The sequence below is a fragment of the Miscanthus floridulus genome, chromosome 5 (assembly GCF_019320115.1).
Source record: "Miscanthus floridulus cultivar M001 chromosome 5, ASM1932011v1, whole genome shotgun sequence".
NCBI classification, from domain to species: domain Eukaryota; kingdom Viridiplantae; phylum Streptophyta; class Magnoliopsida; order Poales; family Poaceae; genus Miscanthus; species Miscanthus floridulus.
In genome coordinates, this window is record NC_089584.1 from 38,165,704 (window position 1) to 38,237,792 (window position 72,089).

At 43.4% G+C, this 72,089-nt stretch overlaps 2 protein-coding genes, 1 long non-coding RNA gene and 1 pseudogene across 5 annotated transcripts; 2 read left to right on the forward strand and 2 right to left on the reverse strand.

Annotated features, from left to right (window-relative positions):
• Positions 1–27,954: 27,954 nt before the first annotated feature.
• On the reverse strand, positions 27,955–36,367 carry LOC136451996 (protein ZINC INDUCED FACILITATOR-LIKE 1-like). 3 transcript variants are annotated; one of them, XM_066452670.1, is made up of 17 exons: positions 36,104–36,367; positions 32,236–32,276; positions 32,050–32,110; positions 31,769–31,871; positions 31,577–31,679; positions 31,438–31,491; positions 31,272–31,334; positions 30,697–30,746; positions 30,531–30,606; positions 30,165–30,329; positions 29,922–30,009; positions 29,541–29,626; positions 28,952–29,059; positions 28,724–28,768; positions 28,545–28,633; positions 28,392–28,435; positions 27,955–28,271 (listed from the first exon to the last, which is right to left on the reverse strand). In XM_066452670.1, exons 1-17 carry the CDS (start codon positions 36,270–36,272, stop codon positions 28,168–28,170), a joined length of 1,449 nt encoding a protein of 482 aa, XP_066308767.1. In that variant the 5' UTR covers positions 36,273–36,367; the 3' UTR covers positions 27,955–28,167. The 3 variants fall into 3 exon arrangements, with proteins under 3 accessions (XP_066308767.1, XP_066308768.1, XP_066308769.1); XM_066452671.1 differs by lacking the exon at positions 36,104–36,367 and adding an exon at positions 32,857–33,164; XM_066452672.1 differs by lacking the exon at positions 36,104–36,367 and adding an exon at positions 32,924–33,158.
• A 5,826-nt stretch (positions 36,368–42,193) lies between these two features.
• Positions 42,194–43,187, forward strand: LOC136451997 (uncharacterized). Its single transcript, XR_010758706.1, has 3 exons — positions 42,194–42,871; positions 42,986–43,037; positions 43,130–43,187. It is a non-coding gene; the product is annotated as an uncharacterized lncRNA (long non-coding RNA).
• An 861-nt stretch (positions 43,188–44,048) lies between these two features.
• LOC136451998 (probable anion transporter 1, chloroplastic) lies at positions 44,049–48,194 on the forward strand. The gene is made up of 10 exons (XM_066452673.1): positions 44,049–44,640; positions 45,196–45,303; positions 45,399–45,554; positions 45,938–46,153; positions 46,268–46,477; positions 46,567–46,704; positions 46,940–47,041; positions 47,173–47,238; positions 47,416–47,500; positions 47,603–48,194. The coding sequence occupies exons 1-10, from the start codon at positions 44,284–44,286 to the stop codon at positions 47,698–47,700; spliced, it is 1,536 nt and encodes a 511-aa protein (XP_066308770.1). The 5' UTR covers positions 44,049–44,283; the 3' UTR covers positions 47,701–48,194.
• Positions 48,195–48,612: 418 nt separating this feature from the next.
• LOC136451999 (leucine-rich repeat protein 1-like) lies at positions 48,613–53,222 on the reverse strand (annotated as a pseudogene).
• Between the last annotated feature and the right edge of the window lie 18,867 nt (positions 53,223–72,089).

A 72,089-nucleotide genomic window follows, 5' to 3' on the forward strand; every position in this document is an offset into this window, starting at 1 on the left:
GTTCGAGTCCGCGGGGTTTCGAACACAGCACCACCGGACTCGGCCACTCGAGACTAGCTGCGCTAGCCAGTAAAACTCAGGAACTTTCTCCTATGGAATGCAGCCACAGGCGTATTTATTAGGGACAAATAGGGAAAACTCTACCATAACTCAACCCTAATTAATCACTCCTTGGTAAACACAATCATGTCCTAAACGACTTTCTTTGTAGGTATGGAGGGAGTATATAGTACTCAAGGATTAAAGGTGCTGATAGGATCACAGATCACCATAACGGTTTTGCCCAGCTTTTAATTGATGGTGAATTGATCTAAACGAAAGCGTGTATTGAGCGGTGAGAAAAGGACGACGACAACGCGAAACATATACATATATGACGCCGTAGAGGAGCGCGCGACCATCCTCAGTTTCCTTTTCTGGCTGTCCAACCCCTCCAACACTGTCCACTTTAGGCATCGCTCGGTTCTTCGAGAACTATGTCCTGAAACAATTCTAGAACACCTGGCTAATTTATATAACCTTTGATGATAGGTTCCTAGCTGACTGGACAAGCCCTTAATTTCCGTAACTGCAAAACAAACGAGACGGATGTTAGATGACGTGGTTCCGTAACTGCAGAACAAACGAGAAGGATGTTAGATGGCATGGATTTATTGACGTGTTGGTGTGAGAATGGTAGAAAATATATAATACATAGGAATAAAATAAAATTTCGATGAGTAAATATGTGTAGTACCCAGTTTTGGAGGACAAAACCATGGGGCTGTTGCGGGCAGCTGAGTGGTAGGGCTGCGGTAGCTCGAGGTCCAGCATGGCGGTTGAAGATTGGTGGGTGGGGTGAAGTCATGCGATTCTGGCGATCCAGGGGCGTGCGTGAGCACCACTACTTGGAATCATCGTGTGGTACCATGGGGGTCGTGGTGTCAGCGGCTTAAAGAAAGGAAGGGGAGAGGGTGCATGTGTGGTGTGGCAAGTTGCTCTCTTTTCCCTCTTCCTAATTCCTTTCTACTTCTCCTTTTTTTTAAGAAAAGGAAATATATTAATATTTCAGCTTCTGCATCGACCAATGCATATAACTGTTCCTTATTACAACACAAGCACTACGGTCCATGCAATCTCAAACACAAAGTTTTGATCCAAAATGAATAAAAGAAAGGTTTGCATACTCAACATCTAAATATCATTTCTATTACTGAATATCCAACCGTGTCTTGCAAACACCTCCATCACAGTTGTCTCAATATTCCTGCATCCCATCTTCATTATTTGATGATCCTCCTCCTTCTGTAATAGAGACCAGGACCTAGTCTAGTAGGTCCCGTGAAGATAACCTGCAAATAAGATGGAGTTGTGGCCTTATCAAAAATTATATCATTCCGGGTTAACCATATCGCCCAACAAATTGCACTTGCACCCACAAGAATCTTAGATTTCAGTTTCCTATTTATCCCGTGTAACCAGCTTGTAAACAAATTATGAACGCCAGTTGGAGAAATTAAATTAAAGGACACATGAACAGTTCACCACACGAATTTAGCAAAATGGCAGTCAAAGAATAGATGTTGTGGAGAATCGTCAGAAGAACATAAACAACACTTTCTATCCTCTTGCCACTGCCGCCTTGCTAAATTGTCCTTTGTTAAGACTACTCTCTTATACAAATACCACAAAAATACTTTGATTTTGAGAGGTAGTTTCAGTTTCCATATAAATGTGTTATATAGTATAGCTTTAACTCCTAATAAGGCTCTGTACATGGATTTGACTGAAAACAATCCATTTTGAGGTAGCCTCACACAAAACGCTGGTTTGTTGACTGTACATCTGCAACCATAGCAACCACATCGTGCCACGCTTGTAAATTAACACCTACCAGAGATCTCCTGAAAGCCACATTTAGCAACATCATAGGCAACACCATTCTTACATATGCGCCTTTTCTCCTAACAATATTATATAATGCGGAAAAGAGATATTTTAAAGGATGTGGTCTTATCCACGAGTCCTCCCAAAATCACACTTGAGACCAGTCACTTAGATCAAACTTGCCCAACGAGAGGAACTCCGCCTTGACCTTCATTAGACTAGCCCAAAACTGGGAGTCCCCAGGCAAGTATTGAACTTGTGTCAAAGTTTTGTCTCTTAAATACTTATTCCTAAGCAATTGTTGCCAGACCCCATCTTCATTCAGTAACATAAACAACCATTTGCTTAGGAGACATTTGTTACGAACGTCTAAGTTTAGGACTCTCAACCCTCCTTGATCTTTTGGGGTACATACTACCTCCCACTTAGTCAATCTATATATTTTTTCTTGTGTTAATCGTTCTACCAAAAAAAAACCGTGACCTAAAATAGTCCAACTTCTTCAAAACCCCTCTAGGTATTTCAAAAAAGGAAAGCATGAACATGGGGAGGCTACTCAAGACGGAGTTAATCAGAACAAGCCTCCCTCCTACCGACAACATTTTACTTCAACAATTCAGCCTCTTTTGAAAACGTTCTTCAACATGCTTGCAGTCCTTATTCATGAGCTTTCTATGATGCATAGGAATTTCCAGATACCTAAAAGGAAATGACCCCAAATCACACCTAAAAATTTGTGCATATTCATTTTGGTTGGCTTTGGGTGCTCCGTAATAAAATAATTCGCTCTTATGGAGATTGATCTTGAGTCATGATAGCTGTTCAAAAGCACAAAGTAAAAGCTTCATGTTTTTGGCCTTCTCTAGATCATTGCCCATAAAGATGACGGTGTCATCTGCATACTGAAGGATTGAAAGTCCCTTATCTATCAAATGCAGAACAACCCCTTAGATTTTGTCACACCCAATTTTAAGGATAAAATGGGGTGCATAACCTTATGTGCGCCCAGAGATCAGTCACACACATAAGCCGACAAATTGTGAATAGTATCATCTCCAATGTTTATTACATCACGAATAAGATAGAGTTATTACATAAGTATAGCACAAATAATATAAAGATCTATCGCGGAAGCTCCAATTCACAGGGACGTCGACTGGTTGACCACAAGTCTAGTAGTCCTCAGGGAAATCATCATTCTCAGGGTCATCTGTTACCCATCTGGGATTTTTATCCAAATAGTGAAAATAAACAAGCATAAGTACATGTCGTACTCAACAAGTGTAACACGGGGTTCATGAGGCTCAAAAGGCTAGACACAGGCTTAACAGCGGTCAGCTTTTAGTTGTCACAATTTTAGCTTATGAGTAGCATCAAAGTGTTTCAGTCCCCAAAGTAGAACACATGATCAAATGTAAACATGAGTAATGAATAGCATAAACAGATATTACTTAGTGATCAACTATTCCATAAATGTTCCAAGGCCGCTCGTGACCGTGAGCACGGCTGATATACCAGTTTTACACTCTACAGAGGTTGTACACTTTCACTGTGAGTCGTGATTCCCATATGCCCGGGTTTATAACTCCCAAAACACTTCCAAGGTGAGCAGGCAGGGGTCACTATGAAGCCTTTCAAAGGTTCGTCTAATAAGTTAGGGCCATTAGATTCACTCGGCAAACAGTTATAGGAACCCCCCTGTCAAATGGCACAATTCCTTCACGGCTATACACATAAGAGTAGAGGCTGTCCTATACCCGATTCGTCAAGCCATTCTTACGCCAATGAAGGTAACCACTAACAAGCTAGAAAAGGTCCTCATACTGAGCTAAAGCCAGAGCCATGTAGCTCTCACAGTTGTACTATAAGTCCCGGATGATCACTTATAGATAAGTCCTTAGGGAGAGGAATCTGAAGCATTTAGAAAGTAGCTAAACACTCCAGCCCCCTGTTTCCATGTTGCTAAAAAGTCACATTTTATGTTTGTTGCATATACCAATAGTCAAGATACAAGATCATGGTTTAACTAAGCTCTAGCAAAGCTACCCATATGCATGACCCATAGGTGACAAGGCAATAGTCCAATTCTAGGAATTTCCTAACAAAAAGACACATGCAACATGAATTTAATGATTTAAAGTGAATAGGAAACAAGGATGATCCCATGCTATACTTGCCTTGAGCAATGTACACCTGCTGGTCCTGCTCGTCAAAGTCATACCCTTGATCCTCCGAGAACTGCTCACCGTCTATACTCGATAACCACAGCAACATACAAGCATCCAGGAGCAATCATGCAAAGCAAACAAGGCTACAGATTAGAACAGTACACCAATAGCAAAGAATCAAGATGAAAAGTTTGGAAAACGAATCTACGTCTCGCTATGAACACGCTGACGCGAAGATCACAAAAATCGGATCTAAAACAGAAAAGTTATGGTTTAAACAAGATTTCCTATAAACAAATAATAGATTAGATCTAAGCTCGTATTATAAAAGTTGGAAACCTACTTTACAGTAGCGTAAATGTGTAGATTACTTAATTACGAACCCAACGCAACTTGAACGGATCTAATCGGAGTTAAAACGAAGATTTTACGGCTAAAACAAGTTGAATGGCAAATCTGTAAATAATTGAAAACGTATTTCAGCCCATCCGAACGAAAATACGCTTTCGAAAGAAAGAAACGTAAACTTTGAAACGCGCAAAGGACCACGGGTTGAATCTAGAATAGTTATAAGGGTGTATTTGAAAGATCGGCATCGAAGGGGTATCTTCTTTTATGAGCCGTCGGATTAGAAACCGACGGATGAGAATCGATCCAGCGGAAATAAATAAAAAAAACCCAGCCGGCACAGTACGCCGGCGGCTTGACCACGGCAGTGCCATGGCCGGCATGCTGGAGCTCGCGGTACACAGCTTGCAGCGCACTCCACGTCGAAAGAAAAAGACGGAGGGAGAGAGGAAGGAACGGCGAACTCATCGGACCCGAAACGGAGGACCGAGAGGCAGTTGAGGCGGTCCGGCGCGAGTTGACAGCGGAGGTTGGCGGCGGCACTGGATCGGAGCTCGGCTGCGGCTGTTCGGTGAAGAAAACATATGCTAGATGAGATTGGGGAGAGAGAAGGGGCACGGCCGCTATTTATGGGGGCGCGGGATGGCTTGGGAATCATGGCACCGAGGCGTGGCCGGGTCGGACACGACGGCTTCGATGGAGATGGTGTCCGGCACAGCTACGACGCGAGGAAGAAGAGCCTGACCAGCGGGCCCGATTGGTCAGCGGCGGGGAAAAACGCTTGCGCGAGCGCAGCCTACGGCTGGGCCGAGCGATGTGTGGGCCGGCGGCAGCAGCGCTGGGCCACACGCTTCGCCAAGGAGAAAAAGAGAGCAGCGGCCTGGAAAGAAAATGGCCCGCGAGGGGAAAAAAAGAATGGGCCGCGGCAGCAGGCCTTCGGGCCAAAAAGAAGGAGAAGAAAGTTATTCTTTTCTTTTTTGGATTTTTCTTCAAAACAAATTCAAAATGCAGTTTCAACTCAATTCAAAACCCGACTTCAAACCAAGCAATTCAAAATAGTATGCAGTGGCATGTATGCACATTCATGGTTGATTTTATATTTGACTTTTAGCTTTATTAAAAATGATTATTTTTCTAAATTCAAATGCTCACAAAATGCATAATTAAATCATATTCACCTATTTTAAAATGTTGCAAATTTTAGGGTGTTACAATTCTACCCCCCTTAAAATGAATCTCATCCCCGAGATTCGGACGATGCTTACACAAATAACTGTGGGTATGTTTTCCTTAGATCATCTTCTCTTTCCCAAGTAGCCTCATCCACGGTATACCGATTCCACTGAACCTTGCACATCTTTATAACTCGGCTCCTTGTAACTCTTTCTGCTGTCTCTAAAATCTTTACTGGAAACTCCTCATAAGTGAGATCTTCCTTAACTGTAAGCTCTTCTAACAGTATCTATTCCTCAGGTACATGCAAACACTTCTTTAGCTGAGATACATGGAACACATCATGTACACCCGACAAACTCTCATGCAATTCTAACTGATAAGCTACCTCCCCACGTCTCTCTAAAACCTTGAAAGGTCCAATATACCTTGGTGCTAACTTTCCCTTCATGTTAAACCTTCTCACACTCCTCATAGGTGACACCTTTAAGTACACATAATCACCTACTTCAAAAACCAATTCTCTTCTTCTAGTGTCGGCATAGCTCTTTTGTCGAGACTGAGCCACTCTCAAGTTATCCCTGATCATCCTTACTTGCTCTTCTGCGTCTCTCAAAACATCTGGTCCAAACACTTGAGTTTCTCCCGTTTGATTCCAAAACAACGGGGTCCTACACTTTCGTCCATACAAAGCTTCGAAAGGTGCCATATTGAGACTTTTCTGATAACTGTTGTTGTACGAGAACTCTGCATAAGGCAAACTCTTGTCCCAACTTGTTCCATACTGCAACGCACAAGCCCTCAACATATCCTCCAATATCTGATTAATTCTCTCAGTTTGCCCATCTGTCTGAGGATGATATGCTGTACTAAAATTCAACTTGGTTCCCAACGAACTATGTACTTGCTGCCAAAAATGAGATGTAAATTGGGTACCTCGATCAGACACAATTTTCTTGGGAACCCCATGTAGACAAACTATTCTCTCCATATATAGCGCAGCCAATTGGGGTCCAGTATAGGTAGTCTTAACCGGTAAGAAGTGGGCAACCTTAGTTAACCGATCTACTATTACCCAGATTGAATTATAACCTCTCTGAGTACGTGGTAACCCAACTATAAAATCCATACCAACTTCTTCCCACTTCCACTCAGGTATCTTCATTGGTTGTAACAATCCTGCAGGTCTTTGATGTTCAGCCTTGACTCTCTAACAGGTATCACACAAAGCAACATATTCAGCAACATCTCTTTTGAGTCCATACCACCAATACTTCTCTTTTAAATCCAAATACATCTTGGTACTTCCAGGATGAATAGAATAAGCAGACTCATGGGCCTCACGAAGAATTGCCTCTCGTAGAGCCTTATCCTCAGGCACACACAACCTTTTTCCAAACCACAGAGTTCCATTGTCATCCATACTAAAATCTGGTGCCTTACCAATCACTATGTTTTCTGCTATCTCCTTCAACTTCGCATCCTAGTAACTGTCCCTTACGTATCTCTTGCTCCAATTTAGGCTCCAACACCAACTCCACTGCATTGGTAACAAAGCCTAAATTCAGTCGCTCAAATTCAGCACACAACTCACTTGACATCGATGTCACCTGCACCTCATTGACATAACTCTTCCTACTAAGAGCATCGGCAACAACGTTCGCCTTCCCAGGATGATAGTGTACCTCCAAATCATAATCTTTGATCAACTCTAACCATCGACGCTGTCTCATATTAAGATCTATCTGAGTGAAAATGTACTTAAGACTTTTGTGATCAGTATAGATGTCACTCTTATGTCCAACAAGATAATGCCTCCATATCTTCAAAGCATGAACCACTGCTGCTAACTCCAAATCATGAGTAGGATAATTTAACTCATGCTTTCTCAACTGCCGAGATGCATAAGCCACTACTCTGCCTTCTTGCATAAGAACACATCCAAGTCCCTGACGAGATGCATCACAATAGATCGAAAAACTTTTATTCAGGTCTGGCAAAGGTCAACACTGGAGCCTGTAGTCAACCTCTTCTTCAACTCTTCGAAGATAGCCTGGCACTTCTCGGACCACACGAACTTAGCATTTTTCTCCAATAAGGCTGTCATTGGCTTAGCAAGCTTAGAGAAACCTTCAATGAACCTTCTGTAGTATCCGGCTAATCCCAAGAAACTACGTATCTGTCCCACATCTGTTGGTGGCTTCCAATTTAGCACATCTTTCACCTTACCAGGATCTACTGCAATTCCACTGTTGGAGACAACATGACCAAGAAAAGAAACTTCCTTCAACCAAAATTCACACTTGCTTCGCTTGGCATACAGCTTGTGTTCTCTGAGCTTCTGCAGCACCAACCTCAGATGTTCAGCGTGCTCTTCTTCGGTTTTGGAGAATATCAATATATCATCGATGAACACCACCACAAACTTATCCAAAAACTCCATGAACACCTTGTTCATCATGTACATAAAGTAGGTAGGTGCATTGGTCAAACCAAATGACATAACAGTGTACTCATATAAACCATACCTCATAGTAAAAGCTATCTTGGGTACATCTATTGCACGAATCCTTAATTGATGGTAGCCAGAACGAAGATCAATCTTAGAGAAAACACAGGCACCTCTCAACTGATCAAACAAATCATCAATTCTAGGCAACGGATACTTGTTCTTGATAGTAACCTCATTGAGTGATCGATAATCAACACACATCCTCTGAGTACCATTCTTCTTGTCAACAAATATAACTGGTGCTCCCCAAGGTGACGAGCTAGGACTGAATAAAACCCTTCTCCTGTAACTCTGTAATTTGTTTCTTAAGTTCTTCTAATTCTTTAACCCCCATTCTATATGGACGCTTAGCTATAGGTGCAGTTCCAGGTAATAATTCAATAATAAACTCAATATCACGGTCAGGCGGCATACCTGGCAAATCATCGGGGAACACATCTAGAAATTCATCCACCACTGGGTCCTCCTTGTTGCCGCTATCATCAAGCTGGTTCACTGTGGCGATTGGTTGTGCTTGTATTACAACATCAACACTAATTCTTTCTCTATTCGGTGCGGTCACAACAACTACCTTTTCTTTACACTGGATTACTGCTTGTCGTTTCATCATCCAATCCATACCCAGAATCACATCTATACCAGATGCTCTCAACACTATGGGGCTCACTTTGAACTCTACCCCCCTTAAAGTTAAACTAGTCGGCAGACAACGATATGAAGCTTGCATACTCCCACCCGGTGAGTTTACTAATATGGGATTTTGCATGGCACATAATGGTATGCTATGATTTCTAACAAATGCTTGCGATATAAATGAATGCGAAGCTCCAGAATCGAAAAGAACAGTGGCGGGGGTTGAGTTGACGTTGAACGTACCAAGCATGACTTCTGGTTCCGCAAGCGCCATCTCGGTAGACACATGGTTCACCCTCCCTATGTTGGGTGCTGGCTTCTGCGGCGTTCCCTTCTGATTACTCTGCTGACCCTGAGGTGTCTGCTGATTCTGCTTCCGGGGGCAATGATTAGCATAATGCCCAACTTCTCCGCAATGATAGCATACGTTGGGGTACTAGGTGCACTTGTCTTCATGGGAGTGTTGTTGGGGGTTCCCTGTCGTGGTGTCTGTGGAACACTCTGCTGCTGAGGACGTGCATTGCTAACTTGCTGCTGGTTCGGATTGCGCTGAGGGTACTGACCACGATTCCATTGACTGGGTGGTCCCTGGAACCTCTGCTAGAAGCCTTGCTGAGAATTGGCACGTGGACGAGTATTGCTTCTAGAGGCTTGTCCCTGAAGCCTCCTCTTCTTGACCTCCATCTCCTTGCGCTTGTTGTCAATAACAATAGCGCAATTCACCAGCGTCTGAAAGTTGGGGTAGGTGTTTGACATAAGCTGGAGCTACAGACCATCATACAGACCTTTGAGAAAGCGGCATTGCTTATCAGCATCATCAGCCACTTCATTCGGAGCATAACGTGACAACTGAGCAAACCTGTCACGGTACTCAGCGATAGACATGGATCCCTGCTTCAAAGCTCTAAATTCCTCTTGCTTGAGCTCTATCAGTCCCTCTGGTATGTGATAAGATCTGAAATTCTCTTTGAACTCCTGCCAGGTGACAGGAGGAGCATTGGCAGGACGCCCATACTCGAATGACTCCCACCAGTCCTGAGCTTCTCCCTGAAGTTGTCCCGAAGCGTACAACACCTTCTACTGATTATCACATTGAGCTATGTTGAGCTGCCTCTCTATTGCACGAAGCCAATCATCTACTTCCAGTGGATCAGTGGCGCGAGAGAACACCGGGGGACGGCCCTTCAAGAATTTACCACGCTTATCACGTGGGGCTCCACCACCCTGTTGATTCTGCTGATTCTGCACCAACGTTTGCATGAGCTGCGTCTGTATTGCCAAGAGTTGTTCAATAGTCGGTGGTGGTGGTGGTGGATGTGGGGGAACACCTCCACGACCTCGGCCTCTTCCTCTTCCAGACATCTGCTTATCAAATATTCAAAATTCAGAAATCCCCAAGTTAGAATACATTCTGAAAATTTTCTGGACGAGTCTCCACAACAGCAGCTCTGTAAAACAGTCATATCTCGAGTTCCCGAAATCCAAATAGAGTGTACTTTATATGGTTGGAAAGCTTACGAAATTTTCTACAACTTTTATTCAGACCACTTTCCCAGATTCTGTCGTTAGATTACTCAAAAACAGGATACAATCGAAACTGTTTCCAGATTCCAGACTGTGCAGTAACTTTAACTTGAAACAGAGATATCTCACGAACCAGCTCAGATATGGGGGTGATTCCAGAGGCATTGGAAAGGTAATTAAGTCTAGTTATTCCCACAAAAATTTCATAATTTTTGGTCGTGTATATTTTATTCGGCATTAAGATAAAGGCAGACTGCTCCGAAAAACAGATTCCGAAGGAGCGAGATGTAACAAACCCAACTATTTATTTATTGACCCAAACTTTAATATTCTTAAATATGAAACTTGCGGACATGCCCACGAAGTTCCAGCATACATTACAAAGATCCAACTCATGCATAAACATAAGAACAAATCAACTAAACACGCAATGTCCACACCGCACTAAAAACTCGACCCAACTCGACTCACTCGTTCTACCATCGTGCTATTACATAAAGAGGGACTCCAACATCTAGGGGCGATACTTATGAGGAAGCTCCTCATACATCTTGGGCAAATTAAGGCACACCCTTTGTTCGTCTATCACTTGCTGATGCCTCTTGATTGCTTTCTGCTGAGCCTTCAATGGATCCTCCAATCGGCGAATCCTTGACATAGACTCGTAACCAAAGTGTACCATCGCTTCCGTGGTTGGATCCGTGCCCTGCGGGTCCATCATCGCCCATCCCAATTCTGGGTGTTGATGAGGAAGGAATCAATATTGATCATCCTTCATGACCTCGAATCGGCGACCACAGAGGCCTATGCAAGCTTCAGCGGCTGCATCTTCTATGCCGTCCTCCATGGTAGCGCGGTGACCATGGTGTGCGTAGTTTGAATCCAGCTGATACGCACCTTTCTGCTCATCCTTGATGGTGATGCACACCCTAACCTTCCAGTCGGTGTCTTCAAGAGGGTGTGCATGCTCTTCGCAAGCGTATTCTACAGCTGCATCCCAGTCACTGTAGTATGTCTGAAGCAAGCTCATGAGTCGGTGATGTGAAACGGAGAATTCACATCCCGGCTTATACCACACCTTTATTGTCCACCCCAATGGCGGGATCGGCTCATCCTCTTCAACAATGTCTTCATCTTCATTTTCGGACAAGTCAACGATCCCAACTTCTTGAGGGTCATCTTGGGCTGGCTCAGGTGTGGACTCAGGCGTTGGCGGTGTTGGCGAATCCAATTCCTGCTCCTGAGGTTCTTCCTCCTCAGGATCCACGGACAACCCTTGTGGCGGGTAATACCCTCCAGTGCTCATGCGGGCAGTCTTGTGGGCACGAGGCATCTACAAAATTAGATTTAGTTAGGTTAGATTAGAAGCAGTAATTTTCAGAATAGAATAAGGCAAAAGAAGCATAAAACTTTAGCAAATAACAAGGGTGAGATAGAAAGCATGAAATGAGTGAAGCAAAAGAAGCTAAAATGACCATTGCTAACTAGGCTTGCGTCCTACAGTCAACACGGCTCTGATACAATCTGTCACACCCAATTTTAAGGATAAAATGGGGTGCATAACCTTATGTGCGCCCAGAGATCAGTCACACACATAAGCCGACAAATTATGAATAGTATCATCTCCAATGTTTATTACATCACAATAAGACAGAGTTATTACATAAGTATAGCACAAATAATATAAAGATCTATCGCAGAAGCTCCAATTCACAGGGACGTCGACTGGTTGACCACAAGTCTAGTAGTCCTCAGGGAAATCATCATTCTCAGGGTCATCTGTTACCCATCCGGGATTTTTATCCAAATAGTGAAAATAAACAAGCGTAAGTACATGTCGTACTCAACAAGTGCAACACGGGGTTCATGAGGTTCAAAAGGCTAGACACAGGCTTAACAGCGGTCAGCTTTTAGTTGTCACAATTTTAGCTTATGAGTAGCATCAAAGTATTTCAGTCCCCAAAGTAGAACACATGATCAAATGTAAACATGAGTAATGAATAGCATAAACAGATATTACTTAGTGATCAACTATTCCATAAATGTTCCAAGGCCGCTCGTGACCGTGAGCACGGCTGATATACCAGTTTTACACTCTGCAGAGGTTGTACACTTTCACTGTGAGTCGTGATTCCCATATGCCCGGGTTTATAACTCCCAAAACACTTCCAAGGTGAACAGGCAGGGGTCACTATGAAGCCTTTCAAAGGTTCGTCTAACAAGTTATGGCCATTAGATTCACTCGGCAAACAGTTATAGGAACCCCCCTATCAAATGGCACAATTCCTTCACGGCTATACACATAAGAGTAGAGGCTGTCCTATACCCGATTCGTCAAGCCATTCTTATGCCAATGAAGGTAGCCACTAACAAGCTACAAAAGGTCCTCATACTGAGCTAAAGCCAGAGCCATGTAGCTCTCACAGCTGTACTGTAAGTCCCGGATGATCACTTACAGATAAGTCCTTAGGGAGAGGAATCTGAAGCATTTAGAAAGTAGCTAAACACTCCAGCCCCTTGTTTCCATGTTGCTAAAAAGTCACATTTTATGTTTATTGCATATACCAATAGTCAAGATACAAGATCATGGTTTAACTGAGCTCTAGCAAAGCTACCCATATGCATGACCCATAGGTGACAAGGCAATAGTCCAATTCTAGGAATTTCCTAACAAAAAGACACATGCAACATGAATTTAATGATTTAAAGTGAATAGGAAACAAGGATGATCCCATGCTATACTTGCCTTGAGCAATGTACACCTGCTGGTCCTGCTCATCAAAGTCGTACCCTTGATCCTCCGAGAACTGCTCACCGTCTATACTCGATAACCACAGCAACATACAAGCATCCAGGAGCAATCATGCAAAGCAAACAAGGCTATAGATTAGAACAGTACACCAACAGCAAAGAATCAAGATGAAAAGTTTGGAAAACGAATCTACGTCTCGCTATGAACACGCAGACGCGAAGATCACAAAAATCGGATCTAAAACGGAAAAGTTATGGTTTAAACAAGATTTCCTATAAATAAATAATAGATTAGATCTAAGCTCATATTATAAAAGTTGGAAACCTACTTTACAGTAGCGTAAATGTGTAGATTACTTAATTACGAACCCAACGCAACTTGAACGGGTCTAATCGGAGTTAAAACGAAGATTTTACGGCTAAAACAAGTTGAACGGCAAATCTGTAAATAATTGAAAACGTATTTCAGCCCATCCGAACGAAAATACGCTTTCGAAAGAAAGAAACGTAAACTTTGAAACGCGCAAAGGACCACGGGTTGAATCTGGAATAGTTATAAGGGTGTATTTGAAAGATCGGCATCGAAGGGGTATCTTCTTTTATGAGCCGTCGGATTAGAAACCGACGGATGAGAATCGATCCAGCGGAAATAAATAAAAAAAAACCCCAGCCGGCACAGTACGCCAGCGGCTTGACCACGGCAGCGCCATGGCCGGCATGCTGGAGCTCGCGGTACACGGCTTGCAGCGCACTCCACGTCGAAAGAAAAAGACGGAGGGAGAGAGGAAGGAACGGCGAACTCACCGGACCCGAAACGGAGGACCGAGAGGCAGTTGAGGCGGTCCGGCATGAGTTGACAGCGGAGGTCGGCGGCGGCACTGGATCGGAGCTCGGCTATGGCTGTTCGGCGAAGAAAACGGACGCTAGATGAGATTGGGGAGAGAGAAGGGGCACGACCGCTATTTATGGGGGCGCGGGATGGCTTGGGAATCACGGCACCGAGGCGTGGCCAGGTCGGACATGATGGCTTCGACGGAGATGGTGTCCGGCACAGCTACGACGCGAGGAAGAAGAGCCTGACCAGTGGGCCCGGCTGGTCAGCGGTGGGGAAAAACGCTTCCGCGAGCGCGGCCTACGGCTGGGCCGAGCGATGCGTGGGCCGGCGGCAGCAGCGCTGGGCCACGCGCTTCACCAAGGAGAAAAAGAGAGCAGCGGCCTGGAAAGAAAATGGCCCGCGCGGGAAAAAAAAGAATGGGCCGCGGCAGCAGGCCTTCGGGCCGAAAAGAAGGAGAAGAAAGTTATTCTTTTCTTTTTCGGATTTTTCTTCAAAACAAATTCAAAATGCAGTTTCAACTCAATTCAAAACCCGACTTCAAACCAAGCAATTCAAAATAGTATGCAGTGGCATGTATGCACATTCATGGTTGATTTTATATTTGACTTTTAGCTTTATTAAAAATGATTATTTTTCTAAATTCAAATGCTCACAAAATGCATAATTAAATCATATTCACCTATTTTAAAATGTTGCAAATTTTAGGGTGTTACAGATTTGATCAACCTCTTTAGCTCGTGAAATAAGGATAGCCAGCATGTCAACCACTATATTAAACATAATTGCAGATAACGGATCCCCCTTGCCGCACTCCTTTTCTAGTTTGGAAATAGTGGCCTACATTATCATTGACCCTTACTGCAACACTCCCTCTAGACATGATTTTTGAAATCCATTCACACCAAGTTGGTGAGAATCCTTTCATTCTGAGGACCTATTGTGTAAAAGGCCACTTTAATTTGTCATAAGTTTTTTTGAAGTCTAGTTTTAAGATCACACTGTCTTATTTTTTTCCTATGTAACTCATAGATCGTTTCATGCAACGTAACCACTCCTTCCATGATATAGCGTCCTGGGATAAAGGTCATCTACGACGGTCATATAAGCTTGTCTGCCACTTTCACAATCCTATTATTTAGCACTTTTGTGAAAATCTTAAAGCTCACATTTAATAAATAAATTGGCCTGTATTGTTGTATCCGGGCCGCATCAGCAATCTTTGGTAGTAATGTAATTACCCCAAAATTTAGGTTGTGGATAGGCAGTCTCCCAGCATGGAATTCATAAAAAAGATTCATCAAATCCAACTTTACAACCTCCCAAAAGAATTGGTAAAATTCTGCGGGGAAATCATCTGGACCGGGTGCTTTGTTATGTTCCATATAAAAAAACTGCCATTTTAACCTCCTCCTCGCTGAATGGAGCTATCAAAACCTCATTCTGATCCTCCGACACTTGAGGTATGCCATGCCTCAAAGTCTCGTCCATTGAGAATGAATTTAGTGTATGAGGTCCAAACAGTCCTTTATAGTACTCAGTTATATAATTTTTCAAATTCTCATCCCCAACAATCATTCCTTCTTCTTATTCAAACTGGACAATTTTTGTTTTCCTATGTCTCTCATTTGCCACTAGATGAAAGTACTTAGTATTATCATCTCCTTGCAATAACTTTGTTGCTTTTGATCGTTGGAGCCAATAAATCTCCTCTCTCAGCAACTTAGTTAATTGCCCTTTGAGATGATGTCTAAGTTTCACCTCTTGAGGTGACAACAAAATTGTCTCTACCTTTCTGTCCAGGTCATCTATCTTAGTCAACAGGTTAGATTTATGTTTCTTATTTTGTGAAGACAAGTTTCTAGCCCAACCTCTCAGGAAATGTTGCTACCTTCTAATTTTGTTTTGCCATTTCTCCATGGGTGACTGACCCCTATTCTCAGTTTCCCACACCTCCTTGACTAGGCCAAAGAAACCATCTCTTGTTAGCCACCCTAGTTCGAACTTAAAATTCATAATATTGCCTCTATGAGATGGTTCACCACTATCTAGTAAAAGAGGTGTATGATCTGAGATCTCTCGGGTAAGTGCCCGGACATAAGCTAATGGAAATTTTTGTTACTAGTCTGTTGTTACTAAGATACAGTCTAACTTTTCATATGTTGGAACCTCTGCATAGTTTGCCCACGTGTATTTCCTACCTGTCAACTCTAGCTCTCTTAAATTCAGTGTTTCAATAATAGCATTAAACAAAAGTGGCCAATTATTATTATATCTTGAATTGTTTTTTTTAGGATGAGTTCCTAATGATACTGAAATCTCCCCCTATTAAGAAGGGTAGATCTCCATGGCTAGTACAAGCTCCTACTAACTCTGATACAAAGTGTTCTCTCTGCTCTTCTTGTGCTGCACCATATACAGACAATAGAGCCCATCGAAAACCATCTGCTTTCTTTTTTTATGACAAACTTGATATGGTAATAACCATCCTCTGAAGTGTTCTATTTCAAAACAACCTTGATTTATTTCCATTAGCATTCCCCTGGACATACCCCGAGGACACCACCAATGCCAAACAAAATTAGCCCCCGCACAAAAGTTTTCTAGACACTAAGCCAAAAAAACTATTTTTATTGGTATCTGATAGAGCTATAAAATCAAGTTTGTTATCCCCAGCCACATCATGTAAAAAGGTGTGTTTAGCTAAATCGCGCAGCCCTCTACAATTCCAGAATAAACCTTTCATTGAAATACTATTTTTTCCTTGCAGCTGCATTCTTATTAAGGAGTTTCTTTTTCTTTTTTCTTTTTGCCACCTTGATGGGTACATCTACAAGTACTCCATCGAGGTCTGCGCTATTATCGTCCATCACCTCCTCCATTAAGTCGCCATATAGTCGATTTATGGTGAAGGTGCCAGGATCGATCTCGTCCTCCTCTGAATCAATTTCATTCTCACTTTTGTTCAAACAAAGAGATGGTTTCAGTCTCTCCCTTTCAATATTTTTTAAAAGAGCAATAGACTCGATAGTTGAATCATCTTTGTTACCCAAACTAATGCCCACTCCCCCTAAGTTATCCTTAATACGAACATTAGGAAATGAACAAATTGATTTATCATTTAAATTACCTTGGGGTTCCTCAAGGTTCTTGACAGCAACTCTTCTTTCAGCTTTCTCCAGAGAATCCACATCAACCACGTATGCATTCCGTTTGCTCCGCCGTTCTGGGGTTAGCTCTCCATCTGACAAAACCGCCATTTCCATGACACTAGCCAAATCATTTTTTGACTCACCATCAGCTGTCACTCCAGCGCCTAACATGGCATCAAGAAGAGCACCAAGGTGTTGAGAACCATCTGCAAATGCCCCTTCTGCTGCCCCATCAACTTGCCCAACTGAGATCTGCACCTGATCCTTCTCATTCATAGTGGATGGCTGCTGAAGAGATTTATTTTTCAAATCACTTGCAGCAGCACCAACCGGCAGTGTGGGTTGCTGTGCACGGCCCAAGAGGCCATCCTTTGCCTAACCCCCACCAATACTTGGCTGTGTCGCCAAGGCAGCGTTCACCAATTTTCCAGCCGACCTAGCAGACTGCGAAGGTCGCTGCAGCATGTGCGCTGGTGCTGACAAAGTCCCAGAGGAGCTAGACGCTGCAATTGTTGCCGCATTTCTCACATTTACCGGATCTCCTTTTTTGACTCCTAAAAAATTGCATGCAGATTCATTTAGTTCATGCTTCTCTCCTAACAAATCATCATTTGACCAATCAAAATCTATCTGTGTCTCAGGAACCTTATCTTCTTTCCCGTTCATGTTGTTTTTTTACTATATTTCCGACATTTGCATTTGATATATTGGTGTCCCCAGTATTCTGTGCCTCCTTCATCTCGGTGTCTTTTGCCACACCATCACCGTGATCCTCATTCCCATCATTTTGTATGCTCCAAATATTTCGCAGCCCAATGTTAGGTACATAAGGTTCAACCTCAAAAATCAACTGAAAGTACCTATTACCAATGATGACATCTAGTCTGGTTGGAATTGCCTCGGGTTCTAGCACTGCCACTGCAAACCGCCCAAAGTTACTGGCTCTAGTAGTCACCATATCCACATCCTGGGTAACACCAAAAAGAGTTCCTAGTGCCCACAGAATGACATACTCCCTTAGAATTGTTGGCAGGTTGATGACTCGCATCCAAACCACTGGTAGAGCATGGCCAAAATACTCTTCATCTTCCTTAAACTCTTGAAATTTGAGAGTGACCCCTTCCTTCATCTATGCATTGAACCTTGTCATCTTCGTAAGATCTCCTTTTGTAGGGAAAAGGACCTTAAACTCGATGCCATTGTTCCATTTAACATCCCAAGCAAAAGTATTAAAAACCAACACCCGCAAAAATGCTGACACTTCCTCCTCTGATAGGTTCTTGCCTGAAGTAGATATTAGAGCCATTCTAGAATCCTACTTTGTTGGCTGGATGGGTGCATGTGGAATATGATAACCTGCAAGTGCATCGGCATCCTGGCCAGTTTCGGTTGCTTGAGGACTGGGCATCAACTCATGGCATGATCGGTACTTTTACAGATTTCACATAAAACTATCGCCGTGCACTTAAACATCGGATGACCCTTCACTCCACGCCGCCTACACATTTTGGTAGTGGCTGCCCTTTTGAATCACCTCCACTACACCAACATTGGTTGTTCCAATCTCCTAGTTCTCAATATGCATATCACTCCCTCCAGCAACAAATGGGGTGATGGCTGTCGTTCCTTGTCGGCCTTGCCCATGCCTTGCTCAAACAAAATTATACCTTTCCCTGCTACCTGATGCTGCTCTGTGCTGGACTTGAGATGCTGTTCCAACCCCCTGGGTTGCTACGGCAAAGACCGAGCCACCACGCCGGTCGTCAACGGTGGAGGTTGAGGCGCCTATTGTTGGTTTGGCAATTGCTAGGGTGCCGGTGCTTGCTGTTGTGGTGGTCCATGTTGTAGTACCCACTGCTCCCACTATGGCAAGTGTCACTAATAATTGCGACCCTACCGGTAAGCACTGTTCCAACCACGACCACTGTTGCCGCCATGCCGTCCTCTTCATCCTGGCTCATAATCCCAACTCGGGCCATAGCTCGGCGGATGAGCCCCTAGATTGGGATTGAATCGAGGAGGTCCATTGAAGTACGCGCCATCGTCATTGTAGTAGTTGTAGCCGTACCCAGCACCGTAGCCATGTCTGCCACCGCGAGGACCACCACCACCGCATGTACGTCCTCTGCCACGACTAGCTGAGAATCCCCTTCCTCCAGCACCACCTCCATTTCCCATGCCACCCGCACCTGCTGCCGCCATGCCTGCGCGCAACACTTGGCTGTACGAAGGAGTCACCGAGTAGGGAGTGGCGGCTAGGGTTCTTCTATTGATTGCGTCAAGATCAAACTTGCCAATTAAAAATCGAGCCGCTAATTTGGCACCGCATCATCTGCTGCGTCCTAGGCTATTCCATGTATAGGGCCCATGTTGGACCTCGTCCTGAGGCCCACCTGTCCTTGCATGCATTACGGATCGAGGCGACGGCCATTTCTCGAGCACCAAATTCGGATCGGACAGATTTTGAAAACACAACGAAGTCTGACGGTCCTCACCGCCAATCCCTATCATCTTCAATGTCGCCGATGCCACTGAGGATATCTCCCCTAGTACCTCAGTGAGAGTACCTCTTGCCACCAACCGCCAACCATGTGTATCCATTACTACACAATCGCCAAGGGTCAACATTGGCGATATCCTTTGTCGTAGAACCTACCAATTTATAAGAGCACAAGTACAATGGTAGCCCGCAAGCGGTTGCACTATCATACTTCAGCCCATATAAACCCGGTAGTCTGTTGAGTACCACGACGGGTCTCGATAAATGATCCACATACAACCAAGATCGTACATGATTCAACATACATGTCACATATTACATAAAGTTCACAAATACAGTTCATTCATCAAAGTATGGAATAGAGTTATCACAAACCAAGTTCGATAGATAATAGTGGAAGCAAATTAGAGTTCGAAACTAGCAGTTGCCAACTAAGTTCAAATACAGTGCCAACACATGATCGCAATCCACAAAAAGCATATAGAAAGATTATTAAAGATGCCTGCCCAAGGCTCACTCCTCATCTATGGTGGGATAGAAGCAGTTCTTGCAATAGCCATGACAGACTATACCATCTGCAATAATGGGAATAAAACCCTAAGTACGAGAAGGTCCTATCTCGTTCTGCTTCTGCTGAAGCGGCATGGTTGTTTGCTAGGTTTCGCTGGCGCATAGCTGTGAATGCCTCGGCACGGGCGGCCTCCAGCTGCTCTCGTAGTCCTACTAACATTGCTTGATCATCAGCTCTTGCCTCCTAGGCGGTAGCTCTTTGTTGATCCACTTGCTCCATTTGGGTGTGGAGATTTCCCAAAGCTACATAGGCTTTGATCGGTTTCCCATCGAGCCTCACTTGCTGCCTTTTTATGCTTGCACACACGCTTCTTGAGCTTACGTTTTGTGGCTTTGGCCCTCATGAGCTTATCCATGCAAGTGGTATAGGACTCCTGCCAGAAGTCCCTGGTGTCCTGACAAGTGTAGAACATCTTCATTACTGCAAACATGGCGCTCATAGCAGGACTAGAACTGTCTGCCCACTCATCCCGATCTTGGATCAACGCATTGCGATTGTGCTGTGCCCATACTGCTGTGGATGGATCCACCCGAGGAAAAACACTAGCGACACTGCCGGTAAGCTCATCCCCGTGCTGCTGATAGATCTGACTTAGTACCTCAAAGGTTACTAATTGGGCAGCTTCCCAAGGAGTTCTTCCTTCAGATTCCGCTTTCCATTCCTGCCAGAAGGGTGCTTGAGTATGAGTTGGTATGGTTAGCCACACTTCATACCATGGTTGTCCCTCCAGGTACACTTCATTCTAGTGATAGAGGGGTGGTTCATAATACCCCGCATAGTGCAAGACTCTCCAAAGCAGAGCAGGAGTTCCAAACATCAACAGGAAACTCTCACTTCCGGCCGGTGCTGCCATCTGTACCAACAACATATGCAACTCTCATGAGATAAAGTCATAATGGATAAGAGTTATATAACCGTGTAAGAGATCTATAAGGGGAGGAACAATGCAAGTATTAAATAATTATTTATCATGATGCATGAGCATTCCGTACATCCTTACAAACTTAGGAAAAATATTTTTAACGACATATACGGTGGCATACATACGTTCTCTCATATATATATATAGCGTAGCTAGTTGGGCTACACGTTTCATTGTTAGTGTACCTACACAAGAGTTTCATTTCAGCCCAACCCCACAATTATATATGTAGAATATAAATCTAGGCTCTAGGTTGTAATATAAATACTTCTATATATGTATACACATACATATATTTACGTATCAAAGCTATCCGATGACAATTTATTGCCCACAATTAAATACGCACCATACACACATGCAAGCATACATACACAGTCGTATCAAAGCTAGCTCTCCCCGATCGCATGCTCACATCTTGTGGTCATGCCACTCATCAACTTACCTTGGCGTAGAGGCATTTGATCCATGCAATACCACTCAAGTGAATGGCATCCATACAATAGCATGCCGTATGGACGACGAAAGTAAAAACCCTCATGTTAGTACTTAAATAGCCACCTAAGAGTCCTTAACTGGGCATAAGAAAGTGATCACTGGCACACTTTAGATTTCAACTCTAGGTTTCAAATACCTATTTATATAACTATTAGATGCTAGAAACTGGTTTTGGAAAACAAAAACATTTATTTTAAATACACATGTGGCAATTAATGTTGAATCTTGCTCTGATACCAGCTGTCGTAGAACCGACCAATTTATAAGAGCACAAGTACAATGGTAGTCCGTAAGCGATCGCACTGTCATACTTGAGCCCATATAAACCCGGTAGTCTATCGAGTACCACGATGGGTCTCGATAAACGATCCACATACAACCAAGATCGTACATGATTCAACATACATATCACATATTATATAAAGTTCACAAATATAGTTCATTCATCAGAGTATGTAATAGAGTTATTACAAACCAAGTTCGATAGATAATAACGGAAGTAAATTAGAGTTCGAAACTAGCAGTTGCCAACTTAGTTCAAATACAGTGCCAACACATGATCACAATCCACAAAAGCATATAGAAGGATTATTAAAGATGCATGCCCAAGGCTCACTCCTCATCCATGGTGGGATAGAAGCAGTTCTTGCAATAGCCGTGATAGACTGTACCATCTGCAACAATGGGAATAAAACTCTGAGTACGAGAAGGTACTCAGCTAGACTTACCCATCATAAACTAGAAATAAAATAACCCCAAGGATTATGCAAGGCTGTATAAATGGAGGTAGCTTGACAACATTTTGCATAAACAGTGACTAACTCAGTTATACAGTTGTGCTTAGGTCATCTGGTTAATTATAGCTATTCATCTCTAGATTAGCAACTATCATGTGCCAAACATGTGGTATATCATTTAAGAGTATACAATAGTAACCATAGCTGGTGTAGTAATTCCATATTTATCCGAACCATCACATTCCATAGTACAATTACTACGATGCTGGTGCTAGCCAAGTTTCTCACTATCCAGGAGAGACGACGATTTGAATCGATTTTATCCAGCTGGGAATTTATTCCTAACACAAACCTAGGCAAACCAGATCAATAGTCACCTTAGGTCACCTTTGGTACAACTTAAGTCCACATTTCGCGAGTTCGTCCAGCGCCGCACAATCAGGGACAACCAGCTGTCAGGACGTTCAGGCCTGGCCTACCCTTGGGCTCATGTCTGGCTCTCCGCACATCCTTGCTATCATTCAGAGTGCGCACTTTTATAGAGCGGGGCCCGGCTTGAGCGGAGCTACTCGGCTTCATGGTCGAAACGAGTTATCCGACCAGCTAAGTGATAGGCATGCTTTCAATCTTGTCAGAAGGGCCAACAACGGTATGGTCCTTAATCGGCGCAGACGGAATCACATGAGTCATCCCACACATAGACTTTGCCTGGCCTCCATTTACATTATCCCATGGTTCTTTTTCATGATAGCAAATATAGCCAAACATGCTTTGGTATCCACCTATATCTCACATGTGACAGAAAATCACCCAACTTCTACCGGTCTAAGCATGGCTAAGCATATATTCGATCCTGGACCTACACAAGGTTAAAGGTATATGTATCTGGACAAGGTAGTTCCATGCCTCAAGTGTTTCCAATCAACTCTTATAACCTAATGCATCAAGCATAAATGACTCAAGTAGTATTTTGTAAAACACTAGGAGAATTATAATGCTTCGGGGCTTGCCTTTGAGAAAGGAGGTGGGTCGATGATCAGGGCACTCAGGGAGCTTTTCTGGAGTCTGCTCCTCTTCTCCTAGAGTTGCGGCTTGAGGAGTCTCCTGCTGATCCCCTTCCTCTTCTTCGTTGAATTCCAGCAACGTTATCTCCTCGGTCGATCCTATATGCATGATCATGGAATAAGATATGGTATGTATAATATGATAAAACATGATGAATGCATCCTTGTAAGTATTTTAAATAGTATGGTATTAAAGTAATAATAAGTGCATCCTATTCTACTGGGTAGGTGCATATCTCTTCTCTATTACTTAAGCAAATACTTCTGCAAGTTATTTACCGAACTATAAAACAACAACTACTCGTTTTAACCATAACAGGAGTTATATACATCGAAATTATATGGTTGAGAACATTCTAGAAAGCTTATAAAATTGTATACAACTTTATTTTAATACCCTTGATGTGATTCAATAGTTATCTAGGTCAAACAATTCAGTTAATAAAATCTATCATGAGAGCAAACAATTAGGGCAGCAAACTTCTAACAGCCAAAACTCTTAAACTCTAAGTTCTATGACCATGAAAATCTAACATGAGGTAGATTAGTAAGTTATCTACAACTTTGTTATTTACAAGTTTTACAGATAAGGCCATTATCAACATGAAATCATCCATTCAACCAAAGCTATACATGCAACCACTTATTTGAATTATAAAGTAATAATTAATTAGTGGCATACAACCAATTGCTTCTGAGCCTTACTATTGATATCAATAGTTCATATGCATCACAAGAACCACATAAAACATTATGGTCAAGCACAATCTATTTATTTAAATACATTTATTTATTTAATTAGATAATTAGAAGAAATAACAAACATATACAAATGTGCACAATAAATTCTTATAAAATTACAGTAGGTTCCTAGTGCTCACAATAGATTACTCTAAAAATTTCATACCATTTGCACATGTATAGCATTCTCTACAAAAATGACAAGCTAGCAAGGTCTATTTCAGTGAAAATAGTTAATCCTATAGAAAAGTGTCAAACAACAGATTATATATTTTTTCTAGCTTCGTATTAGTGCCATACTACTGTACAAAAATTTACATAGCAATATGTTACATATTTTTATCCCTATAATTTTCCTCAGAAAAAGCCATTTATTAATAGATAAATAAAAAGATCATGTTTCAATCAAGTATTTTGCAAGCTTAATATTTTTCCTAGCTATAGCATGTCAACACAAGACTAGCAAAAATTGGAATCACAATTTTATCACATCCCTAGCTCAAGTTACACATTTTACAAAATTATAAACATTCAAAAAGCACTTATCTAGCTATATTTTATTCACCAACAAAAATACTATATACTATACATCTCATATTTTTATAAAATACTACACTTCAAGAGGAACCCAACAAAATTTGGTTCACCAAAATTGGACATCTAGAACTTCACTTATGATTTTTCAAAGTTTGCATACAAATCTAAAATAAATGAACTAGCCTTCAACCCTATAGCCACTGACAGCTGGGGTCCCCGAGTCAGCCGGGCTCGCGCGTCAGTGACACAGAAATAGGGCAACGGCGCTGATCGGCCGGAGTTCGCCGACAGCAAGCTCTCCAGCGACGGCACCAGCACTACGAGCTTCCCCACGACATCCCGCACGCACTAGTGTAGCTAGTTGGACCGATTGCTGGAGCTAGGGACGACGGCGGCGCTCATGGCGGCACGGCGGACGCGGTCGATGGCGAGGCGCCGGAGCTGGCCAAGATGGCGCAATCTAGGGCTTCACCGAGCTTCTACATACTACGGCGGTTCTAGCGCACATCCCATCACGGCGAATGACGGTCGGAGGCGGTCCGGCCACGGCGATGTGGCACGGCGGTGAAACACCGGCGAGGGCCGCGCGCTGCGAGGAGGCCTTACCGTGCACTGCTAGCAAGCGAAGCGGGCATGGTGAGATGGTGGGAGCACGACGGAGCAATGCCTGCGGCGAAGGAGCGACGCGGTGCGAGCTGGGTGGCCGGCAAGGCGACGGCAGCGAGCCACGCGCTGCGGCTGCTTTTGCGCGAAGGCAAAGGAAGGCATGGGAGGAAATGATAGCACGAAAGAGAACGGGCAAGCGCTAGGGGTGATGGCGCGTCGTGGCCTGACGTGGCCTGACTGGACGGGCCGTCGGTGTCGTACGGCCGCCATGCGGCGGCCTGACCCTGCGCCGGTCGGCCACTGATGGCCAAACCGAATAGGCCATCAGAACCTGCGATCTAGTCTAACAGCATGATTTGATGACGTTCAAACTCCTAATCCACAGCATATTAGTGAAAACTATCTTAACAAAAATTGTAGCCCTATATACTATCTCCAATTTCTCTTAAAGGATCAAGGCCTAATTCTCAATGAATAAGGAGTAAAATCATCACAAAGTTGGGTACGTCAGCACTGTCAGCGCAAAAGACTTAGCAAAATTTCTAAGTGCTAAAAACTTTGAAATGTTGATTCTTTTGAGCTAAATTCAAACATGTTAGGAGCTGAACTAGCCTATGACCCAAAAATAAAAGTTGTTGCTTTCATCAAATACTACAACTTTGCTTTAGTGCACACATCCATGCAAAGGCTCTTTGACATGGTTCAACCAAGGTCAAACATATCACTTTCAAATGATGACTTACACTACAATTATGACTTAGAGACCAAACTAGCCCTAGTAATGAATACCAAAGTTGTTCATAGTGACATTCTAAACATATTTAGGGTATTCCTAAGGTCACACAAGCATTTCATCACTCAGGAGCTTAATTACATAAAGTGATCTACATGAACATGGTTCCCTTAGTCATCCTAAGTGTAGATAAGGTGCTTTAGTGGCCAACATCAACCATTTACACTTATTTACACATGATCATAAGCATACACATATAGAAACATAAAATAACAAGGCATGTTTCACATGTTTCAATTGTATGTTTCATATGTAAAAGCTTATATATGAATGCTTGATGATTATGCTCATGCAATGCAAGTTAAATTATGCAAGCCTAACACCTAGGGTGTTACATCCTTGGCCGCGGCAACTTCCCCGACCACTGCGACATCGTCGTCCGCCGTACATCCGTCCAAGCCTTCATGATGTTTCTTACCAACACCAATCTTTGTGTCCATTGAAGCCGGAGACGTAGATGCTTCTACCCGCCGGTGAACCGACAAGTCTTGCAAAGCCATCTCCGCCTCGAACAGCTATGTCTTGGAGAAACCATGAACAGCTGCTTGACGCACCAAATCTGGCGTGTATGGCGACTGAGATGTGACCTCTGAGTCATCGTCCTCCGCCAGTGTCTAGAATTTGGATTTTGTTCCTAAGGGACGGAGGTCCACTGCCGGGTCGGGTGTAAGCCGCCTCCCGCAGTCACCGACGAGGTGCCATTCGTCGTCCTCATCCTCCATCCCGTCTCCTACTAAACTGCTAGAAGCACGTACCTTTGTGTCGCTTACCTGGTTTGCCGTTCGCCGGCGGAGGTCCAAGGCCACCGAAGATGAGGTTTGAAGGATAGCCGAGCAGCCGCCGGGCCGCCGCTGAGCAGGGCTCCCCGCCGAGCAGCCGAGCAGGGCGGCCTTCCTGGTCCGCATCTTCTGTTCCCCGTCCAGCACTGCATTTTCCTGTTCCCCGTCCGGCATAAGGATTTCTTGCCTTAATACACATACATAGATGCATAGGTTTTATTTTATGGTAGAACACACTATATGAGAGTCAATATCATGTATTACTTTAGCTTATTCTTCATAATGATATAGGTGGAATGTGGGTAATTTTCATAGATTTCGGGGGTTAATTTACTTTTGTGTATTTTTGTAACAGTAGATTAAGATAACTTTTTAGAACACAAAATAGATCCATGGTATTTTTCTTGATGACAATTAGATTATAATAACAAACCATTGCCCGGATGCTTCTTTTTTTTGGCGAGAGCTTTACAAATTTAATGCTTTGTAACATGTGTCGTGTTAATTAACATGAAAGGTCTAAAATAATGTTTCTTCTCAGTGACATAAGATAGATTCAGAAGAGGCAACTCAGATAATATATTGCATGATATGCATAAATTAGATTTAGTTATGACTCAGACCGAGTCTAACCCGGCCTATTACCCCTACATGAGTACTTCATCAAGCATGTTTTCAGGAAAAATAAATAAAAATCTGGGACTTTTTGGGAGTTTTTGGCCGAATTATATAGGTGTGGTTCATGGCGACCTTGTTGGTTGGTTCTTGGGCGCATCTTTAATGAGGCTCGAAGTTGGTCAAGGAAACATACAAAGGCATGGTGCTTGGTGAAACAGAGCATGGGCTGCCTCTTGCAGACCTTCTTACCTGCTAACGGCTTATAATGGAGCCACCGGTGAACTTAGCGACACGAGGGAGGCAAAGTTGGGTACTTGGGGCGTCTACGAAGTGGCGGCGAGTGCATGTGTGAATCGAAGCTGGTAGCATGTGTGAGGCATAGAGGCCTTAGGACCTGAGCAAATCAGAAGGATAAACTATCCACTACGTCCCATTTGCAACCATGGGTTGAAAACGTTTGGAACTTGAAAAGTTGTGACTCCTATAAAACCAAACCAATCCATTGACCCCTTAACCCCAAATCAGCCCAGCTTGTGATCAATACGAAACCGTTCGCCTCCAATCCAGAGCTGATCCACATAGAATCCAGATTGTTTAACCCATATCTACAAGTCAGGATCATGTCAAGCAAGATCACATTTCCAATTTATGAAATCAACAAAACATCCGGCCCTTTGGTGTCATGCAAAAACTCAGAGAACCCTTTACATGTGATTACTTAATTCATCATCAGACTAAAAGTATGGACCAATACAGTACATGGACTGTTGCAGTTCAAAACCTAACTGTAATCAGACAGTGCCCCGATATAATTCACAGGAACAAACTTCATATACCCAAAGTTACGAATGCCTCATTGAATTTGGTAGGGAGAAAAATGGCTTGAACGTCAGCACCAGACCAATCACGGACACCATGTTTAGCATTAGGAACAAGATCAGATCTCCTGCATTTTTTTGTAAATGAAACAAATATGTGCATTTAGTCATTATATTTAGCTTCCTAAAATCCTAAGTAAAGGGAAAAAAATTGGAACAATTGGGGGAGCCATGTATGAGCTGTTTACCTGGTAAGAACAGTCCGCTTATGTGCTTCTGAGCCCAAGAGAACCTATAAAAAGCCAAGAGATAAATTAAGAAAATCTAATCCATTATCTTAATGCTCTAGACAAAAATAATAACTTTCCAACCATATAAAAGATAAACATAAGAATATTTACAGAATTCCTGCTGCTGCTGGAGCTACAGCTTTGAACATGGACATCAAAGTAACAGAGATGCCATTAGCAACACCTCTCTGCTCTTGTGTCTGCACATGTTATCAGACAAGTAATAATAAGCTAGAAAAATGGTAATGCTATTGATACAAATAAACTTGCCAAACATGATTGATATGTACCACTGCAGTGTTCTGTAGAATGTTGCACGCAATAGTAATAGTAGCCTGTTTCATTTAAATAATACATTAGTTTTTGTTCATAATAGAATTTACTTTTGAATGATGATAGTTGTACATTTCAGAAGATTCACCAAATTAGAATTTGGAAATGCTTATTTACATCAGAAATGCCTTTTCTTCATGCTAGTAGTCGATGACGATAAAAGAGATGGAAGAAATTTGACTCACAGCAAACATGTTCTTCAAAACTGATGCCATGTTGATAAGTATTTTGAGCTCCAGGCCATGTAGATTAGCCATGAAGGGATATGTAGTGAGGAGAATGATCGACAGGATCTGCAAACCAAACATACATTTGAATTCAGCACTGAAAAAAAGTACACTGGGGAGGGTGCGAGCGTCCATGTATATCTCTTATGACCACCTATAGGGCGCCGTTAAGGCGTGTTGTACTGAATTTTTTCTCTATCTTAATACAAAGACACGCAAACCTTTTACGTAATCGAGAAAAAAAAACATGCATTTGAATTCAGCACTAAAAAAGATGAGTCAGATTAAAGAAGTTATCCAACATAGACAAATATCTGCTTCATACATCCCTTTTAGAAAAAAAAAAAACTGGGAACCCCCTACAGTTTCCATGAAAATAATTAATAAATAGTCTCCCCTTCCTAATATTTAGATCTATATCTAACAATTTTGATTTGATACAATTTATCAGTTGAATATTTGTCTCCCCCATACTATCTATTTTATTAAGATTCTTCATTCTTTACAAGTTTACAAGGAAACCATCAAAGATGTATTTCTCACGTACCGCCGCAGGCCGAAATGTCTTGATTGGTCCAAAATACTTTGCAAGGAAAGGATAAATAGCAAGTTGGTATACGAGTACACCAAAACCTACCAAGATCAAATGAATTGTTGTCATGTAAATAATCTCAACAGCAATAACTTTGTAGCATTGTTACTTGTGCAACCATTTCATTGGAACTATAATTCAACATCCCAAGGCTAATAATATCACATGGAAGATTTTAAATGCATTGGTTGATTTATATACCCATAGTTAAGTAATACTCAAAACATTTCACTATTTGGTAGAAGTGGTTATGTGCTAATTTTACTCCTTTGACAAGGTATTTTGCTTCTCATGTTAAATATTTATTAGCTTAAAACTTGGAAAAATACCACATACCTGAGAAGGCTAGTACAGTACCAACATCCTGGGATGTCAAACTAAGGCCCCGAAATTTTCTACTACTCACAGCCCAGAGTGAAAATATCTAGAAATGGTTTTACAATGGTATTAGCATTAGCATATACATCTTATTAGTAGTTACTTCAAGGAATAGAGTGAAAACATCCTCTTTATTGATGTTTTAATGAAGAAGTTAGTTTGAAGATATCTTGAGGTTGAGAAATATATGATAGAGATTACCTCGAGATAAGCTGTGTCATGTAGGGAAAAGATACAATAGAGGATTATTGCTGACATCAATTGCCAATTCTTTAGCAGATTTTTTGTAGATTCGGAGCGACCAACTTGTGCCTCCAGTTCTTCAATAGCTTCTAGTTTGGCATCATCATGAAAGTGTAGCGTTTCCTAAGAAAATGGGATAAAATTCTAAGGAATGTTCTCAATATCTTAAGAGAGCTTCAAAAGAACGATTATTTATCTAACTACAAAAAAGATGTATTGAATGGTGGAATATAAGTCCAAACATATTTCATTTATTTTTTCCTTGAGAGGATCTAACTATCTGGATTCAAGATAGAAAATAATATGGAAGATGATGTGGCATACCGGAAGCCAAATGCATGCAATACATGATCCTGCTGCTAGTAATGATATTACCAAGCAAGGGAGGAAGTATGGAAACCTGAAAATTAGATGCAAAATTTTGATGGTTTATAATAGTCTAAAAAAATGAAATAGTTATAGGATAGAAATGGTAAGAAAAATAATTTACCTCCCAAATATGGACTCTTCGGAGAAAAGATTTGGGTACTTTTGTGCAGGCTAAAACATGATAGAGCATAGACAATGTTAGTCATGTGTATCTTTGCAATAGTTTCTTCATTTAATCATAAGATGCAAATATTCACCCCACTCATTAAAGACCATAATCATAGTTATTAACAACCTGGTAAAAGTGCGAAATTAACCAAAGAATACTCCCACCATCCGAAAATACAAAGTATCCTAGGAACTCTAGGATAGATTACCATGTAAAGGAAATGACGCCTGCAACCTTCACTTAATCATAGAATGTATTATTATTACCTTATTTTGAGCTAGTGGTTGACAATAAACATTAATGGTAGGTATGTGTGTGATTTATAAATTTTAAAGAAAATTTGAATAATTTGATACCTTACATTTCAGGACGAAGGGAGTATATTTACTCCAAATGTGTTCCATATATATGGGCTATTTTTACAATATAGTTTTGGATGAAACTCTTGACTTCAATTTGTATATTTTTGTTAATTACTATCCTCTTTTGTACACATCAGAGGTCTATCGAAATTCCATAATCTTCACCTGTGCAAGAAAGCCTCCAATTGCTGGCCCAATAACAAGAGCTATCGCTCGTGAAGATGTAACCTATGACATAATTAATGTCAGACACAAGTTAGTTACAAGTAAAATAAACACAAAAGAGAATTATTTAAAAAGTTGAAAAAGGTTACAAAAGGATTGCTCCTACAAGAGAGATTCCCAGAGCTTGATGCTCTTTCCTGCAGACTTCTGAAGCATAAGCCTAGAAAATGCAGATGCAACCATGAGAACCTAAGACATACTATCATTTACAAATATTAGTCTAGCAATCCATGTTAATTTGTTACCTTGATGGGTCCTAGTATACCACATAACAACCCAAGTAATCCCCTAGTTACAATTGCCATCCAGTAAGTTGTGCTAAGTCCAAAAAGTGTGTTGAACACAATCCTGAAAAGGGAACCAAAAACAATACATACTAGGGTCTTGTTAAATTGAATGCTAAGGTTGATATCACAATTTGACTTCATGATCCGTACACTGAGAGGATGCTGATCACAATGCACGGCTTCCTTCCATACTTGTCAGCAAACATGCCCCATGGCACGGCACTGATGGTTCTTCCAAGGAAATAGGTAGCCCCTAACAGAGAAATTAAATACAACCACTGAGACATTAGACAGCTAGCTAGCACTGATGATAAACCATAGTCAAATGATGATTGTAGCAGCAGGTGTACTAGACTATGCACATGCGACTTTATGTGAAGAGTATGAAACTGAGCCTTGAAACCCCAATCGTGAAAGAAGACGCTGCTCACCAACAAAACCAGCATAAAATCCAATGTCTTGCTCTTCTTTTGCCACTTTCAAGTCCCTGATCTGTTTGATTGCAATAAAGGTGAATGTTTGATAGCCATTTTTTTTGTAAAACAAATGATGGAACAGAGCAAGTATTCTGCAAGTTAATGAAAGTAAAGATTCTGATCTAAAACATGCATGCGTACCATGAAGTATAGATAAGGGAACAACGACTGGATCGGCAGAGCTGGAAAGAGAAAAGGTGAGGTATTAGTCACTGAAAAAAAAACTGACAAGTCCATTCAGTAAAATAACTGATAAGAAGATAGAAACATACTTTGGACATACAAGTCACTGAACCGAAAATATACACGAGGCAAGTAACACGTGCACACAGTGTTCAAAATGAATATTTTTGCACTATTATTATATATATCACTACAAGTTTAGCAGGTCAATCATAGGTGTACTTACTAGCTTTCACTAGTGATGAGATGGATGAAAACAAGTACACAAAATGAATATCAACTAAAATTGAGTACTAGAGCACGACCCTGACGAAACAACCTCAACATATAGTCCTATATACTAAGAATATATAAGCATCAACACACTTATTGATACGCACATGTTGGCGCTTAGCAGCAGGAATTACTCTTGCATATATTGCTAAAAATCACTCATCGTTGTCTTGCTATAGAGGATATAGAAGCAGTTCTTCTGAACGATCACATGATGTTTTAACTTATCCGACATTCAGATCAGCGAAAATGTCCATTATATTGTGGTGATCATTCAGAAGAACAGATGGATACTATTATTCATACAGGCACAGAGGCAGGCGATCCAAATGTAGAGGAAGTCCGCGTATGGGATCCCGTCAATGGCCTGCACCTTCCTCTCCTGCCTGCACCCAGGGCAGCGCTCGCGCCATACGGCCACCTTCCCGCCGCCGCCGACGAGCAGCGACGCCTCGCCTACGCCGCTGGCCATGGTGGTCTGAGCACCTGACGAACGTCGTCAGGACCTAGCCGGATAGCGACTTGGTGAGGACGACCGCGGTGGTGCACGTCGTGTGGCTGTCCCTGTCGGGATCCGCATGCTGGCAAACGAGAGCTGCTGGTCTCAAATCGGGGGTGTGATGCGTTAGTAGGAATTCTGACCTCTGGAGCTCTCATTTTTCTTCCTTAGTTATCGGGGTTTTGTCGTTTGTTTAGCTAAATTTAGGTGGCGGGTTCAAGGGGTTGGCTGAGTCTGTCCCGTTTGGAACGACTCCATGTCCTTCATCACTGCCAAGTGCCAAGTACACGGGCATGTCCGATGCATTGGATTCGCAGGGAAAATAAGTCCGGTGCATTGGGCACACTGATTTCTCTCTCCCATGCGTTCAACATGTATTTATGTTAATTAGGTCAGTCTCATTTGACAGTTTCGTTACGCTGCTTTCAAAACTGTTATGTCATATAAAAGAAACACGTGCACGTCTCTCGAGCTTTCAATTTATTTTCTCGCACTCTAATTTGACCCTCACTTCATGCAATCTAACGGTGAAGTCAATACTTACCTTTGTTCTAGGAAAAAACATACAATTCTAAGTTTAGTCAAATTTCAAATTATTTTGAGTTGACTAAGGGCCTCTTTGGCACGGCTTATGCCAGCTTTGGCTTTATCTATTTTGCACAAATCGAGGCACTGTAGTGTGAAGCCGTTTTGTAAGCCGGGGTTAAAATGAACTAGAAGCCGAGAAAAGCCAGTTTTTCTGGCTTCACCGGCTTTGGCTTCACCGGTGAAGCCATTTTGGATGAGCCGTGCCAAAGGGGGCTTAAGTTTACTAAGGGTCTCTTTGGCACGGCTTATGCCGGCTTTGGCTTCATCTATTTTGCGCAAATCGAGGCACCGTAGCGTGAAGCCGTTCTATAAGCCGGGGTTAAAATGAACTAGAAGCCGGGAAAAACCAGTTTTTTTGGCTCTACCGGCTTTGGCTTCACCGGTGAAGCCGTTTTGGATGAGCCGTGCCAAAGGGGCTTAAAGATATTATCAACATTCATGACTATAAATCGATATAATATTATATTACATTGCAAAAAAATATAGTAATACATATTGTATAATATCTGATGTGTTAGTATCCGTGTATGCATTGACTTTATTAAAATTAGAATTAAATTCTTTTTGAGATATAGGGACAGAACTATGTGACGTGTTTGGTTTAGATAAAAAAATGAGTAATAGAATCGGATTTCAATATAATATAGTAAGCTAAATTAAAGATAGATGTGTCTATTACACTTTCTCTTATTTTGTCTGAAAATATTTCGGTAATGCTGCTATCAAGACGTCCATCCATCCAGATAGGACAGACCCGCCTCGCTCGCGACCCTGCGCCTCCCGCCTCGCTCATTGCGCCCTTGCACCTCACAACTCGCACTTTCCTAAAAAAACTCGCGCCTCGCAAGGTCGCACGGAACCGCCTTGTGCCCCCTGCGCCTCCCAACCTCGCGCCATGCGCTCCTGCACCTCGCGCCTCGCACGGTCGCACTAGACCCACCTCGCGCTGCGCACCCCGCCCGTGCCTCACGCCGTCTGCGCCTCGCGCCTCACGCCCCCGCTCGTGCCTCACGTTGCGCTCCCCCACGCCGCGTCAACTAGCCTCCATTGGACGGCAGCGAGTAGATGAGCACATGTTGCAACCGTATGTTTCATGCGTTTCAGATGTATGTTGCATATATTTTATCTGGATATTGTAAAAGTAGATCTGGTGTTGCATATGTTGCAATGGCTATATACGTATGTTGCAAGTGTATGTTTCAAATGTTTCAGTTGTTTCAAACATATGTTGCAAGTGTTTTATCTGAATATTGCATATGTTGCAGTGGCTATATATGTATGTTCCAAGTATGTTCCAAATGTTTCACCTGTTTCAGACCTATGTTGCAAGTGTTTCATCTGAATGTTGCATATGTTTCAATGTTGCATATGTTTCAGACATATGTTGCAAGCGTCTATTCAAAATATTTCATCTGTTTCAGACGTATGTTGCAAATGTGTTTATCTGGATGTTGTAGTTGCTATACACATATGTTGCAAACGTATGTTTGTAAATGTTTCACTTGTTTTAGATGTGTGTTGCAGAAGTGCTTTCATGTTACAACATTAGCAGGCGTAGGAAGTGGGTACAACTAGATGCGGTCTCTGCCTACGTAGTGGTCCCCAACTGCATGCACATCAGTAGGCACGAGACGGGGCATCAGCAGGCATAAGGTGGTAATCAGCGGGCACAAGGCTCACAACTACTCCGTAGGCGCACGTAGCATGAAGGGTGGGTTTGCTAGACGCAGAGGGGCAGGCTTTTTTTAAAAGAGAAACATGCGGAGTAGACAGAACGGGCACAACAGGCGGGGCGGGTATGGGCATCCAGGCGCGTCCTCGTGCTGGACGTCCGAGCGCTGGTCGTTGTGAAAATATTTTAGGTTGGCGAGGGATGGAGCCACGCGGGCATCCGGCCACGAGCAGCCACCGCGACCTCAAACTTTTGTCGGCACGTGGACCTGGCATTGGCAGCGCGCTCGCGGTTAATTCCTCTTCCTCCCCTTTGGGAAAACTGTTGCCCTTGTGGTAGTACATTATTACTTTTCTTAATTTGAGCGCTCCGCTAGAAGATGGCGTTTCTTCAGATTTCTATTAATGTCTCAAATATTTGTAAAAAATATATTTCGTGATACAGAAGCAGCTCAATGATGTTGCCTTTCAGAATCAGAAAGGAAAAAAAAAGACCGGCCCCCGCCTAAAATTGCTAACTCGCTCTAGCAGAGTCATCGGTGCGACGGTACGGTGCACGCAGGCATCATCACCGGCGAATATATCAATTATTATATTAAACCGTCTCTGGCTATATCTTCAAGCACTAGTACTCCGTATAATCAATATAATAAAATATACTCCTACGCAAACAAAAGCTGCATGCAGGAGCTAGTAACGTAACGCCATAGCCGCAGTGCAGCACGCGCTTACGAAAACGAAGCAACCAAGAAATTAATTAACTTAGGGAGGGCTCATCTTCGTAATCGTACATACCGGCGGTGAGGCAGACGACCCAGATGTAGAAGAAATTGAGGTAGGGGACGCCGGTGTTGGTCTTGTTCGCCTCGTCCAGCCGGCACCCGGGGCACCCCTCGTAGCACTGCCTCCTCCTCAGCAACGGGGCCGCCGCCGCCGCCGGACCACTCTCGCCGCCGGCGGCCATTCGCTCGATCGATCGTCTCCTCTCGCCGCGATCGAAGCCTGGCCGGAACAAGAAGAAGGTAGCTACTACGACGACGTACAGGCCGGTACAACAGGCCTGATCTATCTCCCCTCCTTGCCTTGAAGAGTAGTTAAAGCGGCAGGGATAGGATATATATTGCAGTGCAGGGTGTCTAGCAAATGCAGTGGTGATGAAACAGCCAGTAACGCGCCTAACGTGAGCGAGGCCTTATTAATAAATAGTACAGTACAGTGCATCAAGGCCTGCAATGCGGATTTCGGCCCGTGTCTTATCGATCATTAATTTCTGTTGAGTGGTGGTGACCAAGTATAGAACTGCAGCCGCACTGGTCCATCACGATTCAGGAATCACGATCGAGTTGTGTCGCTGCATGCATATTGTGTACTCTAGGCTAGCTAAAAAACTGCTGGTCTCCATGGACAGATGCACAGCACGCGTGCAGGGGCCGGCAGTCTCGTGCACGGCTGCCGAAACGGAAATCGATCCATCATCCATCATCCATCGATGGACGGCGTACGCACGCAGCTTCTTCCAGCCACGGTATGAAAGACACGGACAGTGCAGTGGCGGCATGCGTGCACCGCCAATTCTTGGTGACAACGGAACATTTATTAGTGAGCCCATGGTAGGCAGTCTGAACTCAAAACTAAACGAGATGGTTCCTATACTTTCCAAAATCTTATAAAAACTTTACATAGAAACATATTTTTAATAGATAGTTTTTTTAAATAATTTTTTTGTCCAATCACATATCTTTTATCCATTATCTCACCTATTAAATCTTTTCATGTCTCTTTGTTTCCGATGTAGACATAGTTTTGTTATCTAAGTGTCATGACTTCTTACATCTACAACTTCTTTTAGCATACTCCCTCGGTCCCAAAAAAAAATACAACTATGAGATGCGCGACAGTTAAACTAACTTAAGTTTGATTAAGTCTATAATAAATATTATCAATATTTATGTCTCCAACTGAGTTTACTACAATAATATATTCTACAATTAATTTAATGATACTTATTTTATATTATGAAGGTTAACATTATTAGGTGTACCTTTTGCCAAACTTTAAACTAGTTGACTCTTAAAAAAATGAGAATTGCCTTTTTTTTAGACAGAGGGAGTAGTAGAAAACGAGTCAGAGCTGGTCAAACCATAAAAGATGGCTTTGTATGCGCCATCGGCTCCACTTCATTTAGGATGCGGAAGGTTGGATCGTATATCCTGCATGAGCGAGCGTACAAGCTGAGTGGAACTATATTTCAGAAAAGAAGGCGTTTGATGAGGTTGCATGAGCGGATGCAGAAAAATCGAGATGTTGTTTGGTTGCTTGCATGAGCAAATACAATTTGTCTAATATGTGAGGCTGACATATGGATCCATCCTCTACAACCCGTATCTGTTGGGCTAGGCTCTGCAGTGAAGCTTAATTTAAACATATCCACCGGGCCGGAATGAGACCGTATACCTATATGAGCGGAGTCAAGCTGAAATACACCTTAGAAACGGATGGGAAGAGCCAGGATATATAGGATGGAAACGAGAAACCAAACACACCTTAGAAAAGGAGAGAGATATAGCTCTTGCTACCATAACGTATCAGAAAGAACCGGAGCTAGAGTTGAAAAGAGGTACTACGCCAAATGGGGCGGCCTAAAAGAGAATGTAGGATGACGTTACACGCCCACATATATACTCCGGTGATGCACATCTCGATCTTATTGGGTCGTCACAGTTGAAACTCCCTCTATAATTCAATTTATAGCTGCCTTTAAAAGTGTTATAAAACATGTTCAGCAGTTTAGACCTTTTTCTCTCTGTCTCTCATGATCAACACAATAGATAAAAATAGAAGAATAAATAGACACGAGATAGAGAGACTATTCTTTATTCCTTTGAATATACTGGTGATTACAAGATAGAGCTCCCAAGGCTTAAGAGTTTGGTAAGAGCCCGCATACAAACGGACTAGGATTAGGATTCATCTTTCTCCTTTCCGTCTAGGATAGAGTTTGTATGTTTTACAACACTCTTCCTTGGGTGATTACCACGATATGCACATGCCTCGTTAAAAGCTCCATCCGAAAATCCAGTGGAAAAAAACGGTTCTTGGAGAAAAGAGTACATCGCATCCGTTAATTGCATTGCACATGTTGTCTCATTAAAAATCTTGTGTGAGAAACCTTCAAATAAAAACTCATATAGAAAAAAATAGTACAATATTTAACCTTCTTGGTCATGTACACTTCAGGATATTCTATTCTTCATGAATAAATTTTTATCTTCATGATAAATGCATAAACTTTCATGTTTTAGCAAAATGATCCACTTGATCTTTGTAATTCTAGTGGTTTTAATTATCTTCAAGCTAGATTCAATTAAATTGCTCTCCCTCATAAAAGCTATCCATTGAACATCATTGTTCAAACCACACTTTTGGAAAGAAAATAAAAAGTTATCCTACTTAACACCAAACTGCTATATTTTTCAAAAAAAACTGCTACACCACATCACTGCCCAAACCGGCAGTGATGTACCCTCATCACTGTCGGTTTATAATGAGAACCGGCAGTGGTGAGCTATTTCTCGAAGTAATTAAATAATTTATAAAATTGAACAAAAAAAATTTGGGTCGCCTGGGACTCGAACACGGGTCTCGGGGGCTAGGTTGAGGGGTCTTAACTGTTGAGCTAGTCGGAGGAGTTGGAAAGAAAAAGAAAAGTTATCCTACTTAACACCTAACTGCTAAACCACATCATTGCCGGTTTGGGGAATACCTGGCAGTGATGTACCCCCATCACTTCGGTTTACAATCAGAACCGGCAGTGATAAGCTACTTATATAAAAGACGCGCGGGTTGAAATTATCCAAATTCATTTCAACCCCGCGCCAACCCCTCCCCCCTCGCCGTAGGTGTCATCGCCGAACTGCACCATCTTCTGCAACAGAGTGTTGAGACGGAGAGCAAAGTCATCAACGTCCTCACCTGGCTTGAAGGCCAGGTTCTCCCACTCCTTGCGAAGTGCTTGTAGTGTGGACTTGCGGGTGCGGTCGCTGCTGATGCGTGCCGCAGCGATGGCATCCCAAGCCTCCTTGGCAGTCTGCTTGTTGGTAAGCGAGAACTGCATCTCGGGCAGGACTGCAGCGATGAGGGCATCCAGCGCCCGTCGATCTAGGTCGTAGTCGACGTCGTCGTATCGGACTGCCTCCCACATGTGCCGCACCTAGAGCTTTACCCTCATCACCGCAGCCCACTCGACGTAGTTGGTCTTGGTGAGGGTAGGCCACCCACCGTCGGGACCGATGTCCCTGACAACAGCCTGGAGCCCGTGGTAACCATGGTATCGATCCGAGGAGAGAGAGCCACGCTGCCTGTGAAGGCCGTGCTCTCCATCGACCCGTCCGCCACCGTTGCCGTGCGCGCCTCCTCTAAGAGCGCCGTCGCCGTGCGCGCCTCCTCCAGGAGCACCGTCAGCGCGTCCGCGCCTGTCTGGGCTGCCGCCGCACTCGTGGGCGTGCGCGGCTGCCCCAGGAGCGCCACCGCCGTGTGCGCCTCCTCCAGGAACGCCGCCAGCGCGTCCGCGCCTGTCTAGGCTGCCGCCACGCTCATGAGCGTGCGTGGCTGCCCACTGCGCCGCCCGCGCTCGTGCTGCCTCCCTCTCTAGCAGCTCGAGGTCCGCGTCGGCAGTGTCGTCAGCGGAAATGGAGCTGCCGATGCTGCCGCGCAGAGCCTCGACCTCCGCTGCCGCAGCACGCGCTGCATTCGCCGCCGCTGCTGCTTCCGCCTCCGCTCTGGCTGCTGCTAGCTCCACCGCTGCCAGCCTCGACGCCCTTGCCGCCGCCGCAGTGGTCTCTGCCGCCGCTCGCTCGCGTTCCTCTGCCGCGGCAAGTTCGGCCTCCTACCGACGCCACGTGCTCGAGGCGACCGAGCGCTGAGACTGCCCTGCGGACATGACGCGCTACCAGGGAGCTGCTGCGCGGGGAGAGGGCTGCTTCAGACGAGCTGCTCGTCTGCGCGGGGGAGGAGTGAGCAGGAGCGGCCAGAGCTGCTGCTCGCAGCTGGGCTGTTGTGTGGCTGGGAGAGGAGATGAGCAGGAGATGCTCAGACTACAGGATAATACGGCTCTGATACCACTTGTTAGTCGCTGAATTCTTACTTTTGGAAGTAGCAGGATTCTTATTCTCATCGAGAGAGGGTGACACTAGGAGTTGGGACAATTTTCTGGTTTACTTCTCAATGCCATACCAACCCAAGGGGTTGGGGATACATATTTATAGGCTGTTAGCCAGCCAAGCATATGGCAAGATGCTAGTCTAAGATTCTAGTCTAAGATGCTGTCCTAGATGCTAAGATGCTGTCCTCTAGATGCTAGTCTAAGATGCTGTCCTAGATGTTGTCCTCTAGTCTAAGATGTTGTCCTATACTGTCCTAAAAACACAAAGACCACAACAGCTCCACAAAGACCATAACAGCTCCACAAAGACCATAGCAGCCAGACTTATCCATCACTACTTATACTGTAATATTTTTAATATCGTTGCTAAATAAATTGTTAAATGTATTGTTTATCCAGCCTACTTACACTGTCACATTTTTATCAGTTTATATATCTCCAAGTTCTTAGCAAGGAGAGTGAGATATTGAAGCAGACACTAAATTCAATAGGGGTGAATGCAGCTCGTTTTTGCAATCTTTGACAAATTGTTGATACACGAGAAGCTGACATGCACCCTTTTTTTTTGTGTCATTTCAGATCTTATAACTACAAGGCAATTCAACTGAACTAATATCGGATGAAATATTAGTTTGGAGGAGTTGACTTGGAGGGGATTTTTTCCTGGGTAGAACAAGGAGCAATTTCTGATTCAGTTTCATGGCTTATTTATTTAGTTATTTTCATTGCAACATTTCAGGTTTTGAAGGGTGCTCAAGTCATGATGAACGTAGAAACCATAAGTCAGACTTTGAAGTCTCTGAAGAAGAAAAGAAGACAAGAATGGGCTCTTTGAAGAAAAAAGCAATAGATGCATCAACTAAGATTAGGCATTCATTAAAAAAAAAAAACAGGAGGAAGAGTGGTAGTCGGGTCCTTTCTGTGTCTATTGCCTGCAAGACATGTATGATGCTGAGGTATATATCCAGTAAATTATGATGTGCCTTTTATTTAGCTTGATGCGTTAGTTCTCATTTTTTTCCAAAGCTGGGGTGGCGGCTGCTGCTGGCGTGGCTGGGGGCGCGCCTCCCTTGGCCGCAAGCGCAGCTGCCATGGCCGGCGGCGCTGCTACCCGCATGTTCTCTTGGCTTCTGGAGTTGTAGGGAGAGAGGCGCTTTGGTTCCTGGATGAGCTGTGAAGGAATTGGGAGCACGAATAAGGATGGCAACGGGTCGGGTTCGGATCGGGTGGAGTCTCCGTGCACCCAAAACCGAAACCCGAAATCGAAACCCGAATCTGCCCCGAAAACCGATTCGGGTGGAAATCCATCACCAAAACCAAATCCGCGGATACCCGAAACCCGAACGGATACCCGAAACCCGAATGGATACCCAAAACCCGCGGATATATATACACATATTCACATGTATAAACAAGAGGCAACAAATAATAAATATTTTCATGAGTCAACTTTAAATAAATTTAATAATCTAAGTAAATAAATTATTATTAGTATATTATAAAACATGAGTTTTAATTCCAAATAATTCATTTCGGATATCCATTGGATATCCACGGGTGGAAAACCAAACCCGAAACCGAACCCGATTGGTTTCGGGGCCCCGAATCCGAAAACCGTGGGTAAAAAACCATCCCCAAACCCGAACCCGCAGAACCCGAAACCCGCGGATATCCGCCTCAAACTCGATCCGTTGCCATCCTTAAGCACGAAGGCGTGATGTTTACTCCGCATGGCGTCCTTGGTGGCAGCAGCTACCATCAGAGCGGTGGTGGCGCTCCTGCTGCGTCGGTGCCCCTTGGAAAGGGGAAAGGAAGGGTCACCGAGCTCAAGCAGTAGTTTTTTCTCAATCTTTGCCTTTTTTTCCAGTCATTCATCTTCTGTCTGAACCTGATTTAGGACTAAATTCCTCTGCTCCTTTTGTTACTGATCACCGATCGTTTTGGAACTAGCACTCTCAAGTAGGTCCTACAATTTTATATCCTGTTTCTACATCATGTACTCCGTCTGTAAAAAAGATGACTAAGCAAAAAAATGAAAGGAAGATGAAAAAGCAATTTAAACGAGGTGCTTTTTTGAAGTTGAGTTTCGTGCTTACATGAAATTTTGATATCCCTAAAATCTTTTTTGCTATGTTGGTATTCAATAATTTGAAATTTTATAAAGTGATGCTTGTTGTATTCGGTATGTGTTTTAGGTTGTCCTTTTGTAAATCAGGTTTGTTTTACTTGCCTGCGTTCTTCTTCTCTTTGGGAGAAGTCTTCTGACAATGTAAATCATTTGTATCTTAGACACTGCTACTCTTGGAATTTCGGTTGGTTACTTTAAAGGAAGGTCAAATATACGCATTCTTTCAAAAGAAAATGTTCCAAAAGTAGAAGCTGAAGGTGAAGAGATGGTTCAGGTATCAATTGGACTTTCTGATGTTCTTCATTTTTATAAGACCCTTTTGCAGCTATGCTATAGCAAGTTTTCATTATATCGATTTGAGTACTCTATTGATTTTCCTATGCACCAGGTCAGTGGAGGCCTCTATGTTGCAAGACATGCGCTGTGCAAATAGCTACAAGGTTGAAGCCCAATTTCTTTGAGAAGGTGTATGCTGCACTGTTTGGCTACATCTTTGAGTCAATACGGAAATACTAATTTGGGTATATTTCAGAATGCAGGATAAAACCATTGCTTATGTGGGTGATTCTTTAGGGAGGCAGATGTTTCAATCAATGATGTGTATGGTCACTGGTGGAACATTGGAGGCAGCTGTGAACACACAAACCCTTTGTCCAAGGGAAGTGGCATTCACCTCAACCATTCTGAGGATGGTGATGCCGAGGGTGCAGTGAGAGGAACCAGGATCAAGCTTGTGGATGTAACTGTCCTGTCACGTCTGAGAGACCAAGGGCATATATCATGGTAATATTATCAAGGCCACGCTGGGCGTTCAAGATTGCTTGCACTGGTGCCTTCCTGGCGTTCCTGATACATGGAATGAGAACATTTTAGCATAGCTATAACCTTTAGTTGAATGTGCGAACAGCTATATCAAACAAGTTAGGCTTTACTGCAGAGGTTTTATGCTGCTGATGCCTGATAGGAAACAACGAGCAGCAGTAGATTTACTTGTTGGTAGATTGATTTTTATGGTATATCAACTAACTATTCTTTTCGATAATGATATCAATATTGGATCAATACTTGTTGGTAGATTGATTTTTTAGTTTGCATATATTTCAGTTTAAATTTGTATATACCCGAATGTTGCCGTAGCGTTAGCACATGTACTAAGCTAGTCTCGTCGAATTCACGAACAACAGCAGCTTTTTTTTAGGAGAACGAACAACAGCAGCGGAAGCGAACAGGCTGAAAGCCATCGAGTCGCACAGCCCGGCAACGGCCCACTGCTTTCTTGGTCCAACAGGCATCTCCAGCAGACAGATAGGAGAGGCCCATCGTCTGACTGTGTCAGCCGGCTGGAGCTGACGCCACGCCAACACGCGTCAGCTGCCAGGTAGGCAGATATAACGAGGCACCCGGATTCCCGAGCCGTGCCCGGCGCGCGATAGCCATTCGTATCCCGCGGCGCCCGCGGCGGCCAGTCGGCCACGCCCCCGCCCCGCCCCCGCTCCGAAGAATCGCAGCCCGCCCGCGCGCACGCTCGGCCTTCGCCACCACCACGCGGCACCGCTACAGCTCGAGAGACGAAGAGGGGGCAAAAAATCTCCGCCACCACCGGGAGCTTCGCGTGAGCCGCTTGCTCACCGCCCGCGCGAACACGCCTGCAGAACCCTCTCTCTCTCCCTCCCTCCTTCTGCAACCATGCTCCTGCACTTGCTTCCGCTCTCCTGCCCCGCGCCGCCGTTACACCTGCGCGGGACCGGCGGCTCGCCGCGGGTCCGGGCCGGGGGCAGGGCCAGGACGCGGGCTCTGCGGGGGACGGACGTGGAGCCGGAGACACCTCCGCGAAGGCGCCGCGGCTGCGATGGCCACGATCCGCACGCGGATGGGAGCGGTGGAGACACCGGGGCGCTGCTGGCGTCGGTCAGGAGGCTTCTGTTCTCCGAGGCGCCGGCGGCGGAGGAGGGAGCCACGGAGGAGGAGCAGGGGCAGTTCCCCAAGCGTTGGGCCATCGTCTTCCTCTGCTTCTCCGCATTCCTGCTCTGCAACATGGACCGCGTACGTGTCACTGCTGGGGTGCTGCTACCCCTGCTCTCTGCACTTCTTACTAAAGTATCGCCTGCTTGCATGATTGATAGTGCCCCACAACCGATCAAGCCGGTAGGCAATAGGCATCATGCATGTTCTAGAATCCGGCACGAACTTCAATTTGACTGTTTCGAGTGCTTGCCTTGAGTATATATAGTGTGAGATGGGGTGTTCAATGTCCCATTAGTTCTGCAAAGACGGTATCCTTTGTTTGTGTACCTCGCTTATTCAAAGCTGAGAGGTGATTCTAGGCTCTTCAGATAACCAAATGCTTTGGCAAATCAACCAACCATTGTGACTAGTGTGCACAACTTGTTCATCTTTCGTGGCATGTACAAGTTCTCAACTCATTCCAGCCTTTGCTGCCATATATAGAATACTTCTGGTCTTATTCCTGTACCTGTTATTACTTACAGCAACTGGAAACCAATGGTAAAATGTATTGCAGTTATTTCCAAGGAGTGCATGAACTGTAGTGTCACTTTGTTTGTGAGACCTTTACATTTATATTACCATCATTTGCAGGTAAATATGAGCATTGCTATTCTGCCTATGTCCGCAGAGTATGGTTGGAACCCACAGACTGTTGGTCTCATCCAGTCATCTTTCTTCTGGGGTTATCTCCTAACTCAGGTCGGTAACAGAAATTCTTGCTTCTTGCGAGGACTCTGTATTAGGAATACAAGCACAAATTTTACTATATGATCTTAGCCCTGTTTTCGTCGCAGATAGCTGGAGGAATATGGGCAGATACTGTTGGAGGAAAGACTGTCCTTGGTTTTGGTGTGGTTTGGTGGTCCATAGCTACAGTTCTTACTCCTGTTGCAGCAAAGCTTGGCTTGCCATTTCTTCTTGTTGTGCGGGCTTTCATGGGAATTGGTGAGGTAAGCCTTGATTACTCACTGATATACAGCAACTCGTCAATTCCTCTATCATCCAAGTTTAAAGACTTCTTGAGGGTATGAGTGATAGTGGAGTTCAATGTAGGGTGACTTCTCCCCTAGGCTTCTTCCTTTTGTCTGAAGGAATTACCTTTGATTCCTTAAAATGATTGTTGTGCTTAAGTTGGTGGTTGTAGACCTTTGAAAGTTAGATTCACAGGGAGCTATGCACTCCTGCAGTCCTGTTCTCTCACTGTTGAGAACTCATCCTACCCTTACCCAGCTATGACAATTGACGAACTTCTTTCAGTTGCTTAAACCTGCATGTTTTGTTATTTACATCATCAATACACTTGTCTGATAAAACATATACATTCTTTCCTCAGGGGGTTGCCATGCCTGCAATGAACAATATTCTTTCGAAATGGGTTCCTGTATCAGAGAGGAGCAGATCATTGGCTCTTGTGTATAGTGGAATGTACCTTGGGTCAGTTACAGGACTTGCATTTTCCCCCTTGCTGATACATAAGTTCGGTTGGCCATCAGTCTTCTATTCATTCGGGTCCCTAGGGGCTGTTTGGGTCACGACATGGGCAACTAAGGTATTCTTATCTTCAGGTGTTGCATTATATATATGAAATTGTTCCAGTGATGCAAATATTGTCCTCTGATCTCATTGTATCATTTTTTAATGCTATTGCACTTTTCTTTTTAAGGCATATAGTTCCCCACTTGAAGATCCTGGAATCAGCGCTGCAGAAAAGAAGCTTATTTCTAGTCAGAGCACAGCAGGCGAGCCTGTTAAAACAATTCCGTGGAGATTAATATTATCAAAACCACCTGTTTGGGCACTTATAGTTTCTCATTTCTGCCATAACTGGGGAACTTTCATTTTACTCACTTGGATGCCCACATACTACAACCAGGTAACACTAGACATCAAATTTTCCACCTTGAGATCATGAACTTTTACCGTTCGTGCATTACAAAGTTGCTTTGAAAACTTTGAAAATAGGTTCTGAAATTCGACCTTATGGAATCTGGCCTTTTCTGCGTTCTTCCCTGGTTCACGATGGCAGTTTCTGCAAATGTTGGTGGTTGGATTGCAGACACACTTGTCAGTAGAGGAGTATCTGTGACAACTGTTCGGAAGGTAAAGTGCTCCCTTGTCTTCAACTTCATAAAATTGGGCACCAGATTTTAGACAAATCCTGAATTTTACGCTCCACATAGAACCATCCAACTGAAACTGTATGATGAAAAAGTTAGTAATCACTATGCATTCTGGGTGATGAAATTTCATCCAGTGGCCAGATGAAATTTCTTTTTCTCACGCATACTGAAGAATTTTCTTTCCATTGTGTCATATGTATTTTCACGTTTGACAGATCATGCAATCAATCGGATTCTTGGGGCCAGCATTTTTTCTAACTCAACTAAGCCATGTCGACTCGCCTGCCATGGCGGTATTGTGCATGGCTTGTAGCCAGGTAATTATCCATCTTGGCCATTTTTTTAGGGTGAGAGAACAACACAGTTTCATATAACAACCTTTCTTTATGATTTACCATTGTGTTCTGAGCATAGCATGTTGATTGCATTATGTTTTTTCCAATGTCAGGGAACCGATGCATTCTCGCAGTCTGGTCTATACTCAAACCATCAAGATATAGGCCCTCGATATGCAGTAATCTCTTCCTCCATGTTCTATAGAACGTCTTATTTCATGCAAAATTTATAACCTCGTTATTGTTGTGTGCAAAATTGGACTTTACCGTGATAGTTGAAGGTTGAAAATTGGACTTTACCCTAAATGTAACTGAATCCATGAGGCACTAATCTTTGGTCTCCTCCTGTCTTTCAGGGTGTACTGCTTGGTCTTTCCAATACGGCTGGGGTCTTAGCTGGTGTATTTGGCACAGCAGCAACAGGATACATCTTGCAGCATGGTATGGCCTAATCTCACTCTCGTGCGTTGCACACTATAGCAACCAATTTTTAAAACCCAGTTCGCTTACGAAACTCCACCTCCTAATTCCTAAAAAATGCAGGTTCTTGGGATAACGTATTCGAGTTATCAGTAGTGCTTTATCTGGTAGGGACTTTGGTATGGAATGTATTCTCAACTGGCGAGAAGATTCTTGATTGAAGGGTGTACATAGTGTGCTTACAGTTCGAAGTGACAAATTCACTCGGATCGACAACTTAACCCCTGGACACAATACACTTTAAGACAACAAATGTGTCATTGCGCAGCTCAGCTCTTGGATGAGGCAACATGATATTCGTACATCTAATATCAATGCATGCAATGCCCAGCACGAGAAGTATCAAGGCTCCACATCCCAGCACGAGATCAGATGAAGCATATATAGATGAGTTGAGCAATGCACCCCTTCCGGACATGCCACTGTATATTGTGTTGAGCATAGGTATCATGTACATCATAGTAGAAAGATTCATCATACACAGTAGTCTTTTTTGACTTGTTACGATTTTTTCCTCTTGAATAGCTTCCTGTAACAGCCCGACGTAGATCAAAATAAGGAAACATGGAGAAGGGGCTACTACTGATGCAAACTTTTGATGAATATTTATCCATTTGTTGACTCAGTTTTTACTATGGCAAATTGTTACAATATTTGTATCATTGTTTGGTATTTCCTCATAGATGAAGTGAAGTTGAACCTGAAATGTTTGACCATAGTGGCTATCCTCAGTAAACATTACAGACCGAAGCGAAAATCAACTGAAACTACCAAAATGGCAAATAATATTTTACACGGTTCCAGTTCATAGATAAACCATATGGTACACTGCATAGTCGGTTCACTGGACCATCAGTCCAAGAGGTCTCAACTGAACTACAAGACTTCGATAAGACTATTTACAAGGCGTGAGTTGCCACCACCCAGCTTTTTTACTTGCAGGCACGCTACAAGCTACCAATACCAAGCTACCTGGCAATCTGGCATGCTTTTCTACCAGGTGCTCCAATAAAGTTTTGATCCGCTGATGTCCATGTGACCATGTCGCGTGTGCGATGAGCTGCTTGGCACCTTCAACAGTTCGTGTCATACATTGCAAGCCCTCGTAGCTCCGGGCCTTCCATCCTTGGATTATTGTCGAAACTGCAGTGAGGTAAGACAACGTATAGGACACATTTGTGTTGCTTATCTTGTTTTGCTTATAGATAAGTTGATTATTTGAGTGATTCATAAAGTTTCACAAAATCACATTACAGCTATTTCTAAGTGACAGCAGCCAAGTGAGCAAGTGCAACTAGTCCATACGTGTCCTCAAGAAATCAAAAGAAATAAACACTTCGTAAACCATATTATGTGTCACTTAAACTTCATTCGGCATATAAATACATCAATTGGAGAATCATTATATATCTAAGTCTGATACTGCAGCACAGATGGTATAATCCATGAAAGATCACGGTAGATGCTGAGTATATTTTTCTAACATTCAGCAACATAAAAGACATCTGTAAACCTCATATCAGACATAAACTTAATTGAGGTTCCTCATAAAACGACTTTGTAAATTCAAGTGGTATTAGTTTAAGGTTGTCGGAATAGCATGGCTACATGCTAATAGTCCTCGTTCTCTAAAAGATGAAGAATATGCAGAAAGGCAGGAAGCAAGAAAATCAGTATTTAAAAGTGAATTTACAAGGAGTTTGTATATCATACTTGCTCAATGGTATGCGCTCAAAAGGCCCACTAGTTGGGATTGTGCCGCAAAGATTGTTGTTTGAGACATCTCTGGAAGCATGCGCACACAGGATGAGGTTATTAACATGTAAAGAAAGACAATTCAGCAAATACATAACAGGAAGCTGAAAGACTTACATCACTTTGAGGTTAGAGATTGTTGTCAGTTCCCGTGGAACTGGACCAGTCAAGCGGTTGTCATTAAGTCGCCTACAATGCAAGAACATGAAAAGATGACATAAGACATGATTAAAATGATACCGAGTGCCACAGACTGTAAAGATAGAATACTAAGGATTGAGTTCGAACTAAAGTATCAGTTCTCACAGGAATACTAAGGATTTTAGCTTGCCAAGTTATTTTGGTATGGTCCCTGTGATGTTTTTGTTATACAAGTCCAAGCTGATAAGGCTCTTCAGATTCCCAAGCTCAGCTGGGATAGTGCCCTGAATATTATTTTTGTAGAGTTCACTGCAACAATTAAGATTTAAGAATAATGTCAGAGCACTTATACCAATGCAAATTTCAACCACAGTGGATTTTGAAACACTATTCAGAATTTAATGGATGATCAGTGCAGTGTGAGAGGATTAACTAAAAGATTAGCATATATACAATAAAACACGATAAAACTGTTTCTGTACCATAATGCACCACCTAAAGACTGAGTAATGAAATATCAGATGACAATAGCTGTAAACAAACAATTCACGCAAAAACTACTGAAGTGTCTGTTTTACACCTCTGGTTTCCAGATTCCACAAATGAGGCTGAACAATGCCCACATATACCAGCCAGCTAAACTGCAGACATGAAGGGACAAATGAGAGGATGTTTTTTGTGCTACTACTGGTAGTACTGCATGCATGTTACAAAGTACATGACATTTTGCCAGCTTCTTAAATTGGTTTACTTTCTCTAATATCAAATATCAGCAGAATTTCTCATTAAAGTTCAAAATTAAGAGCTACAGTGCTTTTCTACTGCCCTTCGTAAAGGAATTATCATAGTGGAATATGATGTAATAAGACAGATCTTGTAATACAATATCCTATGTAACCCCACACCTACCACAGATAAGGAACAATAAAGTATCAGTTAGTATAATTTTCCCTTAATTAAACTTATTGCGCAATTTTTACACAATGAATTGAACTAAAAATTAGAGATGGACAGTTCTCAAATATTCAATCAGTCGGGCCTGGTGCAAGCGGTAGAGTCTTACCGCCTGTGACCGGAAGGTCCCGGGTTCGAGTCGCGGTCTCCTCGCATTGCACAGGCGAGGGTAAGGCTTGCCACTAACACCCTTTCCTAGACCCCGCACAGAGCGGGAGCTCTCTGCACTGGATACGCCCTTTTTTTTCTTTTGCTGGTCGACGCAATGTGTTAGCATAGCAACAACAGTATAACAAGTTCCAATTCCAAATCCACTAGCTACAGTGAATTTAGGAAGGTTTCGACATCCAAACATGATATTCTAGTTTGATGTGAGACCATGAGAAGTGCTCTTTTTCTAATTTTTCAGAGCCTACCACAAAATCTATTTAAATGTACTTCACTAATAACCGATCTCTAGCACAAATCTCAGTAGGATCCCTTCACAGCTTACACATGAATCATATATGCATATGTTAATTCTCCTTACATGACTAAAAAATCTATGAGCAAAATTGCATGAGGGAAAATGGGAAATACAAATGAAACCATGGAAGAAGGATTAAGCTAGTTACACTTCTGACATGTCAAGGAATTGAAACTATTTGAAACTATATTCGTCACTCACCATCAAATGCAAATTGACCATGGCATTTTCTTGTTTATCTGTTGTCATAGCATTTTTTTATTGTATTTTATTTTATTTTGCAAATCAACTTTATGCACACCTTGACTGTAAAAATAAAAAAGTAATGTTTTGTCATACTCACAGATATTGCAGGTGCTCAAGGTGACCTAGTTCAGGAACAAGACTGCCTAACCAATTTGAGTTACCCAAATCCCTACAAGATACACAAGCGTCAGAAAGAAAAAGTACTTAATGAAAGAAATAGAATATAACCCGTGGTCATGTCATACTCACTTCATACAGATAAATACAGAGATAAATACATGTGGCTGGTTGACCCAGCATTATTTGAGTGGGAAAAACCATAAGATGTCAATTAGGAGCATGGAGGCAATCCGTTGGTAAGTTAAGACAGAGTATGTCAGCAGCAGCACAACAATTCCATACACCCTTGTACCATACTGTTAGCTTGACATCATACAAGTAGCTGGTGCTTAATTATACATTTCTACTACACAGTGTTCAAATTTTTGTATGACAAATTTAGCGACCCAGGCATATAACATACATTGTGATGTACTATATATGATATAAACTTGTATAGACAACACAATGATGTGTCACAGTGTCTGGTCATTTCTTAAAGAGAAAACTAACTAATACATTGATCCCAGTAGTCATTAAAACACAAACCAAAAAAGAAGGTGCTAGTTCCTAGTTTGCTACAGATAAATGATGACAAATGAAAGCTGCATTAAATGAAACCATTTCCATGAAGCAATTACTTTCAGCAACCCAAAATTATATGATAGCAGGCTTTGGACCCGATAATGTAACAGTAAGCAATTTATGTGCACAATGAAAGTGGTAGCATCAAGCAACAGGTAAAACCAAAGCTACAGTTTGCATCAGCATCATTCTATAAGCATGCCATGAGCGTGTGATTACAGTAGATTTTGAACCAACATACAAGAAAAATCTATCTAGCTGAGTATACTTTTGACAATTATAGTGAGGGTAAAATTACCATTTGACTAGCATCTAGCCATTGAAGTGAATGTTCTTTTTTCAAAAGGCGGAAATGAAACAAGACAAGGAGGTCCAGGGAACTTAGGAATCGGTGACACGGCTCTTGTATGATTGCATGACTAGAATGTGAGTATTATTGACAAACAAGTGGTCAGTCACTCAGCCAAAATTTATTAGGTTGGTTAAAACTTGCCTTTTAATTAACCACAGAAGCAAAAAGGCAAGTTTTATAGGACGGCGATTAGACCTGCTATGTTGTATGGTGCAGAATGTTGGCCTACGAAAAGACGACATGTTCAACAGATAAGTGTCGCGGAAATGCGTATGTTGCATTGGATTTGCGGTCATACAAGAAGGGATCGAGTTCGGAACGATGATATACGTGATAGATTAGGGGTAGCACCAATTGAAGAAAAGCTTGTCCAACACTGGTTGAGATGGTTTGGACATGTCTAACGGAGACCTCCAGAGGCACCAGTGCGTAGTGGAATCCTAAGCCAGGATAGTAATGTGAAGAGAGGCAGAGGAAGACCGAAGTTGACTTGGGTAGAGGCAATAAAATGAGACTTGAAAGGATGGAATATACCCAAAGACTTAGCCTTAGATAGAAGTGTTTGGAAGACAGCTATTCACGTGCATGAACCTTGATTGTTTCTATTGGGTTTCAACTCTAGCCTACCCCAACTTGTTTGAGACTTAAAGGCTTTGTTGTTGTTGGTGGTGGTGGTTAATGCTTAGTTCTATCACAGAACTTGTAGAAACATGAGCGTGCATCATGCAAACATGGGATGAGCCTATGAACTCAGTAGCATTACTATTTGCAAGCACATTCAACAATGGAATCAAGACTAACAGGAGCACCCGAGTGTGTGATGTCAGGGAACCGAGGAGGGGGCGCCAGGGAGCTCACACGCGGGTGACGCGGTTGTCGCGGTTGCAGGTGACGTGGAACCAGGTGCAGGGGTTGACGAGCGTGGGGTCCCAGCTCTACAGCACACCTCGGGGGTCCACGAGCGCGCGCCGTAGGGCGTAGAGCGTATCGCCCTCCAAGCTGGACGCCAACGCCACGTAGACAGGCGACAACACCGCCGCCGCGACCATCAACGCCACAGCCGCCGCCCCGGCCATGAGCTGGCTGGCTAGGGTTTCGACTCCAGAGAGGCGGTGGCGAAGGGGAAGGGGCGTGGGGAAAGTGGCGCGGTGGGGGCGTAGCACTGCGGCAGTGACTGGTGACTAGTGAGGAGGGACAAGGAGCTCGGAAGTGGAACGGGTAAATATTCTTGAGGTGATGTGGCCGCTTCTTGCTGCTTTGGATGGCTGGATCCGGCGTTGGCTATCTATATGCATAAGAGTGGACAGAACGATGGGAGTGGAATTAAACTAAGTACCATTTTAATCTACTCTAATATAAATAGATTAAAATAGATACACATGCATCAAGCAAGGCCGAAAGAAATAAGTCTTCCTTCCTGTGGAGTTAAATAATCTCAAATTTAATCAACTAAACAACTACAAATATTTATGATATAATAAATAATAAGTATCACTAGATTAATCATAAAATATATTTTTATAATAAATCTATTTAAAGGTATAAAGAGTAAATTGTACTCACCATAAAACAACTATCTAAGTAGGTGCATGTTAGTTCAATATCTTACAATTTGTTCAATTTAATACAACAACTATTTAGGTGGGTGCATGTTGGTCCAACATCTTATAATCTATTTAATTTGATACGAGAACTTCTCTCACTTGTGCATATACGGTCCAAGCATTGTAATGGTGTGTCATTGTATAATCTGAATCACTGTCATTGGAAGCTACACCCCAGCACGCTCATCTCATCCATCACTCAGCTTGAATCGTTTATTGTATTATGATACCATTTCTAAATTTGGCCAAATATAAAAACCACCTTTAATTTCATAAATATAGAAAATACCAAATTGACCATTTTTCTTTCTATACTATAATATTATTTTCATCCGTTTTCACCCTGTCGATGTTTTGTAAACCAACGAGTGAATTCATACGTGTGTCACGCTACTCTAGAAAGACGATGGTAGCACTAAAAAACACAAGAAATTATACCGGTTCAGGACGGATCCCTACATCCAGTCTCAGAGATGGTTCGAGTTTGTGTTCTCGATTTAAGTGCTTTGAAGTCTTTCAATGGGGGTGTGTAAGCTAAGGGATTCGAGGTATAAGGAGTGAGGTTGAATAAAGCCTGAATGGAGTTTCGTCGTCCCCCTAGAAGGGAGCCCTGGCCACCCTTATATAGAGTCCAGGGGACTAGGTTATAATAGAGAGATGGGTTCTCCTGACCCGAGTGGTCGAGATCCCGAGGGAGGGAGAGGCGAGTAAACTTGGTCGGCAATCCATCTGTCTTGTCTTGGTGTCATCGTACGTCCAGGCATGGTCATCGTCGTGGTCGTCGCTGGCTTGCTTCCCATGCCGCGGCGTGGCATGGCGTAATGCTATAGTGCTGGTCATGACAGCACTATGGGCATGGCGGTGGTTCACCAACTATCCTACGCGGCGTGGTCCTACCGTGGCCTTCGTCATCATCTCATGTTCCCCCGGTGGCGTCGTGGCGACAACGGGGGAGTAGGTAGCTACTCTTTAGGTCCCTGGTCGATCTTCTGGGTCATTGCACCATGGGCCCCGACCCTAGGTTGCCAGGTTGAGGCCCCCGGCGGTATGATCGACCATGTGGAGTCAAGGCCGGGGTCATGTGACCCATCCTGTAGCGGGTGGGGCCGTATGCCCGTCTTGTTGGGCTAGCTTTGGATGATGCAGTGTCGTGTCAGTCCTCACTGTTCATGGTGTTGTCTTATCTACGCAGGGGCATGCAGGAATGGCGCTCTTCCCCATGATCCTGTGCATCGAGAGATGGCCATCCTCTCTGTCCTGGTAGAGTGAGCGGAGCGTGCCTATCTCTGATAAGGCAGGTGTACTCGGCAGCGTCCGGCCTCTCCCCGTCCTTTTCTGGGGGTTGAGACGAGGGTGAGGTCGAGCGTTGCTGCATAGCGTGCGGTAGAAGGAGAAGGGAGAGGTCATGGTGGATCACTTGACTTTTTGCTTGGCCCGAGGCCTGCATGGCTTAGGTGGGCCGCAGCTGCTAGGCCTTAGCCAGCTGGGCCACCTGAGTGGCTGACTAATCAGTGTCTTGAGACACCCGGGGTACCTTGACCCCGACACACCCCTACCCATGGTCATTCATGGCTCGCTAAAGCTGATAAGTGGGTTATCCATCGCATGAAGGTAGAGTTGCAACTCTGTTTAGGGTTGAGCATTTGGTTAACTAAAATTGATCGGTTTGATTCTTTGGTTTTCTACAAAATTTAGTTCCTTAAGAATAAAGGACCGATAGGTTCTTTTAAAAAATAGGAGCCAATAAAACTCAGTTTCCATTTTTGGGTTCGGTTTTGATTTTTTGGTTTAGCTCTGGCTATTATTGAAATAACAGAGTCTAAACTTAGATCGAGTTGAATACCAAGCCTTCTAATGGTATGATCTTCCTTTTGCACCTAGTCCCTGTAGGTACAAAGCACTACACAAGTAGATCGAGTAGAAACCCTAAAAAATGAATTCAAACAAGAGAGAGCTCAACACAACAATAAGGGGCAATGGCACAAGATTTACTTCTAGGCTCAGCGGAGCTGCCAAGGCTTTGCCTACGTCGTTGTTGAAAGCATCTAGGCCCCTAGTTGGGTTTCGGTGATTAATGATGACACAAGATTACTGTGACTAATGTGTGTTTTGTAGAGACAATTTGAGTTAGGTCATGGTAATGATGATTGTTTGGGCAATCAATAGTTTTCATGCCCCTATCGATGAAAATCGTTTTTGGTTTTCAAAGGATGGATGACAAGGTTAAGGACAAACTAGTCTTAAGTGTTGTTTGGTATTGGAGTGACACTTAGTGTAGTTTAGGACTTTGTTTTTTTCTTTGGCCGTACTATTAAGGGGGTATGAACTAGTAGCTTGACCTAGGTGAGTCTAATGGTTTAGGTGTGGTGCACACTTGTCAAACTTAGCACTAGGCAGCTCAGAGATAGCCCAAAGATCAAGTGGAACAAACCCCGTTCACAAAGCGTTTGAATTAGAAGTGATTTGAGGGGTTTATTTGGAACCGAACCCTGGCTGACAGTGAGAACCGGACCAAGTCGCTGGGTCCAGAGGACACATGGTAGCTGCGGGGGTGCCTCTCAGCGCTGGGGAGAACTAGACCCTAGCTAGATGTGAAACCAGACCATTGGTCTAGGGTCCAGTTGCTATTGTCTATGATCAGGGAGAACCGGACCCAGTGAATAGTCATGGTTCGAACTCGGCGCGTGCTTGGTTTGGATCTGTCCAGAGAGATTCCATAGGCATCATTTGAGACCGGACTCGGTCCGGTTGGGGCTTTCAAACCATGCGCTTGGGTTTGGACCCTCAACGGTCAACTTTGACAACAGTGTCGGCGTCGTACTGTCTGTGAGAATCGGACCCAGGGGGAGTTGGTCCGGTTGCAGGTGGGTCCAATCCGGTTGCTACGCAAAAAAGGGAATTGTGCCCAACGATTATGTTTTTTAGTGGGGGTATTTGTACTTCTCTTACTCGTCCAATTCCCCTCTCTTGCCCATTTGTTCAGTTGAGGAAACACTTTGGAGTGAAAGGGAGAGAAAGAGCCTAGTGGGGTGATTGAGATTTGATAATCCAAGATTAAGGACCTCATTAGTGCATAGGGAATAGCAAGTGTGCATCCACCTTTCTTATTAGGCTTGTCTTGGTCCAGTGATAGTTTGTGCTTGTTACTCTTGGTGATCGCTATCACCTAGACGGCTCGGTAGTGATTGGAAGCTTGGTGATCATCTGGCAGAGCTTATGGATGACCCAAGTCATGGTGTGAGCGGTTGTAGGCGATTCACCATGACGAAGTGTCGAAGAATCAGCCCGTAGAGAGCACTTGATCCTTGCACGGTTCAAGGGGGAGCTACACCCTTGCGCGGGTGCTCCAACAAGGACTAGTAGGGAGTGGCGACTCTCCAATACCTCGAAAAAACATCACTGCGTTCCTCTCCCTCTCTTTACTTTGAGCATTTATATTTGAGCAATTCAATTCATGTCTTTACTTTCTTAGAATTGCCATGCTAGAGTAGGATTGGAACCTAGGGTGCAAAACTTTTATGCGGTAGAACAATAGAGAACACATTTATGCACTAGGGGTGAAATAGGCTAAGTATAGGGCTTAATTATTTCAAAGAAATTTTAGATTAGCCTAATTCACCCCCCCCCCTCTTGGGCATCTTGATCCTTTCAATTGGTATCATAGCCGAGTGCTCCTTAAATTAGGCTTAACCGCTTAGAGCAAGATGTCCCACGGGGATGGACCCCCTCCCTTCTTTGAGGGAGATGATTTTCCTTATTGGAAAATTCACATGAAGGCATACCTAAAGGCCATAGATGTTGGAGTGCTTAGAGCCGCCACGCAAGGATTCCCAAAACCTAAGGACCCCGCCAACCCGGTTGGTGGTGAGGAAAATTACGAGAAGTAGAATACAAAGGCCAAAAACACCCTCTTTAGAGGCCTTTGCAAGGATGTCTTTAACCGTGTGCAAAACCACAAAGACTCCCATGCACTATGGTCGGACATTTGTGTGCTCCATGAGAGAACTAAGAGTGAGCATGAGGAACGCTATCACCTTGTAATCAAAAAGCTAAATTCATTTGAGATGCTTCCTAATGAATATGCTAATGAAATGTATTCTCGCTTGAATGTTCTTGTAGAGGAGGTCAATGGGCTTGGACTCACTCAAATGCAACCATCCGATGTTGGGAGAAAGATCTTGAGTGTCCTCCCCATTGACAAGTATGGACATATTGTGACGGTGTTTCATCAAGGTGATCTTTCCACCGCTACGCCAACTCAAATATCGGGGAAGATCAATGCACATGAGATGTACATGCACATCACTCCACAAGATGGCTCTTCTTCCACCAAGAAAAAAGATTTGGGATTCAAGGCTAGCCAAGAGAAGAGGGGCAAAGAGAAGATCACTCATGATAGTTCAAGTGATGATGAAGTTGATGATGCAAGTCTTGCTCTCATGGTGAGAAGAACCACCAAGATGCTCAAAAAGCTAAACAAGAATGGCATCAAGTTTGATGGCATGAAGAAGAAATTCTTCACTAGTAGCAAGAGGAAGCCCATCTACAAAATGGATTGCTATAATTATGGAGATCTTGGTCATCTAGCTCATCAATGCCCTAAGACCAATAAAGACAAGTACAAGAAAAAGTACAAGGGCAAGAAAGATGACTCAAGTGATGATGATGAGAAGAAGAAAAACAAGCCATACAAGAAGAAGGATGGCAAGAAGGAATATCACAAGAAGAAGAATGGCAAGGCTTATATTGTTGGTGATTGGCTCACGGACATTGAATCATCAAGTGGCTCATCCGATGGTGAAAGTGATAATGAGAAGGAGAAGGTGGCCGCCCTTATGATTGGGTCTTCACTATCTTCACTGCCACCACCGCCATCATCCTCTACAACCTATGCCTCATGGCCAAGGGTGATCGAAAGGTACAAAGTAATGATGAGGGTAGTGGTAATGAAAATGGTAGTGATAGTGATGAAGAATTTGAATCACCCTCCTATGATGATATAGTTGTCTTGCTAAATGACTACACTAAAATCATAAGAAAGAGAAGAGCTAAAAATGAAAAGCTAAAACTTGAGAATGAGTCTCTTTTAGAAAAATATGACATAGCCAAAAAAGCTAGTGATGAGCTTAGAGAGGAAAATAAAATTGTGTCATCCAAGCTCAAGGAACTCAAGTCTTCTAAAAAGGTGCTTAGAGAAAACCAAGATAAACTTGAGCGGATACACAATGAGCTCACCGCTAGATATAACTTGCTAAAAGAAGAATACACCACTGTTAGGGTTATGATCCCCGGGTGTCTCAAGGCAACAATTAGTCAGCATTCCGAGTGGCCCATGATACATCAGCCAGCAAGGGCCTGAACGACCTAGGCCTAGCTGGTCCAAAATCGGCCATGACCCCTTCATCAGACTTAGCCACACGACGCACAAGAAACTCATGACCTCTCCACCATCCCAACCCCTAGGAAGAATGAGAAGTCGGACCTAGCCTAGCGTGCTTGCTCTGACAGGAGTGAGCATGCCGTACTGACCCCACAAGGACCGAGGGGACAGCAGTCACCTCGGTCCGGTCAGACACCATCCATGCGCCATGTAACACGGACAAGACAACACCGCACATCATTGATGGCTAGGTACCATGCCCACCATCCAGATACGACCCGACAAGACACATGTACAATTCTACCCACAACAGGATGGGATCCACGATGGAGCCCTTGACTTAGAGGCCATCTAGACCGGCGGGAGCCACGACCCTGGAGCTTGGGATTGTGGCTACCTACTCTTCAAGATAACTAGGCGATCGATGACCTGGGGGCAATCACCAACTCCTATACGACGCCCTTAGGAAATCTAGAGACAATGACGAAGACCATGGCGGAGACAATGTCGCGTAGGATGGCTGGTGAACCACCACTACGCCTACCATGCCACCATGGCCAGCACAGTAGCAACACGCCACACCTTACTACGACATGAGCACAATACCATGACAACAACCACGCTCGGCGTGCGCCACAATACGGCGTAGCTTGTGTTGATGTTCACTAACACCAATTATAAACCTTCAACATAACCTGCATTTATACTTAATTCTATCACCAAACATAGGTATAAGGGTTTAAACTAACAAATTCCACGAGTTTTGGTGAATCTGTGTTTTTAGCATGGTTTATCCAGAACACCGTCAAGGGAAACCTATTCATCAAAGGAAATTAAGGAATTCCGCCACATAAATAGTGTGGGAAGATTCTAGAAGACTCCAGGAGGCTCTCCACCAAAGCAGACCCTGAGGTGCTGCCATGTGGGGTCGGCCAGCCTCAGCTGTGGGCCAGCCGGACTATAGGTCCCACCAGTCAGTCTCCGCTTTGAAAGTCGGTTTCCCACCGCCATTGAAATCCAATCTTCACCGTTTATTCAGGTCAGTTTGATCCGAGGGCTTAGGATTGACACTCCGGCCTATATATATCAGCCCCTACCCCCCTCCCTCAGTAGATACTAAAACCTTAATTCATATTCTCCTCGTTAGGATCAGAGCTAGCTATCAAGAGAAGATTAGTCCTCCATAGGCTCTAGTCTTGTAAATAATAGTGAGATGGAGAGTGAGGGAAGAGTTTGGAGGAGGTGCTGGCCTATCGGTGCCCTCTCTATGGCTTGTACCTTGGTGGATCCAAGTTCTATCTGAGCTTGCCTCTGAGATCTCTCTAGTAATCAACTTCTAATTCAAGTAAGCTTCTTGTTTATATTATTTATTAGGTTCACAACTTGTTTGAGTGCTTTATTCTTTATCCATAAAGAGTAAAGTAGTAATTGTACTATAAGCGTGGTGCTTAAACTCTGGTTACTTGTGGATGCATCCTGCATTTTGGATCGGTGGTAGCTCACGAGGGTGACTCTTATAGCCTCATTGAATGCTCTGTAGTCCACCTCTCGTTTGTAGGGCAAGTAGGACGCGGTTACTACGGAAAGCATCCTCTGTTGGTGTCTTTCCTTAAGTAATGTCCCTAGTTGAATAGTAGAAGACATAGCTTACCCAAGTCAGAACTAGAGAACCTTAGTTTTCCTCTCTATGCTCCTATTTATCTTAACCTTGTTACTACCCCCAGTTGAGTTAGACCATAGTTAGTCTCACACGTTTTCCTGTGGATACGATACTTGGAATACTTCTAGGTGAAAGCTACAGCGGTATCCTTGCGCTTGCGGATTTATCTATGTGCGTTAAATATACCAACAAGCTTTTCTAGCACCGTTGTCGGGAAAATGGTTGCGGAATTAACTACGAGCCTAGCTTAATCTCTTATCTTTTATCGTCTTTCTTTTATTCTTTTTCTTTTTATCATGGATTCCACTCCTATCTACCTATACGTTGCACCTACGAGCGCACGCCTAGAGCCACCAAAATCTATAGAGCCTATCCTTACACCTGGTTATGAGCTATGTCCGTGTTTTATAAAACTGATTTAGGATCAATCCTTCTTGGGAAAAGACAACGAAAACCCATACTCACACCTACAAGAGTTTGAATAGACCTATGCATGCTTGCGTATTGCTGGCATGTCTGACGAAACCTTAAGATGGAAGTTGTTTCCATTCACTTTGACGGGAAGAGCTAAACAATGTTACAGTCAAACCGTAGGAAGTATGCAAGGAGATTGGGAAATGCTATGCTCTAAATTTTGTTTACGTTTCTTTCCCATCTCTAAAGTGGTTAGCCTTCGAAAAGAGGTTCTAAATTTTAGACAACTAGAAGAAGAATCTCTTGGCACATCGTGGGATTATTTTAATGACCACATCATCATAGGCCCAGACCTTTCTATTCCAGACCCAATGTTCCTTCCATATTTTTACATGGGTCTTAGCAAGGATTCCATATAATCCCTTGATGCATCCTCTAGAGGAGCTTTCATTCATCTATCTGCTAGTGAAGCAAGGTCTATGCTTGATAAGATTAGTGGAAAAACTGCATGCACTAGCAATCATAATAAACTCCTAGAGGAGGAGAAGGAATCATCTCCCAAACAAGAAGAGGAAGTTTTGATAGTCAAATCACAACCACTTCAATCCAAAGGTTTAGCTATCAATCATGAACCATCTATACCCCAAAATCCAAATCCTCCAAAGGAAGAAGAAATTCAACCTTTTAAAATTTCTTGTGAGGATGATCTTTTTGATGATTTTGGAAAAAGCTTAAACTTCCAATTCCACTAGAGACCTTCAAGTGAATATAATTCAAATCCTTTCAAGAAGGGATCTCTTAGAAAGTGTCCTTGTTCCCATATAAAACATTGGAAAGAATTCAAGGATGGCATGCCTAGTGAACCCATAGACGAAGAGCCAAGTCATTTAGAAGCAATTCCTATCTTCTCCCCTTATACGCCCACATTAGATGTCTTATTCAAACCTGTCCTTGATCCCGATGATTCCTCTTATGCTCTTTCTCCTAAAACTCATGATGATCCTAGAAATCCATGAAGACACCCAAAGTATAGGAGTCATGAAGGCCACAAGGATGACTAAGAAGAACAACGACAATGGCTGAAATATTTTAAGAACTTATATGCCATTGCTAAAGAATGGATGCATAAGGATGAAGCCTTATGGGTAAATCTAAACTTGGATTAGATCCAATCGGTGAGCTTAAATCAATCTCTTTAATAAACAAGACTCATCCAAGTTTGGAGGAGGCCTTAGACAAGATAACCCAAGAGCCACCAATCCATGGGAAATCTTGGTCAATAAAATGCCCTATGAATGTCATAGGCATGGAATGATGGAGACAATGTTTCCACCTATAGATATTCATGAAGAAACACCCCAGGAGCTTGAAAAGGAAGATGACATCGATGAGCATGGAAGTTATTTCATGAACACCTCATCAAATCCATTCTCACATGAGAAATCTCCTAAATCAATTGGTCTTTCCAGCATTGCCACACATGAGATCAACCCCTCATACTTTCTGTTCATAAAGACTTTGAAAGGGTGGTTGTAGATGCATATGTTTATCATAAATATTGTAAATCTCATTGGCTTGAATGTTGAGATAGGCACACAAAGGTTGGTGTTGGAGGGGAAACCACTTCACCAATTTGAAACACAATTCGAAGGTTTCCCAAGGATGAGCTTCTGTCCTAAAACAAGCACTTTCAGGAGATAATATGAGTTTTCACCTTCTGTTGTGATACCCTTGTGAAATAAGCATAGAAACATAATTGTGAAAACATTCCTTTGGGTATTTTTGTCACTAACCATTCTAGGTTTGAAGCAAAAAGAACGAAGAATGACAACACCAGGTATGTCCAACCAATCATCATGCAACATTGAATCACATCCATCAAAACTTGACTTTGCCTTGCAAAAATTCAAGCCTAGGGATGGGCTTCTCTAAAAAAATCCTATGCCATGTTGCTAATTCATCTTGGTTGTCTCTACCTTTAAAATCATGCTCAATAACAATCTTTCTCTTTCATCTCCAATTGAATAAATCTCTATAATGCTTTCATGCTACCTTTGTTTACTATAGTATGCTTAAGGTTTCGAGTATGTTCATACATCTTTTAAATTAAGCATGGTGCTTAGTCTAGGAGTGCCGATCTTACTTCCAAAGGTTTAGTGACTTCCTAAATCAAATTAGATGTGGTGTCTAGGTTGATTTTTTGACTCAAGAATATGCTATAGTAGATATAAGTCATTTTGTTGGACTAACCCCATGAAGGAAACTTTTAATTCAATATTGGTAAGTCATGAGATGAATTCAAATCGGAGATGAAGCCAGGCACATGATGAACTCCAATAACATTACGCAAAGAAGACACAACTCATTCATGATAGATGGAAGAACTATAAGTATCAAAGATCACTCACTTTGTCTCTTGCTGCAAGTTACATTTGCCTTGAGCCATGCTTGTCTAAAACATGATAAACAAAATCTATGCTAAAGTAATCCTAAAATAATCTTTTCATTAGCATGGATATAATTCCTCAAACTTATGGACAATGACCCATGCTTCAAATTTGTTGTATTCCCTTGGGTATGTCTCCACTAACATTTTATAGGGATAAATGAATATAAGCTATGCCTGTTCATGGTTTGGCATGAATCTGCAAACCCAGCCACCACTACAACTAAGGAACAAAGAGGAAGAAGAAGAGTGCTATAAAACGATGAGTGGAGCGGAAGGACCAACAAAGTGGCAAGATCAAAGAAGCAAAAAGATGGCATGACAAAAGGATGAGAAATAAAAGGTGTGATCTAGGAAACAAGAAGCTCATGAACAATTTAAACTATGAGGCTAGTAGAACAAGAGAAAACTTCAGAGCAAAAGGGAAGAACCATCACAAGTCATCTACCCTTCGTCATATAGTGTCTTCACGCTCTAATGACAAAGGTAACATCCTAAGGTAAATGATCATTATTTAAAAAGTTTTTTCTTAATTCTAGTATGCATATAAATAAGAAACAAACATGACTGAGTTACACTTCCTTGATCTAACCTGATTAACTCAACATGTTTAGTTCTTCAAGTTTATTCCTAGCACCACTTTCTTGATCTCACAATCTCAACCAAATGAGCTAAAACTTTGCACATCTTATCTCTGGAAGATGATAGTCATAATCATGTAAAGAATTATGAAGAAATAGATAATCCTTCCATTGGTTAAGAAATTCAACCCTTTTAGCCAAATGTACTTAAATGCTACATTCATACTCAATCTTCTGATCTTATCACCCATGTTATAATTGAACAAAGCACATAACATCAACTTCATCTTGATCAATATACCTAAGGATAGAGAGGAATAAGTAAAGTTTTGGTTCTGTTGGTGAATTCCCACCAATAGAGCCCATGCACTTGATCTCTACCTTGTCTTTATGAGTAGGACACACTTCAAGCAAAGTATGGGAGAGTCAGTTGATTCTCCAAATTTATACAAGTATTCTGAACCTATCAAACCCAAATCCAAACTCAAAACCAAGACGAATTTGGCGAAAGAAGGTGACATCACCATTAGAGGCACCACCTTAAGAATTCTCATCTTCAGAGCAAACCAAGGTACTTAATCAATTAACTTCATAAGGAGAAGTCCGGTTCGAAGGACTTACAATACCGAACCCTCACCAAAAGAGCTAGCTTGGGGGAGAAGTACTCCCATGTATCTAGGTAAGTATTCTTTTCCCTTTTTGTTTTAATTTTAGTTTCTTTTTAATAGTTAAAAAATGATGAATGAAAAACAAAATAAAAATTTATCTTTACATTAGTCATCTATAGTAATAATGTGTGATCTAGTAAAGTTGAAAATAAAATAAAAAGGTGTATCTAGTTTGCTTTAATTTATTTTTAGGAGTTGAATAAAATAAAGAGAACTCAGAATAATCTCTTAAAATGGAAATGATGAATAGTTGCTCTGTTGTAATTCCTTTCAAGTACCTAGTTTTTAGCCTTGAATTCTTTTGAGTTTTGGATAAGTTTGTTTTGATATAAGGATTTACTCTGAACTTGAAACTCGTGGGTAGCATATGCTTGATCTAAGTAACTGATGGATATGATATGAGATGGTCTGAGTTGTTGTTTATCTTGTTCCAAGTGACACTAAAGTTCCGAAGATTTATCTTTTGAAAGACACAAAAATGCTATATGATGAGTTCCTGTATGACAAAGCTTGAATTCCCACCAGAGCCATACATGTTATTTAGGCTAGAAAAACTTCCACATATATGTTGCTTGCTTTTGCATTGAGTTTGTCAAGCTTTGTTGACCCTTATGAGACATTTGTCGTGCTCTTAAAATCAAAATCACGTACACACCATCCACATATACACTACTCCTACACTACGGGTAGGCACAAAAACATGCCTTCCATCTAGATCCATCCAAAAATGTTCTACTCCTACACTAGGAGTGAACCCAAAAACATGCTTGTTAGGTTTTGTTGCTATCTCTCAAAAGTTTTGTTGCAAAAAATAGACATGAGGCTATGCAAAAGTTATTCATAAAAAAAAGAAGAAAAGAAAAAAAAAGAGTTGAGAAAAAAATAGACAAGTGTCCGAGATATTGAAAACAATGGGTACTTAGATGTCCGCATGAAAAAAGATGAATAAGATAGCCCCTGCTCTCTAGCAAATGTTTCCAAGTTTCAAAAGAGAGATATATTTTTAAGGAGCAAAGTAGAATTAGGTTAGCCACCATATATATCCACACACATGCACATCTTGATTTGATTGTATAACTCAACTCTCTTTGGATCCGTTGTTTGACTTTACAATATATGCATTGCAAGTATACTCTAGCTTTCTCCCTACCTATGAACTCTACATAAGCCTTAGTGGTAGAAAGAGAAAATAACATAACATCATTATTTCCTTGGTGAGGATCCACAAATACCACATATATTGAGAGACCTGAGAGTGTCATATAATAGAATCTCTGAGTTTTATTTTGAAAACTTATTAAAACTCTAGAACAATGGTGGAACAAAGAACTTAAGACATAGTGCTTGACTTGATCATTCTATCTTTCAATTACTCAAGACCCAAGTGAAGGCTAAGAAGCCCCATAGTTGAAGGTAATATGGGTAAGTTTAAAAGTCAGATCAATTTATTCTAATCTGGAGGACAATTTTTGATTGCACGCATGTGTACTCTTGAGGCGTGAAAACATTGTTGCAACTTCTGATCCATTGTTGAGTTTAGCTTTGCTCAGCGACTGGCAAAGGTTAAGCTTGGGGGAGCTAGTTGACGGTCACTAACACCAATTATAAACCGTCAACATAACTTGCATTTATACTTAATTCCATCACCAAACATAGGTATAAGGGTTTAGACTAATAAATTCCACGAGTTTTGGTTAATCTGTGTTTTCAGCAGGGTTTATCCAGAAAACTGTCAAGGGAAACCTATTCGTCAAAGGAAATTAAGGAATTCTGCCACGTAAACAGCGTGGGAAGATTCTAGAAGACTCCAGGAGGCTCTCCACCAAAGCAGACCCTGAGGGGCTGCCATGTGGGGCCAACCAGCATCACCTATAGGCCGGCCAGCCTGTGGGTCCCACCAGTCAGCCTCCACTTTGAAAGTTGGTTTTCCACCGCCATTGAGATCCAATCTTGGTTTGATCCGAGGGCATAGGATTGACACTCCGGCCTATATATATCAGCCCCTACACCCCTCCCTCAGCAGATACTAAAACCTTAATTCATATTCTCCTCGTCAGGACCAGAGCTAGCTATCTAGAGAAGATTAGTCCTCCATAGGCTCTAGTATTGTAAATAATAGTGAGATGGAGAGTGAGGGAAGAGTTTGGAGGAGGTGCTGCCCTGTCGGTGCCCTCTCTACGGCTTTTACCTTGGTGGATCCAAGTTCTATCTTTGCTTGACTCTGAGATCTCTCTAGTAATCAACTTCTGATTCAAGTAAGCTTCTTGTTTATATTATTCATCAGGTTCACAACTTGTTTGAGTGCATTATTCTTTATCCAAAAAGAGTAAAGTAGTAATTGTACTATAAGCGTGGTGCTTAGACTCTGGTTACTTGTGGATGCATCCTGCATTTCGGATCGGTGGTAGCTCGCGAGGGTGACTCTTATAGCCTCGTTGAATCCTCTGTAGTCCACCTCCAGTTTGTAGGGCAAGTAGGATGTGGTTACTACAGAAAGCATCCTCTGCTGGTGTCTTTCCTTAAGTAATGTCCTAGTTGAATAGTAGAAGACATAGCTTACCCGAGTCAGAACTAGAGAACCTTAGTTTTCCTCTCTACGCTCATATTTATCTTAACCTTGTTGCTACCCCCAATTGAGTTAGACCGTAGTTAGTCTCACATGTTTCCCTATGGATACGATACTTGAAATACTTCTGGGTGAAAGCTACCGCGGTATCCATGTGCTTGCGGATTCATCTGTGTGCGTTAAATACACCAACAACTTGCAAGCTAAGTTAGCTAGGACCCTCCCTCAGACTCACAACCCCTCGGTTGGGATAACCTTCTTCTTTATACATGCCCTAGCCCTAAACTCTATATAAGGGCAGCTAGGGCACCATCCCAAGAGATATTCTGATTCATTCCACACACCACCAGACTCCTCAAGCTTCCCTTCATGCAGTTCATCTCTTAGCTCTAGCTCTCTTACCTCTTCCACCATTCTTGCACCCCCCCATTGTAAGAACTTTAGAGCATTGAAGCGAGGAACATGCACTTGATCATCTCTGAGACTAGACATAGGGCTCTGGCCTGAACCAGTATAAATCCTTGTGTCTTTTGGATGTTACCATCGTCTTCCTAGAGGAGCACGGCAATCATATAAATTTACTAGTCTGGTTTACAAAACACCGACAGTTGGCATGCCAGGTATGGGACGGTCGCGTACTCTTGTTGTTGAGAAGGAAGTGATGGCTCCCTGCACCTACGTCAAACTAGCTCTTGGTGCGGCCCCCGGTGGCTGTATCCGCTTCGAAAGCCTTGAGTTCACTGACATCATCGGACCAGCTGTCGTAAACAGTCCTCTCCCCAGCCAAGCCCTACGCTTTGGGGACCTAGACTTCATAGCCAACCATCTGGGTTAGCTACAACTCAGCGAAGAGAATGCAGCTCCGCCGAACATCTCGACGCTCGATCTTGGATCGGCACGCGTTGTTTCGTCGATCATCGATTTTGATGCGCTAGCATGTAGAATCGATGCCTACCTCGGGGAAAATCCCAAGCTAGAGCTAAGTCGACTCATTTTCTATGTGTTGGCGAATGCCTTTGCCCAACTCTCCGAAGGTGGGCCCCTACCACCAGAGGCCAAATTCTAGAACCCCAGTGTCGCATTGCCCTTTGAAATAAGGGATGCGATCACACTCTTCGAGCGAGAGCTAGCTAGGCGCAATGGCCATTCAACGATGCCAGAATCCTCTGAGTTTGTGGGGATGATGGACTAGGATCCGGAGTCCATCTACGACCTCCTGCTAGCTACCCCTAAGAACATAGACTCTGAGTTTGATTCTGAAGGGAGCTGCCTCCTACTGAGGGAATGCAACATGTTGCACCTCTCAGAGGATGGGGCAGCACCGGCAGAGGACGCAGAGGATGACGCCTATCTGATTCCACGCACCCTCGTAGAATAGGCAGAGTGTGACTAGGAGCGCCTGGAATGAGCCAGGACCTGTAGCACCTTGACACCAAGGGCACATGGGCACGGGCGCACCGTGTGTATGATCAAATCCAATAGGACAAGAGGGAGACATCCGTCTTCCCTCAAGCCAGCTAGAATGTCACGACGACCACCATGATCATGCGGATGGCCCCTAAACCCTCGACCGATGAGGGAAAGCGTGTTCATCAGGAGCTGCAATATTTGCTGGAACTATAGTGGTGTAGCAAGCTCAAAGCTCTATGGAGAGGCAGCATCCTAAGGATAGCCTCATGCACATCTCCTCAGCGTGGGGTGCCCCTGAGGGGTACCACACATCGAGCATGCCATGTCCCATCGACAGTGGCATGGCGCACAGGTAGGAGCTTTCCCCAGCACACAGCCGCTATGTCAGGAACCACGATGCCCATCTGACTCAAGGCCCTAGATGCCCTAGGCCAGGCCTGGTGGGCAAAGATTAGCTGCACAATGGCGACAGTGACTCGGACAACCATGGCTGACACCCCAGGGTCCGGAATGCTCGACACATCCAAAGCCCGGACGCATACGGCCCATAGGCATTCGCTAAAAGGATCCAGCAGGCGTCATTCCTAGTGCATTTTCATGCACCACCAAACATCATCAAGTACTCTAGGGACACCAACCCTGGCGTGTGGCTAGAAGACTTCCACCTCACCTATCGATGAGGTGGGGTGGATGATGATCTCTTCATCTTCCAATACCTACCACTCTACCTTGCGGAAGGCGCCCGAGCATGGCTCAAGCATCTCCTCACAGACAGTATCCACTCATGGGCAGACTTCAAGCGCATCTTTGTAGGGAACTTTTAGGGCATGTATGTGCGCCCTAGAAATTCCTAGGATCTCAAAGCCTACAAGAAAAAAGCGGGAGAGACTCTACACGAGTACATCCATCGCTTTTCCATGTAGTGCAATGAGCTTCCCGATATCATGGATGCAGACGTGATCAGAGCGTTCATCTCTACCATGACCGGGGAGCCCAACTACCCCTAGGATCATGTGCAGAGCAACCCATCGCAACAGTGACCCCTCATCGTGCTTAGGAAACCCACTCTTGGGCCAGTCCTTAGAAGGGCTCGAGGCCACAAAGGGATAGGGGTAGGGTGATTTGGGCCCTTGTGGCTCTAATCGGTGGTGCGAAGCCACGCGACCATCTCACTCTATGTCTGAGTCGTCCGGTTCGAAGTTGCCTAGGTTGACCCCCTGTGGGAGGAGGCATCTTGCCCTCTGACCGTTGTGGAGGCAGTCAGGAACCAATGGGTTTGACAGCCGATGATTTATGGGACGTCTCTCAACAAGGCACAGCCAAACTCCACATCGATTGGGGAGGATATTAGGTCTAGCTCGGATTACCCATCGACCTTGATGAGGCACACCGCTCCGACCGCGTGGTTATGGTGGACATGCCTCTCCCCGTGCGGGGCGAAACCAAACCCGCCTAAACAAGGCATCATGACCTCTTGGGGTCGGTAGGGACACCAAGGAAAAATAGTAGTCGGGTCCCTATGACCCCATAAAAGGGTCGAGGCCTGACCACGACCAAAACTCCTCTCAGCATCTGCAGGTCTAGCGACCTAAAGCTAGCTTCGGAGGCTCACAAATTGTCTGAGCTCCATGACCTCTCTAGGAGAGATCAACAATGCAGATAGCCTAGGTAACGCAGTGGTGTTTTCCATATGAAGCAATGTAGAGCCCCAAATGTGATCACGGCTTGGTCACGTGGAAAAAGTAAAAGGTACAAGACCTACGAGCCACCGTACGATCACCAAAAACCTCACGGACACGCAAAAAGAGGTCGAGGAGATGGCTCCTCGCACCATTAGGCCAAAACATCCCTTCTGGCGACCCTAGGCAAAGGCATGACCCCGGCCTCAAAGCTCGAGAGGCTCGTCGCTACTAGGGAAGCCCAAAACTTGGGGGAAGCTTTTCCCAGCTTGGCACCTTCGAAGATAGGAGCGGACGTATCGCCCGCAAGGTGCCAAAACTAGGTATCACCACCAAGGTGATACCACAAAAATGCCTGGAGGTGAACGCCATGAGTACGAGGTGCAACAAGAAGCCCCTCGTGAACCTCCTCGCCACACCTCCGGACCGGAGCACGCAGGAGAGGTCAGGGTCGGTAGTCTCAGAGACCACCACCATCATGCCCTAGAAAACAGGAAGGAAACAACACCCACAGATTTCCAGAAAAGCTAATCGTGACCACTGGGACTAGTGTTTTAGTGACCCTAAACCTAAAAGGTCTAGGGGCTGCTAAAACCACTGAGCCCATAAGACAACCCAAGCACCTCCCCGGTCCTTTCCTGCTTGCAAGACTCCTTCTAGCACCAGTTGTCAGAAGGGGCAGCGCTGGCCTCCGGCCACCGCAAAAGATCCCCAGCAGATCGCAAACCTAGCACCTCATGGTTCCCCTTAGCTCTCTACCTCTCCCTTCTTTTTTGAAACTCAGCCTCTCAAAGAAAAGCTAATAAACAATACACGACTGAAGGTGCTTCAAATGGTAGAAAGGCTCCTATTTATTGGCCAAGGGCGGACTAAACAGCCTAAGATCCCCGCACCACATGGCGAACCACAGTAGGTCATAGCCAATGTTAGATGTCTGTGTGAGGTTGGGGAAACCGAGACCCTCGCAAAGGCAAGGTCGGTACAGCGTCGACGTGACCACTCGGCCCTACCTAGGTCACAAACCCCGACACGCAGCACACTGACATGGCAGGGCTCAATAGTCACATACCACATCAACAAGACATCCTAACAGGGCAGAATATAAGGCCACCTACTACATTGAATGCACCAGCCCACAAGGGGTTGAGCAACGAAGCTCGAACTGGCCACGACTACAAACCCGCACTCAACGAACGAGCATCTCAGCGCTTTCACGATCACTTCGTGATCATAAAAATGCTCAAGGGCTATTGTCGAGGTTATAATCCCCAAGTGTCTTAAGGCAATGATTAGTCAGCAGGCCAAGCGCCGCACGATATATCAGCCAGCAAGGATCTGAACGACCGAGGCCTAGCTGGTCCAAGAAAAGTAGGCCAAGCGCTTGGGCCAAAGTCGGCCACTACCCCTTCATCAGACTTAGCTGCACGACAAAGAAACACATGACCTCTTCACCGTCTCAACCCTTGGGAGGAATGAGGAGAGGTCAGACCCAACCTAGTGTGGTTGCTCTGACAGGAGTGAGCACGCCACACTGACCACGCAAG

Bases quoted from the DNA above. Each gene is read 5' to 3' on its own strand.
- LOC136451998 (XM_066452673.1), top strand. From the start codon at position 44,284: ATGCTCCTGCACTTGCTTCCGCTCTCCTGCCCCGCGCCGCCGTTACAC. The intron at 45,555-45,937 runs GTAAGCCTTGAT...TTCTTTCCTCAG, and splicing joins CTTTCATGGGAATTGGTGAG to GGGGTTGCCATGCCTGCAAT. The intron at 46,705-46,939 runs GTAAAGTGCTCC...CACGTTTGACAG, and splicing joins CTGTGACAACTGTTCGGAAG to ATCATGCAATCAATCGGATT.
- LOC136451996 (XM_066452670.1), bottom strand. From the start codon at position 36,272: ATGGCCGCCGGCGGCGAGAGTGGTCCGGCGGCGGCGGCGGCCCCGTTG. The intron at 31,335-31,437 runs GTAGGAGCAATC...ATTATGTCATAG, and splicing joins AAGCTCTGGGAATCTCTCTT to GTTACATCTTCACGAGCGAT. The intron at 28,272-28,391 runs GTAAACAGCTCA...AAAAAAATGCAG, and splicing joins AAGCGGACTGTTCTTACCAG to GAGATCTGATCTTGTTCCTA.